The sequence below is a fragment of the Solanum lycopersicum genome, chromosome 2 (genome assembly GCF_036512215.1).
Source record: "Solanum lycopersicum chromosome 2, SLM_r2.1".
Taxonomy (NCBI): domain Eukaryota; kingdom Viridiplantae; phylum Streptophyta; class Magnoliopsida; order Solanales; family Solanaceae; genus Solanum; species Solanum lycopersicum.
The window spans coordinates 47779656-47851744 of record NC_090801.1 but is presented as its reverse complement, the minus strand read 5'-3'; the positions used below and the strand labels follow the sequence as shown (position 1 = coordinate 47851744).

General features: G+C 36.4%; 3 protein-coding genes and 1 long non-coding RNA gene across 4 annotated transcripts; 3 read left to right on the top strand and 1 right to left on the bottom strand.

The window, feature by feature from the left end:
• Positions 1 to 40232: 40232 nt before the first annotated feature.
• On the top strand, positions 40233 to 44077 carry LOC138341712 (uncharacterized). The gene is made up of 2 exons (XR_011214582.1): positions 40233 to 43162; positions 43738 to 44077. It is a non-coding gene; the product is annotated as an uncharacterized lncRNA (long non-coding RNA).
• A 6814-nt stretch (positions 44078 to 50891) lies between these two features.
• Positions 50892 to 51479, top strand: LOC101264987 (histone H2B). Its single transcript, XM_004231587.4, has one exon. It carries the CDS (start codon positions 50953 to 50955, stop codon positions 51370 to 51372), a length of 420 nt encoding a protein of 139 aa, XP_004231635.2. The 5' UTR covers positions 50892 to 50952; the 3' UTR covers positions 51373 to 51479.
• A 692-nt stretch (positions 51480 to 52171) lies between these two features.
• Positions 52172 to 58122, bottom strand: LOC101258803 (uncharacterized). Its single transcript, XM_010317430.4, has 13 exons — positions 57529 to 58122; positions 57337 to 57449; positions 57156 to 57266; positions 56997 to 57057; positions 56429 to 56518; positions 55888 to 55982; positions 55694 to 55747; positions 55165 to 55302; positions 53895 to 54000; positions 53680 to 53794; positions 53471 to 53540; positions 53002 to 53073; positions 52172 to 52535 (listed from the first exon to the last, which is right to left on the bottom strand). Exons 1-13 carry the CDS (start codon positions 58034 to 58036, stop codon positions 52428 to 52430), a joined length of 1641 nt encoding a protein of 546 aa, XP_010315732.1. The 5' UTR covers positions 58037 to 58122; the 3' UTR covers positions 52172 to 52427.
• Positions 58123 to 62681: 4559 nt separating this feature from the next.
• On the top strand, positions 62682 to 64279 carry LOC138342111 (uncharacterized). Its single transcript, XM_069294298.1, has 3 exons — positions 62682 to 62938; positions 63007 to 63840; positions 63937 to 64279. Exons 1-3 carry the CDS (start codon positions 62682 to 62684, stop codon positions 64277 to 64279), a joined length of 1434 nt encoding a protein of 477 aa, XP_069150399.1.
• The last annotated feature ends 7810 nt before the right edge of the window (positions 64280 to 72089 follow it).

The window sequence follows — 72089 nt, the reverse complement described above, 5'->3', positions numbered from 1 at the left end:
TCCGTCGTGCCCATGACGGTCCGTCGTGGGATCCGTCGTCTCAGCCAGTTTCCAGAAATAAATCTGCTGCTCAAAACGACTAAACAGGTCGTTACAATAGATACCAATTTACCCATCGTTCGTCCTCGAACGATCACAAGAAGAAAAACAAGGGCGAAAATGAGTACCTGAATCTGTGAATAGGTGTGGGTATCTTTCTTACATATCAGCCTCTTTCTCCCAAGTGGATTCTTCAACCGGGCGATTCTTCCATTGAACTCTGATAGATGCAATTTCCCTTGACCTCAACTTGCGAACTTCTCTATCTAAAATAGCAAAAGGCTCCTCCTCATAAGACAAATTCTCATCAAGCAAAACTGAATCCCAACGAATAATATAGTTTCCATCCCCATGGTATCTTTTCAACATAGACACATGGAATACCGGATGCACCCCTGACAGTCCTGGGGGTAAGACTAATTCATAAGCTACCTCCCCCACGTGCTTCAGAACTTCGAAGGGACCAATATACCTCGGACTAAGCTTACCTCGCTTACCAAACCGCATCACCCCTTTCATGGGTGAAACCTTCAGCAAGACTTGCTCACCTTCCATAAACTCCAAGTCTCTAACCTTCCGATCTGCATATTCCTTCTGCCTACTTTGAGCCGCTAAAAGCTTTTCTTGAATGTATTTCACTTTGTCTATGGATTCCCTCAGAAGGTCGGTACCCCAAGGTCTAACCTCAAATGCATCAAACCACCCAATGGGAGACCTACATCTTCTCCCATACAGTGCCTCAAATGGGGCCATATCACACATGCACGAAGCATATCTTTCAACACCTGAATTGTTCGCTCAGACTGACCGTCGGTCTGAGGGTGAAATGCAGTACTAAGGTCTAACCTAGTACCTAATTCAGCATGCAATGTTCTCCAAAACTTAGAAGTAAACTGCGTACCTCTATCCGATATGATGGAGAGTGGAACCCCATGCAATCGAACAACTTCTGAGATGTAAAGTTTGACTAACTTCTCTGCATTGTAAGTCACCTTGACCGAAATGAAGTGAGCAGACTTAGTTAACCTATCAACAATTACCCAAATGGAGTCATACTTACCCATTGTCTTGGGAAGACCAACCACGAAGTCCATTGCAATTCTTTCCCACTTCCATTCAGGAATGGACATTCTCTGAAGTGTGCCTCCAGGCCTCTGGTGTTCATACTTTACTTGCTGAAAATTTGGACATTTGGCAACAAACTCCACAATGTCACGCTTCATTCTACTCCACCAAAAGTGTTGCTTTAGGTCACGGTACATCTTGGTTGCACCAGGATGTATAGAGTACCTTGAACTATGAGCCTATGTCAGAATAATGTTGATCAAATCATCAACGCGGGGTACACATACCCTTCCCTTGATTCTCAAAACACCTACCTCATTGATTGTTGCTTTTTTAGCCTCTCCTCGCAACACTTTATCTCGGATCCGGATCAATTTCTCATCATTAAAGTGCTTTCCCTTAATCTTGTCAAGAAAGGAAGATCTTGCCTCCATACAAGCCAACAATCCTTCTTTCTCATTTACCTCTAACCTCATAAAGTCGTTAGCCAGAGTCTGAACCTCTCTAGCCAATGGACGTCTAGAAACCTCCAAGTGGGCTAGACTTCCCATGCTCCCTGCCTTTCTACTTAAGGCATCTGCCACAACATTAGCCTTTCCCGGATGATACAAGATAGTGATATCATAATCCTTCAGTAGTTCCATCCACCTTCTCTGTCTTAAATTCAAATCTTTCTGAGTAAAGACATATTGTACGCTACGATGATCCGTGTAGACTTCGCACTTAACCCCATATAAATAATGTCTCCATTGCTTTAATGCAAACACTACCGCAGCCAACTCCAAATCATAGGTCGGATAGTTACGTTCATGCACCTTTAATTGCCTCGAAGCATAAACAATTACATTCGTCTCTTGCATTAGCACTGCACCGAAACCCTAATAGGATGCATCACAATAGACAATGAAATTCTTACCTTCCACGGGCAAGGTGAGAATTGGTGCAGTAGTCAACAAAGTCTTGAGCTTCTGAAAGCTTTCTTCACACTCGTCCGACCATACGAATGGAACATTCTGTTTAGTCAATCTTGTCAATTGGGAAGCAATAGAAGAGAACCCCTAGACAAATCGGCGGTAGTAGCTAGCTAAACCAACAAAGCTCCTTACTTCTGACACATTAGTAGGTTTTATCCAATACCTCACTGTTTCAATCTTAGATGGATCCACCATCACTCCATCCTTAGAAACCACGTGTCCCAAGAAGGACACTGAATCTAGCCAAAACTCACACTTGGAGAATTTGGCATAAAGCTTTTTCTCCCTCAACATTTCCAATACAATTCTCAAGTGCTCCTCATGTTCCTTCTTGCTCTTTGAGTATACCAATATATCATTGAAGAATACGATGACAAAGAGATCCATATATGGCTTAAAAATCCCATTCATCAAGCTCATGAAAGCAGCAGAGGAATTCGTAAGCCCAAAAGACATTACTAAACTCATAATGCCCATACCTGGTCCGTAAAGCAGTCTTGGGCACATCCGTTGCCCGTATTTTCAATTGATGGTAACCAGATCTCAAGTTGATTTTTGAAAAACTACAAGCACCTTGTAACTGATCGAACAAATCATCGATGCGAGGAAGAGGATACTTGTTCTTAACTGTTACCTTATTCAGTTGTCTGTAGTTTATGCACATCCGAAAGCTTCCATCATGCTTCTTCACAAACAATACAGGAGCACCCCAAGGAGATGCACTTGGTCTAATGAAGCCCTTTCCTAACAATTCTTAAATTTGAGCCTTTAACTCTCTCAACTCCGCGGGAGCCATTCTATAAGGGTGTATAGAAATGGGGCGAGTACCCGGTTCAAGATCAATGCAGAAGTCAATATCTCTATCCGGTGGCATACCAGGAAGGTCTGCAGGAAACACATCTAGAAACTCATGAACTATCGAAACTGACTCGATTGAAGGTACTTGGGTAGTGTCATCCCTGAGATGTGCCAAGAAAGCTAAAGACCCCTTACTAACCATTCTCTTAGCACGAAGAAAGGAGATGATACGAATCGGAGTGGAAGTGTAGTCACCCTCCTACACTAACGGATCTGTCCCAGGCTTGGCTAACGTCATAATTTTAGCATTACAATCCAAGATCGCAAATTCGAAGAAATCCAAGTCATACCCAAAATTACATCAAAATCAATCATTTCTAAGATAACCAAGTCTACATAAGTATTGCTCCCCACAAAAGTCACCAGACCAGACCTATATACTTTTTCAACTATCACAGACTCACCCACCGGAGTAGAAACACGAATAGGCATGTCAAGCAATTCACAATGTAAATTAAGACCATTAGCAAATGAGGAAGATACATAAGAAAATGTGGATCCAGGATCAAACAATACAGAAGCCATGCAATCACAAACCAAAATATTACCTGTGATGACAGCATCAGATGTCTCCGCTTCAGATCTCCCAGGGAAAGCATAACAATGGGACCTATCACTTGTCTGCCCGTTGCCCCTACCATGTTGTGCTGTAGTGGCTCCAGTTTGCCCGTTACCCCGGCCGTTTTGGTAACCACCATTACCTCGGCCACCGCGTTCTCCAGAATAACGGCCTCTACCATGACCACCTCTACCTCTAGCTATTGGGGGTCTATAACTCTGTTTTGGACAATTCCTCATAATATGTCCAGTCTCCCCATATCCATAACACTCCCTGGAGTCAAGCATAGGTCTCTCAGAGAAGTGTTGACTGGTCTGAGGTGGACCCCCAACTACAGTCTGTAGTGAAGACTGAATTGGTCGGACTGAGTAACCTCCTAAACCCTGTCCTCTAGAGTAAGAACTATTAAACTCACCTCCCTTTCGAAACCTTTTTGATGTCGATGCCATGGTGAAGTCATCTGGCTTCACTCCTTCTACCTCTATCACGAAGTCTACCACTTCTTGAAAGGATTTTGCCGTAGCCGCTACCTGTAAGGCTGAAATCCGCATTTCTGACCTCAACCCCTTCACAAAATGGCGAATCCGCTCTTGTGGATTGAAACAAAGTTGGGTGGCATACCGGGATAATGCACGAAACTTAGCCTCATATGCAGTAACCGACATCCTACCTTGCTCTAGGCTCAAAAACTCATCTCTTTTCCTATCCCTCAAAGTCCGGGGGATATACTTCTCCATAAACAAGCTAGAGAATGATGCCCAAGTCATAGGTGGTGCCTCTGTTGGTTGACACTCAACATGTGACCGCCACCACATTTTGGCCTTGAAACTGATAAGTCACAAACTCAACACCAAACCGTTCTACTATACCCATCTTGTGTAGTAGCTCATGACAGTCAACCAGAAAATCGTAGGCATCCTCAGATTCAGCACCCTTGAAGACTGGAGGTTTCAATTTCAAGAACTTACTGAAAAGTTCATGCTGATCATTTGTCATTATAGGCCCTGTAGTCAGACGAGGAAACGTGCCTATTTCCAATGAGGCATCCATGCGGGGAGCCACAGCAGCCGCATGTTGTACCTCCGGAACCTGAGGTGCTGGTGCAGAAAACACTGGAGGTGTCTGGCCTTGATCAGATAACCCGCTAAGATAAGCAAGAACCTGATTGATCATCTCTGGGGTAGGTTGGGGTGGTAATTCCTCATTCTGTACTTTCCCATTTTCCCCATCCTCCCCCTCTCTTACTACTTCCTCAGCCGGTGGAGGAGTCACCGCCCTAGTTCAGATGGGCTAGGTGCTCGTCCTCTTCCTCTAGAGGACGTCCTCCCACAACTCTTCCACGGCCTCTTGTCACTACTCCTCTTCGAGCTACAGCCCCAGTCGCTGGCTCCGACGCTTCTTGTCTTGCCGATGTTGGTGTTGGCGCAGTTGTTGTTGCTCTAGTTCTAACCATCTGCGAAATAGAGTGAAGATGGTCAGATACCAATTTGTATCACCTAGATACCAATTGGATCCAAGTAATAGCACGAAAGAAGAAAAGAAAGAATGGAGTTTTCCTAAAGTCTTATAGCCTCTCAAAGAAAACTAAAGGTGTCCCCCTACCGTTCCTTAAGACTCTACTAGACTCGTTCTTGTGTGATGAGACCAACGAACCTAAAGCTCTGATACCAAGTTTGTCACGACCCAAATCGAGCCGTGAGTGGCACCCACATTTATCCTCCTATGTGAGCGAACCAACCAATCTAAACCCCATCATTTCAAACATAATGAACTAAATACAGTGCGGAAGACTTAAAACTCATTAACAAATTAAATCAAATAACTTCTAAAAACTCAAACACTTATTACTATCCCCAAAATCTAGAAGTCATCATCACAAGAACATCTATCCTCAAATTATTAATCTAAGAGTATCGAAGAAGCTAAAATAAGTAAAAAGCTAGTCTATGCCGGAAGTTCAAGGCATCAAGACATGAAGAAGAAGATCCAGTCCAAGCTAGAAGCTTTAGCTCACCCTGAAATCTGGTGTGACGAAGACTGGCTAGAGTTGCGGTTGAGTTGAAGATGACGGTACGTTTACTGCACTCCACAAATAACAAAGAAAACAATTACAAGTAGGGGTCAGTACAACCACAAGTACTGAGTAAATATCATCGGCCAACTCAAAATAGAAAACAGTAGATATCAGATAATAACATAAAATCAACCATATTCCTCAACAGGTGAAAGCAACAAGTTCACAAATCATGTGTAACCGCATCAAACACACCTATGAGAACTCAAGTCTCCACACCATACTCATTTGGGATATAGGTTCTTTTCATTCGAATTTATTAACATAACTTCAAGATTCATTATCTTTATTCCTCTTGTGTCGGTACGTGACACTCCGCTCCCCTACTACTATGTGCCGGAATGTGACACTTCGATCCCCTAATTCTACGTGTCGGTTCGTGACACCCGATCCCCTAATTCTACATGTCGGTTCGTGACACCCGATCCCCTAATTCTACGTGTCGGTTCGTGACACCCGATCCCCTAATTCTACCTGTCGGTTCGTGAAACCCGATCCCCTAATTCTACATGTCAGTCCATGACACCCGATCCTCTAATTCTATGTGTCGGTTTGTGACACCCGCTCCACTAATTCTACGTCTCAGTTCGTGACACCCGCTCCACTAATCTCATTCTATTAATTCATCAAGCCTTCTTTTATACCAAGGCATCATCAATCTCATTACTTTAGTTCATCAAGCCTTCTCTTATACCAAGGCATCATCAATCTCATTACTTTAGTTCATCAAGCCTTCTCTTATACCAAGGCATCATCAATCTCATTACTTTAGTTCATCAAGCCTTCTCTTATACCAAGGCATCATCATTAACAAGGTAAATTTAGGATTAGAGATTCAATAGACTCATCATGCTTATTCATCACAATTATATCATCACATCATGCAAACACACAATTAAGCATATAGAAGGGTTTTACAATACTACCCAATACATATCATTCGCTATTAAGAGTTTACTAGCAAATAGCATAAAAACCATAACCTACCTCCACTGAAGAATGGTGATCAAGCAATCTACTTTCCAAGCCTTTTCGTTTTCCTCTTCGTTCTTCTCTATCTCTCGATCGATCTCCCTCTCTTGTTCTTTCTATTTTTCTTATTCCAACCCTCTTTCTTTTACCCTAATTAGCATATAATTAAGTATAAAAGATGATAATTCAACCCATTAATTAATTCGAGGTTATCTCCTTTAACCCTCAAGTAGTTAAATTATTAACATTAACCCACTAAATTTATAATTATAGCAGGAATAGTCCAAAACGCCCCTTAGAACATTTAACAGAAATCCGACCCAGCCTGGGATTACGCAGTCTGTGACGGGCCGTCGTGACTGCGACGGTCCATCCTGCTGCTTCCATCACAGAGTTCAAAGACTCGTTTTATTAAAGAGTTTGTGACGGCCCGTCATGCTTGTAACGGTCCGTCCTGTCATTTCGTCGCGAAGTTCAGAGAGTCGATTTCAGTACCCAAATTTCAGAATTCTAAGTGTTTTGGAACGAGACCCCCTCGACGGTCCGTCGTGGGATCCGTCGTCTCAGCCAGTTTTTCTAGAAATAAATCTGCTGCTCAAAACGACTAAACAGGTCGTTACAGAAAGGTAGTGAAACCCCAAGTAAACATAAAAGATTGGTCGATGAATCTGATGACTTTCATGTTCCTTCATTCGATATATTGTCACAAACTCAAACGCAGAAATCAAAGGGAAAAGAGAAGTATAGTTCAGTTAACAAGAAGATGGAAAAAAAATCAAAGAGGCATTGAAATTGATCGATCAACAAGAAAGTTTTCAGAAAAAAGCATCAGAGATACAAGCTACATGAAATTTGTATGATTTATGTATGAGTTGAGTTTTTAGTATTTTATATTATAATTAAATATGAATATTGAATGATTTAGTGTTGTATGTTTTGTATATGATATAATTTGAATATATCAGTATATGATTTGATACATAATAAATGTATTAATTTTGTATGATTTTGTGTATGAAATAATTGGTCAGTATCAATACAGAAGTGTATGCATTATGTATTACCTTTGTATCATATATGTATGAAATGATATTCTTGTCCACTAAAATATATGTGTATGAATGATGTATTAATGTTGTGTATCCTATAATTTTGACTAATATAATAAGTATTGCAACTATATATTTTATTTTTTGATTTTGATGTATGAATTGACGTATTCATACTAAATGAGTAAGTTTGTAGTTTTAAAGTCACATATTAGTTTTTTTTTAAAAATCGAATATGTATGAATATTGTATGAATTGTGTATGAACTGAGGCATATAGTTTGTATGAGTTCTGTATGAATTGAATTAAATGTCCATCGAATATGTATTAATATTGTATGAATTTTGTATATAATTTGTATGATTTGTATTGAATTAATTGAATGTCAAATATAAAATTGTATATATGATTTTTTCTATGGAATTTTATAGTATATAAAAAGTAATAATTTAGTTTTACAAATTTTATAGGAGAAGAAGGTTCAAACACATTTATCTTTCTGTATCAACATGATTGTGTTCGCTGATTTGTTGACCTTCCTCGGTCAAGATAAGTTTCAACAATTTTTTCAAGAAATTCTATTTGAATTTTTTTATGATTTACATAACATAAAAATTCGATGTCAATTGTTGCGTCATACCTTCCTTCTTGAATCTGAAACTAGCAGGGATGACATGTTCATTATCAATGTAAATAGTAAAGAGTTACATTTTGACTTAAAATAGTTGATTGTTGAAATCGATCTAAAATCTGGACCAATTTTTTATTTTTGTTTCTGATCCATCTGTTCTAAATAGATTAATTGTAGAAAATTTTGGAGACTTTGACAAAGTCCCCAGTCAAATTTTTACCACAAGTTTAAATTGGAAATCTTTTGGGAAGAAGATGACCATTTATAATCAGTTCATATAATTCATACACACTTCATACACATTTAATATATCATTCACTGTCCTAAAAACTACTCCAATTAAACAAACACAATATAATTTCAATAAAAAATTAATACAAAAACATATATTCTAATTTCAATAGATACTAGAATATTCTTTTTTTAAAAAAAAGGACTTTCATAAACATTTGATACAAGTTTCGTATACTTTTCATACACTAATAATACAAACTCCAGACTTCAAATATGCTATACGTAACATAACTATTTCATTCAAGAAAAAAATATACAAACTGTTTTCAGATAATACAATTATCAAATAAAAATCGAACACTATTCTACATGTAAAAAACATCAAATTAATTAAAATAAACAATTCATAATTAAAAGAAACAAATCATAATTAAAAACCAACATAATGAATTCCATTATCTATCATGTTTAATTAATATTGACATAATGTTCTCGATCAGATCAAATCAAATTGTTTCAAACGCCAAAATTTATCAAGTTACTAAAAAAACGAACTGACATATGCAGATATGAAAATAATCGAGAAATTTTGGGGAAAAATGACTTCTACGTTGATGCCAATCTGAAAATAATCGTAAAAATTTGAAAAAAAAAATTGAATTGTAATGATGATGAAAATAGATTTCAAAATGCCAATCTGAAAATAATCTGAAAATCTGAAAATAATCGTTAAAATCTGGTAGAGTTTTTTAAGGAATTAAATAAAATAATAATAATATCATTTAAACTAACTAGAGATATTTAAGGCAATGATGCTAATCTGAAAATTTTTGATATCCCTAAAAACGTGTTAATTAAATATTAATTTTTAATTAGAATCCCTTAAAACGTCCTAGTGTATAGTTTCAAAAAGTGCTAACTACATTTAATGTAATTAATAAAATATTCCATTTTCCATTATTAGTTTATCCGTTTGTTAATTATGTATATTAATTATCCATTGTTAATTTATTCCTTTTTTTATAAATTGTTAATAACAATTCTTTTTAATAAATTATAATTAACATTATATTTATTAATAAAATGCTATAGATTGAAATATTAAATGTTATACACTGAAATTCAAACTCTAATGCTATAACTTGAGAATATTACTATTTAAAATGTTGTATACCTAATTTACACTATAATTAATTTATAATGACCCAAAGGTGATTAATTATATTCCACCTCATGGAGATACTCTTTGGGGTTGTTTGGTAGAGTATATGAAAAAAATAATGCATGTATTAACCTTGTGTATTATTAATATCTTATTTGGTATTCTTTTTCAATCTATGTATAACTATGCATGATTTCATCAATTATACTGTGGTGGAAAAGATATAAAAAGGTATTGAGGGGCAGTTGAGTCTTTAATTGAGTTAATGCATGCATTAAAACCATTGCATAATTATACCTAGAAATCTATCGTATTAGTAATACATACCTTAATACACTATGATATCTTTGTAAATATTTTTTTAATGCAATGCATTCTATTTTTAAGGCATAATACACATATTGGACCCTAAACTTGGCTTCAAATTTTAACTTGACCTCCAACTTTCATAATGCTCAAACAAACACTTTAACTATCCAACTTTTAAATAAATAAACACGTGAGTCCACATGGCACAATACACGCAGGATACCACGTAGGACAAACAATAATATGTAGGATGACATGTAGGACATGTGTGTCTATTTGTTCAACTTCATACAAGTTTAAGTGTGTACTTGGCACACTCATAGTTGAAGGACATAAATATGATTCGAAACCAAATTAAAGGGTATATTTATGTATTATGCCAATTTTTAATGCATCAAACCAAACAATGTATAAAAATAATATAGGCATAATACATAAATGTGCCCTTTAACTTGATTTCATTTTATATTTATTCCCTTAACCTTTGGGTATGCACAAGTAGACACTTAAACTTGTATGAAATTGAATAGGTAAGACTCATAAGTCCTACGTGACACAATGCACGTAGAACACCACGTAGAACAAATAATCTAAATTTGTTGTTTTCAACAAATTTTAAAGTGGCAAGAAATGAATTGTCACATAGTTCAGAAAGAAACTTAATTGCCGACCTAGGGTTTCCGGTAGCTCCTACATAGGAAGCAACTGCACAACTAGCATGGCTCTACGACCACTAGACGACGTCCTTTCGAGGCTGTCTAGCCCGCCCACCACCCCAAGCTACCACATACGTCACTCTTTTCAATTTCAATACTATAAATTGTTGTATTCTAGGTTTTTTGATGATCCTCACAAATGTGTGACATGTGTAAAAGCATGATCACACCATGAGAGAATGTCATGTGCTTAAAGTTGATCATAAGGAAGTACAAGACAAAGAGGGGAGCAGGTCCGCTCCAGCAATAGTAGAAGAGAAATTCTTTTCCAGACGACAAAGAGGGAGATAACTGCATTAAAAGACTCCTTGAGTGTTTCAGATGACTCTGAGCACTGTGTTGAAGACTTTATGGCAAAATCTGATGATGAGGAAGATGAACAAGAGGCAACTCTTTTTTATCTTAAACAAAACTTGCATGCTTACTGTGTTAAAAAATTGAGAAGTCTAGCTGCTCTTTTGATTGACTCTATCATTGATTCAACAACTGAAGAGGAGCTGATGAACAACAACCTAGATATTCTTTATGAAGAAAATGTAGCCTTGGTTGACCGAATGTCTTTTGCGGAAGAAAAATTGATAGTTCTAGAAGCTGAAAATATAGAAGTTAATGTAAAAATTAAAGGTGTTGAGTGACAAATGTGGTAGAGTAAAGGGAAAGGCCAGTAACTTGAAAATCGACCTAGAAACCAGTTTGAATACTGCTGAAACAAAACTTGCTACGATTTTGGAGAGAAACAATTAGTTATAGAGGGACCTGGTCCACGTCAAAGTAGAACTGAACAAAACTCTCAAATGGTCTACATATTCAAAATTGCTTGCCAATCTTACCAGTCAAGGTCAAAATAATAGGAAAGGGTTAGGAAAATTCCTTCTTACAATCTCTATAATAAAAATGTTATTGTGTATGATAATTTGTTGTGCTTTCATTGTGGTCGTGATGGCCATTTGAAGAAGGATTGATCAACTTGTAAAAGGAAATCTTTTGAACTGAGTATCAAGAAAAGGAAGGGACTTGGTCAATAGAGCAACATGTAGAAGAAGGGACCTGGTCAACAGAAGAATTGGCAGAAGAAGGGACATGATCGTGCTTCTATTCATAAGTTTTGAAAAATATCAATCTTCCCCATTGGACAAAGAATTCTCTTATCACTCTTTTATCTGCTTATTGGAACTCCAACTAAAGTGATACAGTATTTTTGTGAGAAGAAGTAGCAGTAGTCGGTGTTGGTTCATGAATAGCATATTCTCAAAGTACGTGACTGGAAATTGAAAACTTCTTCTCTCTTGATGCACTTCAAGGTAAAGATGTCTTATTTGGTGATGACAATAAAATATATTTTTTTTTGTGAAGGCATATTTGGGAAATATATGAAACACACTATTGAGGATGTGTACTATGTAAATGGTGGAAGTATAATTTTTTAAGTGTTTCATAGATTTATGGTGAATGAAATAAAGTTCAGTGCTTGTCGAAAAATGAGTTGTCACAATCTTGGTCTCTCGGATGACCTTGATAGAAAAGAGATGCAAGAACATGTGTATTGTTGATTTGATTACGATTCGTTGTGACACTCTCACTTGCCTTAGTGCTCAAAGTGAGAATGTTGAGGTATGACAAGAGAGAAATGATCTTATGAACGTTTCTTTACTACACAAACTTATGTCAAGGGACCTATTCCCAGGTTTGAACAAAATGAAATTTGCAGATGACAAAGGTTGTGGTGTTGGTGTTAAAGAGAAGTAAATCAATCCATCCTTCAGATGGAATAAGCAGGCTCTTGATCTTCCAAAAATCTTTTGACTGAAGTGGTGAATACTACATGTTCTATGACCAAAATGATGATATTGAGAAGTTTGATCTTAATATTGATAAAACAATAGTCGTGGTATACTCTTCCTCCAACAAGGCTTATCAGGGGTATAAAAAAATGGTCATGTGTTTGTTGATAAGTCTAGAAGAGTTTAGAAGTTGCAAAAGAAAGAAGTTTCTGAGATGGAAGGTATGCTTTAGAGAGATGGTCTAAATAGTGAGCTTGCTGAAGAACATTCTCTTCATGAATCCATCAATCTCAAGGAAGATTATGCATATGGTGAACCTAATGAAGGACCAGGTCTTCTAAACAGTGCTAAACAAAGATCATGCAGTTCAAAATGATAATGTGAATTCTGAAGATGAGAATGAAGTAGATGATCAAGCTCAGTTTGAAAAAAGCAAAGTATGATAGTAGGTTCCCCAACAAGCTGATAGGTTGTTCGAATTCCTCTTCAACAATGGATTCAAGAGAGGTAAAATTGTCAAAAAAACCTTTTTTTGAATACACTAGGATAGGAATTGCTTATTATTTAGGTACATATTGATGGTGTCATCTTTGAGGCAATCTTTGAGGTGGTGTGTGAAGACATTATTGCACTCATTAATAGTGTGTTTTGAAATGAGCATTATGGAAGAATTAAATCTCTTCTTGGAGCTGTAGATCAAGCGAACCTCAAAAGGTACACTCAAGGTGTTAAGAGAAGTATATTTGTGAGCTACTCAAATGGCTTAGCATACTTGCAATCATATAATGTTACGGAGGGGCAATGTCATCATGATGTTTTTCAAAGTGGAAGATCAAATGTTTGACATCTTCACTAAATCCCTAAGCTAGGATAAGTGTATACTCTTATAGAGACCTAGCTACAGGGAAGAAGATAGCATAACGTTCATAGCATCTGATGTCTGATCAAAGACGGGGACTTAGTACCATTCCAGAGAAGATGAGGCTAAAAAGTTTAGTGTTATGGTTGTCCAAAATAATTGATACTCTCATAGGCAATAACTTGAAAATGGATGTTGATGAACCAGCTTTAGAGAGTCTATTCTTGTGTAAATGAATCACATATGAAAGATGGTTTTGAAAAAAGAAAGGGCCTAGTCCTATTTTATCCTTCAATAGACTTTTTGATTTGGAGTATATGGTGCTGATTGATTGCGTTGGGTATCAAGATGATGGAAAGAGTACCTGAACAGTGGGTTATCCTATAGGTTGATCTTTCACTCATGGAGAATTAAAAGACAAGATTCAATTTCTCTTTCATCAACTGAGGCAGTAAATGTAGCAAGTGCAGCTTGATGGACTCAACTCTTGTGGACCAAGAAGCAGCATGAAGGTCATATAAATGTGACTTAAATAATCAAGTTGATGATGGAAATACTAAAACCTTCTTGAATGGATCCTGCCTGAAGCAATCAACTCTTTCATTACTATGAAAAGGGAACAAGTATCCTTGCTTTTCAGTTATGTATGTATTAGCAAGTTCAGTTTCATACCTTTTGTAGGTATACATACATGGAAAAGGGCTCAAGAAAAGGAGAGGTTAGGACAAATCTAGGCAATCACATTCAAACTACAAAGAGGGACCTGATCCTTTCTCGGAGGTTAGCACTCTATTGCAGTTTGAATTATGCATGAGAACTATTGCAATTGCCACATGTCTGTCATTCATGAATATGAATTTTGTCTCATTTTTGGAGTACAAAAATGATACTTCCTTTCTCTTTCTTTATATTCCATATTTCTTTCTACTTTCCCAAAAAAATCAATTTACCTTCCAAACATCATGGTGTTTTGAAATTCTCGTTTCTTTTATCTGAACACACACTTCAAATTGTTAACCCATTTATTCTTATAGGAGAATTTTTGTAACACCTCGTATCCAAAAAAGACCAAAAATCAGCTTAACAGAAAAAAATCTGCAGGTGCAACCAACGGTGGCATCAACGGACCATAGCCTGACCCACGGTCCATCCTGCACAACCGTCGATGGGATCATAAACTCCTAAAAATTTTAGCCCAGAAAAATTGGTTAAGTCTTTCACAACGGACGGACTTACGGTCCGTAAGTCATATTCCGGTCCTTATTCCGTGGCCATTGATCAATACTCCCTTCACCCACTCTCTAACAAGAGCTACGGATGACAAGCACGGTCCGTAGGTATACCTACTGTCCGTAGGTGGAAAATTTGCAGAAAGTTAAGGCAAAGTGCTGTTAGGTCAACTTCAAATGGTCATAACTCTTAACACAAAATGAATTAGGTTTCCTATGACCTACCCACAGATATATAATTTAATTAGATTTCCATAGACACCTACCTTGCTAAAATCAGACCCCGAGAAAAAAATTATGCCCATTTTAGTAAAGGCCTGTCGAACAGGCCAGTTGACGGACCCAATAACGGGGCGTCGGTCAGACGATGGACCGTTAGTCTTGGTCGTCGGTCTTTTGGACCTTTCCCACTTCATTTAAACCCTACGTTATATTTTTTTGACCCTAAATCATCGTATTTTAGTCAGTTTAACCCTAGAAACATAATTAAGACATACCTAAGTCAAATCATTAGATCAAAAGTTATAAAATTAAAAGCAGGAAAGGACAAAAAACTCAAGAACCCTAGTTCAAGAACACAACAAGCTCCAGCAGTTCCAGCCCCAAAATCTAAGTGTTTTTCCGTGGATTTCATCACCAGGCATGTGGGATTTCACTAGTGGGTTCCTTTCACCCATTGAGTCCCTAGTTTTCAGTCATATTTTTTATTCCCATATCATGATTAGATCTAAGGTTTCTTGAACTTTAACAGAACTTTATGAATTTATTAGTTGTATGTTCCAAATAATATTATCATGTTATTACTCAAATTATTGCATGAATTTCAGAACCCTAGCTTTGTAATTTTTTAGTTCTTGAATTATACATGCTAGGTCAGATATTTCAGATACTCAGATATACATGCCTCAGTTATAAATGCATAATTATCAGATTAATTATTGCATTTTTAGTTTGCATGTTCAGTTTTGAGCTATGTAGTATTTCCAAAAATTTAGACATGATCAGTAAATTTATAGAATCCATGGGAGTAACATAATACCGAGTTGGACTAGGGTTCAGCGTACCCAAATAGTCCCAGAACTACTAGCTATGTAGGTTGTAAGTCCCCTCTGTGGGAACTCAGTTTAGCGAACATGCCAGCATGCCTTTATACCTTTGACAGCGTATATTGGGTCCTCTTGATGAAGCGTATACATCGGACTCCACATTTAGCTCATGTGCTTTTATTATCGGTTATTAGTAGCTCTCACAGTTCAGTCAGACTCTCTGCATTGAATATTTGTCAGTATATTCAGTATTCAGTTTCAGCATGTTATAAATTGGTCATTGCATCCAGTTAGCTCAGAATTCAATTTATCATGTCAGATTATTATACTTGCTTTTATGCTTGTTCAGTTATGTTTTATTACATCTTTACTCTATCCTACATTCTCATTACTTTTCAAGTATTTATGCATACATGCACTACATCTTCTCATGATGTAGGTTCAGGTTCTCAGTATCCACATCACGCATAGATCGATTTTCGATCTCCAGTTCAATAGATTCATTGGTGAATCCTCATTCTCCGAGGACAGCAGTCATGAGTGTCATTTCAGTCTTTCGTCATTTAGTTTCAGTTTTTGCTAGATTTAGCTAGGGCTTGTCCCAATATTTCTAGACTAGTTTAGAGGCTTATTTTAGACATAGTTAGATTCGGCGTAGTAATGAGTTAATAATTCCTTTGTATTAAACTCTTTTTTTTTCAAATGTCTCAGTTATAGAATATGGGTATTCTCCATCTTTTCAGATTTAATTATAATTTAGCTTCCACATCAGTTTATTATCTTTAGTATGCTCATGATCATATGCCAGCAGGTTAGCTTGGGATCATTTGTGGTCTTAGGTTCCGTGTCCGCATCTCGGGAGTAGCTCGGGGCGTGATAATTTTCTGATGAAAAAGTTGTAAATGTGTAAAGGGACCTGGTTCTCCAAAAAAATGAAGTGCAAAAGATGATGTTCAAAAAGGTATAAGTTGGTATTCTGAGAACTCAAAGTAATATGATAACGAAGGTGCAGTTTTTCAAAAATAAATAAATGAATAAAATTGGCAGCCTAAAGGTTCAACAAAAGGCAGGGCGACAAAGAATGTGAGATTTAGTAGAGGCTTCTGAAAATATTATGCAAAGGGATATGATCTACTAATTCTATTTTTTCAATCCCTTGCCTCTAAGCCATTCCTTCTCTTCCTAACTCTCTTTGTCAGTCCTTTTCCTCTTTTTGGGCAATGTTTGGTTTTCATTCGCAGTTATATTTGCAAATGCTTTGATGGTTGATATTTTATTTATGGATGAAAAATATCTTGTTTCTACTGACTTGTCTCATTACTTTATATTTTTTACTCATGCTCAGTGTTGCACAAGTAGCCATGAATTCGCTTGAACTGCATTTCTGTCAATTTGGTTTAGTATTTTAAGCCTTTTTATAATGTCAAAGGGGGAAATTTGTTTGAGAAAGGTATGAGATCAAACGTGTTATAGCTGCTGGAAGTAGACATGGTCATATCAATAGAGGGAATCACTGGTAGCTACTTGAAGAGATATAGTCATTCCGATAGGGGGAATAATGCTATCTACCTGAGAGGAACTAGTCCCGTCGATAGGGGGAAGAAGATGTTTGTCATAATCAAAAAGGGAGAAAATGTTATTTTGATGTTTAATGATTTGACAAACTTCGGAGATTATGAAACTCTAGTTACTCGAAGAGTTCTTGTTGATAGGGGGAACTGGTGAATATGTATGTCTATCATAAAAAATGGGGAAAATTTTATTGTGATGTTTTGATGATTTGACAAACTTTGGGGATAATGAAACTCTAGTTAACCCGAGAGTTCTTATTGATAGAAAGAACTGGTAAATAAGTTCGTTATCATCAATAAGGGGGAAAATGTTAGTTTGAAGCGAATATTAAGTTTTGATGATTTAGCAAATTTAGAGATTTAACAAGGAACTAGATCCTTGTTATTGGTACTATTGACAATGGAATAAATGATAAACTTAGTGGGAGGTATATTTGTGTGTTATAATCAAAAAGGGGGAAAATGTTATATTCTAGGTGTTCTGATGATCCCCACAAATGCGGGGACCTCGTCCCTAGCAGAGTGCTTTCGTCCAGATACAAATAGAGCATTACTGTAAAGCTGTCATGTCATATTGTGGTGAAAAGTGAAGTGTTCTACACTAATAGGAAGAGTGGATGAGATTGTATTTTCAGCATCTCACAAACGTAGGGACCTGGTCCGAGGTAGAGTTATCTCCATCAGATGTGTAATGGGTTACAATTTTTCTTTTCTCTTCTTGAACTCTCAATTAGAACCCTAGGCGTATATTAGGATTATAAATCTGAACCTAATAGGATTAAACCCCTAAAATATTACTATAAATGAATTTGATCTGATTGGGTAAGGAAAATACCATAATACCCTCACTATTTTCGGCTAACTTTCCTTAACTTGACAACCTGAGTTCAAAAGGTCATGTCTCACTCATCCGAACTCGGAATTAGAAAACTTGACGGAGTTGGAAAGATAATTCAAAGATCATTCCAGAGGTATCTTGTATCACACATAACTTATCCTTTGATAGCAGTTATGGTCGTTGGAAGTTGGCCTAAAACTTAAGAAAACGTAGGAATGACTTGAATGCTTCTCTTTTTGGTTTCTCTTGAAATAAGGTACTACATCTAGTAACCTTAAAACTCAAGATTTTAAATTCCTTGCAAAAATATCACTCACTATGATGAATGGTTAAAGTTTTAGTTCAAAAAAATCTGGGGTGTTACAAGTAGGTAGCTAGTTAATCAAAATTGTGTTGTAGAATTCTCACCCAATGATTGTGTTGTTCATAATCTGCAAACCTGGGTGACCATGGCCAAGGGGAATAAAGTTGGCAGAATGTTTATTCTAGAGTCCGTTCATCATCATTTGCATCATTATTTTCTTTCAATTTCTGCCACAGATGTTACTCACTCGAATAAGTTGATAACTCTTTGGCATAATAGGACGGGTCATCCTCATTCCTCTCGACTTCAGCACATTTTGAATCATATATTTCAGCAACATATGCCATTCATTCAAGTCTATGACATGTTCTAATTGTGCCGGTTTGAAAAGTCACAAGCTCCGTTTTCCATCCTGTTCATCTTCTTATAACAATCTATATGACTTGGTGCATAGTGATGTTTAGGGATCTTCTACTACTTTGTCAAGGATGGGACATAAGTAATTTGTCATATTTAGTGATCATGTATCTTGATACATATGAGTTTTTTTTTCGTAGTAAATCTGAGTTTTCTACTCTTATTATGAATTTTTTAAGTATGTGTGTACAGAGTTCCATAAAATTGTAAGAATATTTTGTTCTGATTCTTGTGGAGAGTACACTAAAGACTTAGTTTGTTGAGTTTTTGAAAAAAAAGGAATTATTTATTAATGTACTTGTCCTCATACTCCAGAACAAAATGGAGTTGTAAAAAGGAAAAATTCACATGTTTTGGAAACTACACAGGCTTTGTTGGGAACATCTAATATGCCTAAGAATTTCTGGCCTGAAGCTGTACATACTTATGCAAATTTGATTAATATAAAAACTTTCCCAATCATTGCTAGTGAGACACCACACTTCAAACTATTTCATAAGAAGCTTGATTATTCTAACTTGCGAGGTTTTGGTTATGTTTGCTTTGTCCATCTTCTAGCATATAAATGACAAAAAATTTCAGCAAAGGTAACATAATGTATTTTTGTGGGGTACAGATCTACAGTGATGCACGAAATGGGTATCTATGTTATGATGTATCACATTTACAGCTTGATGACATGTTATTTTTAGAGTCAATTTTCTTACAAATACATTTCTAAACATGTTTTAGAATCTGTTTTCTTTTTGTATAATTTTGATGATGATGTGGTAGCTATTGATCCTCTGGAGAAGCCCATTAACTATGATCATGATGATATTCAGTTGTCCTATTCTTTGGTTATTGACTCTACATACACATCTTTATCTTCGAAGAGGAATCGTCTCATCCAGTTACCTCTCTACGCCGATATAATTGGACAAATCATCATGCTCCTGAACAACTCGGCTACTCTCTAGGGAAATTTTGTAAGTCTTATGCCAAGCATGCCAAACTAAAATCTGTTGATGTACCAACATCTTACTCTCAGAATTTTACACAAATTTGTAGGAAAGAGGCAATGTCAAAATAGCTTCACGCATAGAATGCAAATTCTACTTGGAAATTTGGTGATAAACCAATAGATGGATTTCTCATTTGAAGTAAGTGGTTGTATTCCATTAAAATTACAGCAGACCTCACTCAATGTAGGTCCTCTTAAGAAGTCAATATTCATAGTTCATGTGTCATGTCCATAGTCCATACATCTTGGTCATATTTCATATAATACATATCAGAAGTAAACCACTCCTCCATAGCCCATTCACAAGTTCACTTGTGCAATGTACATATGAAGTCCCATACCCCACATATACTAAGCATACCCTTCAAGAAGTCACAAGTGTAATTCCAAGCATATTAATAATTCATAGTACATTAAGTCATCTTTACTTCGTACTTAATAACCTACATAAGGGACTGTAATGACCCTTATTGTCATTTTTAGTGTTTTATCTTTTGTACATCGTTTAGAGCGTTCCTATAGCGATTCCAAGTCATTTATGACTTGCTGGGACTGACATATCGGTCACCTGGTCATTCGTTTGGTTATTGTGTGAGTTTTAGTATTTTTGGAGCTTATGAACCTTGAACGATCATTTTCGATCAAAAGTTCAAGAAGATGACATCAGAATCCAATTCTGATGATTCCATCAGTTCCGGAAGGGCCATTTTAGTCTAGTAGCATTGTCGACATGACTCCCAAAATTTTCAGTGTGAGTTGGTGGAATTAGGCGTTTTAACTTTAAGTTTAAAGGCTAAGTTTGACTTTAGTCAACATTCTGAGTAAACGCGCTCGGATGAGAATTCTGTCAGCGTGGTTAGCTCCGGAATGTCGAGTTTGGTCTAGTTTGACCCTTCTTTCGGGTTTTGAGATTTTTGATATTTTTTCGAGCCCTTTTGTGGTTTTTGACTTAAAATGGCCAATGGAAGTGGGACCCACATTTTATCGAGATGACCTCTGATGAAAATTTCGACTGCGCCTTTGAGTCCGGAATGTCGACTTTGGTAGGGTAGCATATCTATTTTATTTTTATCAGGTTTCGAACGGATTCCGAGCACCCGTCGGAGACTTTAAAGAAAGTAGGCAAAGCTGAATCTGGTGCAGCCCCTATAAAAACCCAACTTTCAGCTTTGTATCTTACTTTGGAATCTTGATATCTTGAGCTATACAACTCCAAATTGGGCGATTCAAAAGGCTAAGTTGTGAGATGTTTCGAGGGAAACGCATTGGTGAGCTTGGAGTCTGATTTGGGAACCCGATTTGAGGTAAATTTTGGGTTTTAACTGCTGTCATAGCTCATTTTCGAGCACAAGTTTTGGGAAATTTTAGAAGGTGATTTCTTGGCCATTTTAGGTCCGAATCAAGTGATTCAAGAGCCTATATTGTGGGGTTTTTCGTGAGGATCGTCGTGGTATGGTTGTTTTTGGCTGTTGGAGCTTCATTTTTGGTAAAATCTTGTAAGTAGCTGCTGCCATAGTTGCTGATTTTTAGCTTAAAATTTGGGTTCTTTTGTTGCATGTTCATGTTGGGACTGTTTTGAGTCCTGAATTGTGCTCCATTCTGGTATACAAGTTTCGAGAGTTATTTAGGACTTTTATTTGGGGTTAATTCGGGATTTCTCAACGCGGATCCCACTTTTTTCATTTTGACCGTGAAATTGACCCATCTCCGTTTCTTACGATTTTAGTGTTTAAATGACTGTAATAACTTTGTGTGACTCTATTTCTGATAGTGTATCAATGTTTCGTGGCCTTTTAGAAAGTAAAAGATCCGGGGAGTGAATTTTGGAGCGCGCGTGATCTGCGTTCAGGTAGGCTATGGTTTCTCTTCTTAGATTGAACTCGAACATGTGAATGCATGTTGATTAGTTGGGATTTGGGTTGGGTAGTTATTGGATCATCCATAGGTGTTAAGAATCATATTTTCGCCCTTTTTCTGAGAATTATCGGGTAACTGTGAGCATGTTTATTGTTATTAATTAACCTTCTTTGCTATATGAATTATTTGTATGTTTGAATACTGGTTGTCAGAAGTATGTTGGGCCTTAGTTTAGGTTTGACTAGGGTTTTCCTTAGAAATGCATGATTCAAAGTCGGTAGGACTTAGTTTAGCCCCGACGTCGCTCGACCGGCTTAAATCCTTGTAGACTGATGTAGCAGACTTGAGTCTGATAGTTGGGTATTTAGAAAGACGATGAGCTTGCTCTAGCGATAGTTACTCTTATTTCTTCGATGTTACGGCTTCTTGAGTTACGTCAGTGACAATGATTTTCGCTCCGTGATTCAAAGTTGAGTTCGATTCAGCTTTAAGGACTTACATTGATTAGCTAAGTCTGGATGGTGTTCCACGGGTTTATATGATTATGGATAGATAGAGACTCTTTTAGCAGCTATATCGACATCTTTGTCGGGTATCCGAATTTAAGTTCCGGCCTCGAACATCCACATACTTATGTAGAGCATCCGGTTAGAGGTCCGGCCTCAAGTATGTAGAGCATCCGGTTAGAGGTCCGGCCTCAGTTACTTATATTTTGCAATTGGCTACTTGTGTAATTCTGGTGAGTGTCCGGTTCAAGGCCCGACCTCCGTACCGTCAGATTTTACTTTTTGGTTCGGTATTCTTTGGCCTCGAGTTTTATTCTCCTTAAGTTATAGTTATTTTGTATACTCGTCGGGCTTATGGGGGTCCGTTCGGGTTTTTATTTAAACTTGTGCACGAGTGTACCTTCTGGGCTTATGGTGGGTCCAGTTAGGTGTAGTTAGCTTATTTATATTAATTTAGTTAGATTTTTATACACTCGTGTGCATTATTGTGTTACTTAGCCTTCTATTTTTGACCTCTAGTTTTGTGATTTCGTCTTTTCATAGTGCTTTACTTTTCTAGTTCAGTCGGCCTATGATGCCTACTGGGTACCTGTTTTTTTGGTACTCATGCTACGCTCTGCATCTATTTTCGTGATGCAGGTCCGAGCACCGGTAGTCAGCGTTGATCGAGTTTGGGGAATTTCTGGTCTGGAGACAGGGGTGAGCACACAGCGTTTTGTACTATTTCAGTCTCCATCTATTTATATAAAGACTTGTCTTTTACTTTTCGAGACAGTCTAGTTTTGGTGGTCCACTGTTGGGACTTGTACTCGTTTTGTTGGTAGCTCTGTATTAGTGACTTCCACGTTCTGGGAGGGATCCTTTATTGTATTTATGTTTTGGTTTGCTTATGTTGTTATAGTAATTTTTCTTAGTCTTGTTTAGTTTCTTCTACCCTCACACCCAGTATGTGTGGTTCTGGGTTGTGGTTTGGCTTACCTACTGATGGGTTATAGTAGGTGCCTTCATGGCTCGAGAAATTGGGTCGTGACAGGGACTCTCACAAGAACCTCTCTTAGAGCCACTTGTGCAGTGTATAGGTGAAGTCTTATACCCCCACCTAAACTAAGTGATACCCCTTATGAAGACCTACTTAGAGTTCATATTCATAATCATGGTTAATATTCATATCACACATACGTAATTCATGAATGTTCATGACATAAGAAGACCTAACCATAAACCCTCTTAAGGTCCACTTGTGCAATGTATAGGTGAAGCCTTATACCCTCACTCATACTAAGTAGTACCTCTTAAGAAGTCACAATTATAGTCCATTTTCTTATCTTAGCTCATATTCGTATCATTTAGGGATAATGGCCTCAACCGACATAGACTATATGAACTACATGGAATCCACTATTTTACTCTTACACCGAAAAGAGAGTGTCCTACTTTCCCAAGGTAGTTTGTTCATAATAACTTCTATGTGAACCAACTATCTAATACCTATGGGGGCACATAGTTATAGGATATGAAAATTTCAAATAGAAACCTCATACTGCTAGTGTGCCTGTCACGACCCGATTTCTCGAGTCATGATGGCACCTACTATAACCTACCAGTATGTAAGCCAACACGTAACCTCAGGTAATGGGTTTGAGGGTAGATAGAGCTGAGGTTTTAAAGATTTTCAAAATGTGGATATTTTTCTACAATGTATAACAAAATTTTCTGCACTTTTTTCCGAAAACTTAAAAACCTCGACGGGGTGCTAAGAACTTATTTGGAACCCGATAAAAATAAAAAAGATATGCTACCCTACTAAATTCGACACTTCGGACTCAACGTCATAATCAAAATTTCAATTAGAGGTCATCTTGACAAAAAGTGGGTCCCATTTCCATAGGTCATTTTAAGTCAAACCCACAAAAGGCTCAGAATAATATGGGAAACCTCAGAACACAAAAGAAGGGTCAAACTACACCAAACTTGACATTTAGAAGCTAAGTACATTGAGGGAATTCTCATTTGAGCACGTTTACTTAGAATGTTGACTAAAGTCAAACTTAGGCGTAATTTAAAGTTAAAACGACTAATCTCACCAACTCACACTAATACTCGGGACTCATGCTGACCTTGCTACTAGCTAAACTAACCCATCCAGAGCTGATAGAATTGTTAAAATTTGATTCTGATGTAATATTCTTAAACTTTTGATCGAAAATGATCGTTCAAGATTCATAAGCTCCAAAAATACTAATACTTGCACAATAACCAAACGAACGACCAGGTGACTGAACTATTAGTCTTAGCAAGTCATAAACGACTTGGGGTCACTACAGGAACGCTTTAAATGATGCACAAAAGACAAAACACAAAAATGACCAAGAGGGTCATTACAATATCCACTACTAAAAAAGGACTTTCATCCGCGAAAGTAGGGATAAGGATGTACGTGAGAGCTCAAATAAGCTAGGGAATTGCTCTCGCATCTCTTGCTCTGTCTCCCAGGTAGCCTCCTTGGCTGGACGATACCTCCAATGGACCTTAACAATAGGAATGACTCTTTATCAAAATTGTCTTACATCATTGGATAAAATGTCAATTGGTTCCTCTATAAAGGTCAAATGATCATCCAACTCAATTGAGTCATATTGGAGCACACGAGACTCATCAGGAATATACCGACATAACATTGAAACATGGAACATCAGATGGATGGCTGAAAATGTTGGAGATAGGGCCAACTCATAAGAAACCTCCCAAGCTGTCTGAAGTATCTGAAAAGGACCAATGTACCTGGGGCTAAGCTTGCCCCTCCTTCCAAACCTCATCATACCCTTCATGGGGACAGATGGAGAAATACCCGATCACTAACAGAGAATCTCAGAGGTCGACGCCTCTGATCCACATAACTTTGGTGCCTACTCATAGCTATTTTTGAGTCTATCCTGAATCACTCTTACCTGATCCAAAGCCTCCTGAATAAAATTCGTACCCCGCGGCCTAGATCTGTAGACTCAAACTAGCCCACCGAAGAGTTACCAGACCTACCATACAAGGCCTCGAACGGGCCATCTGAATGCTAGAATAGCAGTTGTTATATGCAAACTCTGCCAAAGGCAAGAACTGGTCCCAATGGCCACCATACTCCAAAACACAAGCTCGTAGCATGTCGTCAAGGACCTAAATAGTACGCTCTGACTGACCATTAGTCTGCGAGTGGAAAGTTGTACTTAGGTCAACCCGAGTTCCCAAATCATCCTGAAAGGTCATTCAAAAGGTAGACGTGAACTGACAACTCAAATATGATATAATAGAAATTGGCACCCCATGAAGCTGAACCATATCCCAAATATAGATACGAGCCAACCTCTAGGCACTAAATAAAGACTGAACGGGAATGAAATATGCTGACTTGGTCAATCGATCAACTACGACCCAAATGGTATCAAATCCTCTAGAAGTATATGGAAGGCCAGCCACAAAATCCATAGTAATAGTCCCATTTCCACTCCGAAATGAGCAATCTTTGAAACTGACCACCAGACCTCAAATGCTCGGCATTTACCTGCTGGGAGCACAAGCAATGGCAAACAAAGTGAGCAATATCTGATATCATGCCACTCCACCAGTAATGCTGCCTCAAATCACTATACATCTTCGTTGTGCCCGGATATATATAATATCTAGACCCATGGGCTTTGGGAAGTACCAATGTATCAAATCCCCAACTCTCAGAACACAGATGCGACCGGTTAATCTCAATACTCCAGCAGTATCTAAGGTTGACTGACCACCATCACCCATTAACACCCGCTCTCTAAGGTCCAATGGTCCATCAAGGCCTCATCCTCAAACTGACAACCACGAATCCTATCATATAAAGAAAATTGAACTCCCATATAAGCGAAGACACGTCTAGAATTTGAGATATCTAACTGAACCATGCTATTGGATAAGAACTAAATGTCCAAATCCAAGGATCTTTTCTCAACAAACAAGAAAGCTAGACTACCCATACTCACCGTCTTTCGGCTCAAGGTGTCCGCTACCACATTCGCTTTGCCCGGATGATAGAGAATAGAGAGGTCGTAGTCCTTTAGGAGCTCAATCCAATGATGTATACTCGAATTAAGGTCACTCTGGCTAATGATGTATTGAAGACTCTTGTGATTGGTATAGATATCTTATCGAACTCCATACAAGTAGTGCCTCCAAATAATAAGCGTGGAACATATCGCCGCCAACTCTAAGTCATGAGTGGGGTAGTTACACTCATGGACCTTAAGCTGCCTCGATGCATAAGCAATAACCCGACCCTCCTACATCAATAAACAACCCAAACCAACTCCGGATGCATCACAATAAATCGTGAAGCCTTAGCCCTCAACCGAAATAGTCAATATTAGAGCGGTAGTAAGCAACTCCTTAAGCATCCAAAAATGCATTTGACACTCCTCTCACCACACAATGGGAACATCCTGGCGAGTCAACCGAGTCAAAGAAGCTGAAATAGTAGAAAAGCCCTCAAGAAAGTGTTTGTTAGTAACTCCCTAACTCGACGAATCTACAAACCTAAGTAACAGTAGCGGGTCTGTCCCTATCATGAATAGCCTCAATCTTCGCCGGATTAACCCTAATACTCTACTTGGACACCACGTTCCCCAAGAATGCTACAGACTCAAGCATAAATTTGCTGATCTCTCAAAGTCTGGACCACTATCCTCAAATGCTGCTCATGCTCACTCCGGCTCTGTGAGTATACGAGTATCTCATAAATGAAAATGATAACAAATTAATCAAGGTATGGCCTAAACACATTTGTCATCAAGTCCACGAAGGTGGCTGGGGCATTAGTCAACCCAAAAGACATTATAAGGAACTCATAATGGCGTAACGAGTCCTAAATGCGGTCTTAGAGATGTTCGTTGCCCTAATCCTTAGCTGATGGTACCCGAACCTCAAATAAATCTTAGAAAATACGACGTCACACTGATGCTGATAAAACAAGTCATCAATACGAGGCATTTGGTAACAATTCTTCATTTTCACCTTGTTCAGCTGCATGTAGTCAATGACATCCTCATAGTCCCATTTTTTTTCACAAACTGAACAAGAGCACCCCAAGGCAGAACACAAGGACGGATGAACCCTGTACCTAATAGGTCCTCTAAATGAACACTAAGCTCTGGAGGAGCCATTCGATAAGGCAAAATAAAAATAGGACGGGTGTCGGGCTCCAAATCTATGCCAAAATCAATGTCACGCTCTGGGTGTAGACCAGGTAGATCTGTAGGGAACAAATTTGCATATTCTATAACCGTAGGAACTGAGTCAATTGAAAGAGGGACCCCTACTCACATCTCTCACGTAGGCCAAATAAGCTAAACACCCAGAAGCAACCAACCGCCTAACCCGCATAAAAAGATGATCCCCATAAATGTGTGACTATAAGCACTTTACCACAACACCAGGGGAACGCCGGACATGGATAAGGTAACGATCTTGGCTTAGTAATGCAAGACCACGTGGTAAGGCGATAACTAGTGCATGCCTAGAATCAAGACAAAACCAACCATATCTAGCATACTAAGATCAGATCTAGTATCATAACCCTGGATAGTCACTAGCAAGATCATAATACCTGATCCACTACTAAGGACTCACCCACCGGGGTTGAAACATGAACTGGCTCTGCAAAAGACTCAAACTTTATCCCAATCGGGGAGAAAAATAAATAGATACATACGAGAATGTGGACTCGCAATCAAATAATACTGAAGCAGGCTGATGGCATAATAAAAGCGTGTCTATGAGGACATCACCAGATGCCTCAACCACCCCCTTGCCTGGGCTACGTAGAAATAACTCTGAGCACCTCTGCCCAATGTGCTAATCTACAACCTGACCTGCCTCCCCATTATCCACCATTGGTACCCTCGGCTGTCCCGACAGTCGTGGTCCTGACCACCACATCTACCTGGAGAAGACCCTACTGAAACTGGTCTAGGTGAAGGTGGAGCAGGAACAATCGCACCCCGACCTCGCCGGGGGCACTCTCTGGACCAATGGTCAAGAGAACCACAATCATACCACCCCGAAGTTGAACGCCTGTAGAAACCCGACCTCAACATGAGTGGAGGGAATCCAATCCTCTCAAAATCTGGCATGTAATAGATCCACTCTACAGATACTGGCCTCCCCTAGAAGTAGGTAATGCCGCCTTAAAACCGAATGGAGTGACCCTGCTCGAACCTCCAATAGGGCCTGTCATAGAAGTCCCTCCCCTTATGCTTGGACCAATTATAGCTGCCTTGGTAGCGTGCCCTCTTATTGCTGCCCCCTTGGGCCTCACGATGAGTATGCTCCATGGATTGAGCAATTTTTACCACATCAAGAAATGAACGAAAGGCTAAAACCATATGCTTTGTGACGACCCTTAACTGTATCACAAGCCACATACAAAACACCAAATTCTATCCCCCTTTGTGGGCAAAATCATAGTAGAATGGCGAGATAGCTCATGGAACCTCGCCTCGTACTCTGAGACAGTCATAGAGCTTTGCTCCAATCTAGACAACTGATCACGAATCTTATCTCTTATGCTCCGTTGCACGAACCGAGCAAGAAAGCCTCTGAGAACTGGCTCTAAGGTATAAGAGGCAATCCAATAGGCCTGGACTCTTGATACATGATGGCCCGCTGAACTAATGAGCGTAAAGTGGGCTCGTCTCGACTCTAAGAGGACTAATGACTGTAAATGCTCCTAGTAAGTGAGTTGGAACTCTTGGATGTCCTCTCTAGTCGCCCCTGAGAATATAAACAGTGCCAACCTCTGGAATACCCCAAGAATTTTATGCTCGAGCAGTGGCATCTTTTTGACCTCTAAGTTTGGTGGGGCAGCCACACGAACTGGTGGCAACTGAATCTTTGGTGCCGCCGCAGCAGGTTGACCCTGCGGCGCTGGAGCAGGTGCTGGTAGTGGTGGTGGTGATGGTGCTGTTGGGAATGGTTTATGTCGCATCTCCCCTATAACTACTATTATTTAATTCAAAAAGGCATACAAATCAGGTGTTGCAACTAGTTTGGGTGGTGGATGGGCCGGCCCCCACCCCACTGGCTGTGTAGGTACATGCGCTATATGTGGATCCTCCTTCCTATCCCGGGCTGGTGCTGTGGCCCTACCTCGACCTCGAGTTTGGCGTCTACCCTAAGTTGGGGCTCGGTCTGCAGGATCAGGTGCATCATCCCCGGACACATTGCCGCGTGCGAGCCATTACAATGAGATTTTGAGAAACTTATAAGACTCACGCTTCACAAAAGTGAAACAAAATAGAAAATATTCCTAAACAATTCGTTTATCCTCCAAAGATAAGTTATGGACGTCTCCGTACCGATCCGCAGGACTCTACTAGACATTAGCTCTGTACAAGTGAGATCGTTGAACATGGGGCTCTGATTCTAACTGTCACGACCCAATTTCTTGATTCGTTATGGCACCTACTATAACCCACTAGTAGGTAAGCCGACCCGTAACCCAGAACCGCACGTAATAAGTATGAGGGTAGAAATTTAACAAGAGAAGACAAAATTTACTATAACAATATAAACAAGCGGAAGTAAACCAAACCATATATACAAATAAGAAACCCTCCTAGAACTTGGAAGTCACTATTATAGAGCTACCAAGAATATGAAAATATGTCCTAAAAGTAGACTGTCTCGAAAGGTAAAAGACAAGTCCATGTATATACAGATGGGGAGTGAAATAGTACAAAATGCCATGTGCTCACCCCCATGTCCGAACAACCCCTTATAAGTCCAACGGGTACACAAAATAACTATAACCAAGAAGAATAGAACCCAAGTCCAAAGAACATCAAACTAGATGTTCAAAACCAATTAGTAGAATTTGATGGTACGGAGGCCGGAACTTGAACCGAACGTTCACCAGAAGTACCTAAGTAGCCAATCACAAGTATAAAAACATGAGTTTAGAACTCTAACCAGATGCTCTACATAAGTTTGTGTATGATCGAGTTTAATGTAAGAGAAGGAAACCGTATCCTACTTGTAGCCAGATCACACGCGCTCCAAAAATTACTTCTCTGGATTTTTCTCTTTTTAAATGTCCTCAAAACATTGACATACTATCAAAAATAGAGTTACAATTTTATCAAGGTCGTTTAGACATTAGAATAACAAGAAATGGATACGGAGTAATTTCTCAGTAAAAATGGAAAAGTGGAACCCGCGCTAAAAATTCCAGAATTAACCCCAAATATAGGTCCTAAAAACCTATCCGAACTTGTGCTCCAAAATGGAACACAATTTGGGGCTTAATACGCAGCAAAACCCCAACATGCAAGAAACCCACACATTAATCAGCTTAAAAGAAACCTACATCAGCCTAAAGTAGGAATTTACAAGAACCAAAAGGTGCCTAGCCCTCTTTGAACACTCCACAATGTAGCCATAATATTTCCCAACACGTGCGACTTCAAATCACCCATAACTGAGCTAAAATGAGAGAGATATGACCAAAACAAGAAGGCCAAAAATAATTGATCAAAAAAGGGGCCTAACAGTCAGTTACTTACGGAATTTACTTTTAAATACATGAACCCGACAACTTCCGAACACTCTACACTAAAGCCATAAAAAATACAAAGCTCCCACACTTTGAACGACCTGATTCGGTTGAGAGATGAGAGAGTTAAAAGGTTTTAAAGATATTCAAAATGTCCAAATTTTTCTACATTTTTTCTCGAAAACATAAAAATTTCTGACGGGGTGCTCCGAACTCGTTCAAAGCTCGATAAAAATAAATTATATATGCTACCCTATGAAATCGACATTCCAAACTGAATGGCACAGTCAAAATTTCCATCTGAGGTCATCTTGATATAAGTGGGTCCCACTTCCATAGGTCATTTTAAGTCAAAAACCATAAAAGGCTCGGAATAATATCTGAAACCTCTAAGCAAAAAAGAAGGTTCAAACTACACCAAAATCAACATTCTAAAGCTAACAGCAAAGACGGACTGAAGGAATTCTCATTCGAGCAGGTTAACTCAAAATGTTGACTGAAGTCGAAATTAGGCTTAAACTTAAAAGTTCAAACGCCTAATCTCACCAACTCACACTGAAAACCTCGGGATTCGTGTCAACCATGCTACTAGACCAAAATGATCCTTCCAAAGCTGATGCAATCGTCACAATTTGATTTTGATGTCATCTTCTTGAACTTTTGATCGGAAATGATTGTTTAAGGTTCATAAGCTTGAACAACACCAATACTTGCACAATAACCAAACTAACGACCAGGTAACCAAACTATCCATCCAAGCAAGTAAAAAATGACTTGGGGTCATTATAGGAAGGCTCTAAACGATGCACAAAAGAAAAAAACGTAGAAATGACCAAGAGATTCATCACAATGAGGGTTTTGATCTCATGAGACACCGTACTGTGAACCTCTCTACTAGTATGAAGGAACCCATATCATATTCATATCCACTCGGTGCTAAGAATAATTGTCTTTAAAGGCCATCTTAAGTCTTTTCTTGAGTTCTATTTATGGAAGAATGCACTAGGCTTTCAAACCAACATATATCATATTAGCTCATAGATTCACTAGGTGAGAATGCCATTTCATCCTTTAGAATCACATTTATCATAATATGGGAAAACCTTTCATATCATAGACATAGTGAGTTCATGAGAATAGCCTTTCATGGAACATATAATACTACAATATCATCAACCTATAATGTGTACTCATAGAATGTCGTACATAGACATATCATATCGTACATAGTTATATTTTCATGGTCATGTACATTTTATGCATAATAGTGTGTTAAGTTTCATATGAGAACTAGACTTCCAATTAACACCATAGACACAATATATTCATATTCGTGAATGGAGTGTGTGTGTGCACACATAATTGTCCTCACAATGGCACAACAATAAAAACCTTATCATCATAGACACATTCCTTCTCAAGTGGGTCAGAACATGTACATAAATTCCCAACTCATGCATATTCACATATATTGCATTTAAGGATATTAGACCATGTAAATCACATATATAACATTCATACAATAAAATGAATACATTTATCATTCAAGTATGTCATTCATGGCATGTATAAAATCATATATAAATATAGGGTCCTTCCACAATAGTACCTCATAAAAATCAACATATAAACCATATTATGTTCATAACATATCATTCATATCCATAATGTATCATACCTAGTCATATCTTGGGTTGTAGGGAAGAGGGACCTTATCTCAAACACAATAATTCATATTGACAAGTAAGCACCTCCACCATAAGTGGATCAACCCATTCATACTAAATAGCCAAAAACCTCCACCATAAGTGGATCACATATCAATCTATCGCAATCCAATATCATTAAAAATCAATCTCAACATATAGATCCAATATACTACAACAGATAAGATAATTGACATGTTTCCATAATTGATTCTATCATCCACATAAATAATTAAACAAGAACTAATTAATAAATCCCATTATAGGGCATGATACTCATTTCATCAATACATTAATGATTAAACAAAATAATATATAACAAATATCATTAATTCATAAACTAACTTCGTATAAACACATACTGTTCATTATACTTCCATAATTAACCCATTTCCAACATATTTCCAAATAAAACAGTTTAGGAAAATTGTGGGTTCTTGAAGGAATTCAATGAATAGCAAACTTATAATCATCAATGAAACCTTTAATTCATCAATATAATTTCTTTGCAACGTTTTATCAATGAACACATGATTAGATTAGAAAATAGGATCTCCGAAAGACTTTGAAATCCTTTTTGATTGGAATCCTTGAAGAAAGATTGATCAAAGATTAAGGATCATCACACCTATATTTATAAAACTTGAAGAAATTGATGAGAAACCCTTTTGAAATCCTCAAAAATCTCCCATGATTTCCTCTTCTTTCTTGAGTTTAAAGAGAGAAATATTTGAGGGAAGAACTTTAGGGTTTTGATTTGGGGTAATTGAAAATAATGAGTTAATGAGGTGTTTCAGGGTTTTAAACAATATATATTAATGATATAAACAATTTAAAACCAACCCCAATTAAAAATACATTAAAACAAATTTACTAAAATGCCTTAAACAAAGTAGCCCCATCAGGGACCACACACAACTTAACGGGTCGTGAGGGGCACCACGACTCATGGTGGTGCCTATGGTCCCCTAGGCAGTGTGCCTATCCACACGCACAAGCACTTAAGATTCTAAGGGAAGACCACGTCAGCTCCCACAATTCGTGGTCAGGACCATGAGTCATGGTGAAGCTCGTGGTTATGGAGGTAGCATCTAGGCAAAGTTACCTTGCCTCCCATAGACATATGTGAGATCCATACCCACTTTGACAGATCGTCTAGGGCACCACGACTCGTGGTGGTGCCCGTGGTCTTTGAAGAAGTAACCTTATAAACATATATAACACCACACCCTCAAAGATAAAGACACCCTAAGAGCCTTCCCACGGCCCGTGGTCATAACCACGAGTTGTGAAGTGGCTTGTGAAGGGGTGCCTTGGCTTGGCAGCTCCTTGCGCACATTGTCTCCTCAATCACGAGTGGAACAACGATTTTTGGTGTCCACCACAGGTCGCAAAGACCATGGTGGTGAGTGTGAGCAGCATATAGATGGTGTTTCAAGCACCATAAGCTCCCATAAGGCCAAGGAAAGACCACTACACCTCTCACGCTTCGTGGTCAAGACCACGAGTCATGGTGAATGTTATGATTCCTAGGCAGTGGCTAGGCCATAATATTATGACCCACACTTGCCTAAGGGACCCCTATGATCCCTTTCACGGATCGTGTTTAAGAACAGTGGTCGTGAATCCTTAGGCAATGTCTAGCCAAATTAGGGAAATCTTGGCCCTTAGTTTAGTCTTGCCCCTTTTTGGCTTGGCTCTTGGCCTTGCGCCTTCAACCAAACTTAAACGTTCTTCTAAACTTAGGGTTCTAGTACATACTTTATCATTTAGTAACTAAATCCCTTAGCTTAAGACATTAACCCACACGATTAGGCTCTAGTTTAACCTATAATTTTGTGAGTCGTTAAAATATCTAGCCAATGAATCAAATCTCAACCTGTACTCTTGAACACTCATTCTGCCCGGTTGGAGGTTCACAAACTGGTCCACCTGTCCCTCCCTAATATCTCAAGGCAAATAGTAATTTATAAAAGCTATCCTAAGTGGGTATAGATACATTTCCCCCTAGATCTCTCCCATCTCTCGTACCATAGTACTGCAATATTGCGCAATAAAAATATTGCTAACTCAACTGACTCGGTCGTAGAGGCATGCATGACTCTAAAGGTCCTATGAAGATGATAAACAAAGTGTTGAGGGTCCTCTATGTAATATGTACTTGTAAGCTGTGGAGGATTCAAGGCAATAAATTCATGAATTCTCTAACTTCTAGGCCCTCAGAAGGTTTGGCAACATCTGGTGCAACCGGTTGACGTTGTGCAGCTACTAAATGTGCTAACATACATACTGCACTCTTGAAATCCCGATCCCATGGAATAGGAGAAACTTGAGGTGGTAGTGCTGGTGGAGTCGAAATTCCTTTAGCCCTTGGAGGCTTCTGAAGCGGTGGAGACACTATTGGGGGCTGAGAATATGTCTCCCCCAGTGTCTCACAATGGGTTATCTCCAGTGTGGAACCTTGTCGATACCCTCACTTGCAGTTGTATCTAGCCCTGAGTAGATGTGGTATGTCTTGTGTCAATCATCTCTATCTGCATACAATTATCTATTATAAGCCAGAAGCTCAACCCTTAAGATACCGCTCTATAGCATGATGTGAGCAAAAGAAGGATAATCATTCTAACATGCCTGATAGATTCTTGCTTATCGAATGTGGTGCACAACACATTTATAAATAAGACTCTATTTGACACGATGTGTAGACTCCCTAAGATACGATATTGCTCTGATACCAATTTTCTCACACCCCTAACTGAAGGAGCGCAACTGGATCCTAATGCCAAAAATCAGGCCCGAGCTGAACCTAATGAACCATTTGCTACTACCGCATAGAATCCCAATACAATCAAGAAAACAAACAAGTATATCTTGACTTAAAATTAAGTCCTCGACCAACAAGACCCATGTTAACAGATTTATAAAATTAACAGGCACACGTAAGAGTTCATATAAGTAAATAACAACTAGCACAAAAGTCCTGACTGGGTCGTCGAGGACCCTAAGATATCTATACCTTTATATATCAAGACAATAAGCCAAAAACTCACAAGCTTTAGCAAACCAACAAACTAGGACATCATGGTCATAACGTAGCTATACACCCCACATACTAGTTTCAAACCTCTAAGAGTGGAAAAGATTGGAGGGATAGGCCCCAGCCTACCCATAAAGATATACAACAAAAATTAGCAAAGCTCCTAACTCTGGCAGCTCCAGAGGAAAGGGGCTAGACAATCATTGTTGACACCCTCCTCCCCAATATAAATTAATCATATCAAGCTTCTTAAATTCCAAATGTTTTAAAATAATTAGTTTTTATAAAATTCCAAATATTTTTTAAGGTTAATTTTAATTAATTTTAATTTTTTAAAAATAATTTTTAGTAGTATATGTCTTTTTTTATATAATTTTATATATAATTAGTATGTTTTATGAGCATTTAAAAATCGTCTAAAAAAATAGTTTTCTTGAAATTCTGTCAATTGGTTTCTGATAGTTAATATTTTTGAATTAATTAGTTTATATATAAAGCTTAATTATTTTATTTAGTTAAAATTAAGAAGCTTGTTAGTCAGTTGATCTTAATTCATCTTATTGAAGTTTTAATTGAATTTACTAATTAAATTTGACCGGGCTAATTTCTTGATTCTAAATGTTTAATTCATCCTATTCTCAACCTAACCCGTCTTCACTTCAAATTTTCAGCCAACTTAGGCTCAAACCTTGACCCACTACAAAACAATTCAAAAATTGAGCCCCTTACAATTTCAATTTGAGAAACACGTTCTCTTTTCAATATTTCAAGAAATACCAACACACCAAGCCGACCCGACCCATACTCATTACAATTGGATAATAACAGAGTCATCCACCTCGTTACAATTGGATAATTATTGAGCTAGCTAGCTAGTTGTGGAGATCATCAGAGTTTACCATGCAGAAAACAAGCAATGACATTTCCGAATTCTCAACAAATCATGAGTTGTAACGGACATACTATGTTCGAAAGCGACATATATTGAACATACTTATGTGATATCTTTCACATCAAAAGTAACTGAAAAGCATCGTAAGAGATTCTACCACTTTTACAGTTACATTTTCTATTAACAAGTTGTTTCAGTCTTTGTTGAGAGCATCCGAGAGGATGAATTCTCAAATCAAACCACATGTGCGGACGACATCAACAAGGATGCAGCACAATGTGAAAATTTTTCTTAGCAGCAAACTGGGATATAGTCTGAAGAAGAGTATCAAACTCTTAGGACGCAAATTGAGGAACGAATTTCACCACAATCAAACCACACCCCTATCCAAAGGCATGTGGGTTTTTCTTAGTTTTTTTGGTTTCAGTTTTGTATCTGAAAAATTCTTGATGTTCACCGGAAGCAACTTTCCAATCCGAGTGACAATTCTCTATGAGCTTTGGAAATTACGTCCGTGCAAGTTCTTACTTATGGGTGTGAAGCATGTCACATTCATGGCTGAGAGGTTGAAAACCTATTTTTCATACTCAATTTATTTGTCACTCTTCCATAACCAAAGGTTATCTTACATAAGAGATTTCCTTTTCAACCGATCTATTCGAACTACAAACACGATGATTCCTAAGGTCTAAGGATGTGTAGGCGAGCTCAGTGTTGAAAACTCGATTGTATTCCAAGATTCACTCTATAAATCTTATTCTCGAGCATCTCGGTCCCTTCATAATCCAGTGTCGGGAAGACTTTCAAATTCTTTCAAAATTCGTACACCAAATCAAGCGTATTGAACTAAAAGTGGCTTGAATTCTCATATAACCTAAGATATGTAGAGCCCACTATCAGTGTTTGGAGATAATTCTTGATGTTCGTACCAATTCCTTTTTCCTAAAGATGAATAATTTGGTTGGTCAAAATTGATTTGGTCAATTTCATTTTCCTCGAATTTCTTGTATCAATCTAAGTAAAATGAGGGATAACTGTTGACACCCAATTTTGACCCTCCCCAATATAAATTAATCATATCAAGCTTCTAAAATTTCAAATGTTTTGAAATAATAGTTTATATAAAATTCAAAAAAAAATTAGGTTACTTTTAATTAATTTTAATATTTGTAAATTATTTTAAGTATTATATATGTTTTTATATAGTTTTGTCTATAATTAGTATATTATATGAATATTTAAAAATTATCTCAAAAAGAATTAGTTTTGCTTAAGATGATGTCAATAAATTTCTAATAATTAATATTTTTGAATTAATTAGTTTATATACAAAGTTTAGTTATTTTATTTCATTAAAATTAAGAAGCTTGTTAAACAATTGATCTTAATTCATCGTATTGAGGTTTTAATCGAATTTGTTAATTAAATTTGATTGGTCTAATTTCTTAATTATAAATGTCTAATTCATCCTATTATCAACCTAACCCGTCTTCACTTCAAATTTTCAGTCAACTTAGGCCCAAACCTTCACACATTAACAAAACAATTCAGAAATTGAGCCCATTACTATTCCAATTTGAGAAACCCGTTCCCTTTTTAATATTTATGGAAATACCAACACACTAAGCCGAGCTGACCCATACTGTTATTCTCCTTCTCCAGCGATCCAGGCGCGAAGAAACCAGCGAATCCAATGCAAAATCGAAGCCCAGAAATGCAACCCGAGTCCAGCATCTCGTGCATCGCTCTCCTCTCTCATATCGTACTGAGAACGTTGGAGAATTCTTAGTTGTCAAGATCCTGTGTGCTCACTCATCCTTGATCGAGAATTGAGCGGCTCTCCTCTTGTTTCCGTTGAGGGAATTGCACAATTTCTTACAAAAAACTAAACGACAGTCTTATCTCTTGGAGGATTTGAATTTTGAATTTTGAACTCACCCTTTCTCCCTTTCGATTTCCCCCCATAAATCAATGCTTATACCCCTATATAAATCAATTGTTATCCTTTTTTTTGGGGAGAGTGATTGAGAGTTGAGAGAAAATATCTAAAGAAATATTAGTCTATCTTTAGAGAGAATCATAGGGAGAACAAACTTTTGTAAGAAATATGAAAACAAGAATACATACATAAAAAAGAAAAATCAGTAGTGATACTCAAACAAGAATCGATAAGATTTTTTTTGTGCTCGCCTCTTGCAAAGCTCATCAGAATGTCGTTGTGGTAATGAAATCATTACTCCTCTGCTCGTTCCCGTCTTAGTTTGCTGCCCCGAAAGAGGTAGACCCTTTCTTTTTTTCATTTAAATTCAGTTTCTTCTATGTCGTTCTGCTTATGATATGCTATCTTGAGTTCTCGTTTATGTGTTAATTTTGTTTGGATTTTCGTATGTTAAGACTTAGTTAACAAGTTTTAGCTACTAATATCGTTTCTTTGTATATGAGTAAAAATCTAGGTGTAAATAATGTTTGGGGTTGGTTTGGCATTATTCACAAGCATGTTCGGTTTCTATTGGAAATATGTCAAAAAAATTGTGCTAAAATCATATGGTGTGTTTTGTTGCCTAAGCTTGTTTTCTTCTCTACTTGAAGTTGTGCAATATGCTTTAAAAAAAGGGACAAAGGAAAAATCCATCTCATTGTTTTCATGCGTAATTTTAGTAAAAACAGTGATACTTTTACTATTTTTTGGCTACTGCTTTGACTCTAGTTTAAATGTTTAATTTCATTCTAAACATATATGTGTTGTTACCTTTGCTTAGTATTATGTTGTATCTTAATCCTAATGACATAAACTTTTCATTTAGTCATTGTTCGTCTTCACTATTTAGGTACCACTATCGTTGATTATTTTACTTTATCATAAGGAGATTGGTTTAATTTTAAGTGGCTATGCTTTCAATATTGCATGTTTTCCTTGGTCATTTTTAGCATAACACGGGTGTAGTAAATTAATCACATGCCATTTTGATCTTATATTAGTTGGTTCAAATTTTATTTTATTTTGCCTTTACTGTATCATTTTTAAGGTGTATGAATATCTACAAATAATGACTCATCTCTACCTATTCTTGTTTTTCTAGTGGAAATGTTTGACCATTCTTGTCGCTATGAAAGCGGTATCCAATTTAGGTGTTGCATTTATGAAAATACATAGTATATTGCTGAAAGCATGCCTACATATCCCCTTTTCATGTTGCTTGTCATTAGTTTATTTTATTTGTGTTTGGAGTCACTATTTATTGTGTTACTTGTATAGGCTTTAGATGTTTGCTTCCTTAACTCTTGTTATTGTTAAGTGTCAGTTTATATATAGTAGTTCATTCAACTTTGTTTCGAGTCATCTTTTATTTTGATTTAGTAGTGATTTAGGTTTTCATCTTGGATCTTAAAATACTTTAGTTACTTTGTTCTCTCTGTTGACACCCAATTTTGACCTTCCACAATATAATTTAGTCATCGAGCTTCTTAAATTTTAAACGATTTAAAATAAAAAAATTCAAAAAAATAATAATTTATTATCAGTTTTTACAATATATATAATCTATATAATTAGAATATTTTATGAATATTCAAAAATCATCTCAAAAAGATTATATATCTTATTAAGTAGGTTATGATTTTGATAATGAGTTTCATGAAATTCAAAGTACTTACAAGTTATTTTTAAAAGAATTTTGTCATTTTATATAATTTTAAAAAATAAATATGCATATTTCTATTATTATGTTATTTTATAAATATTTGAAAATCATCATAAAAGATTTTACGTTTTATTTAGATACTTTATTCATTTACTTTTAATTTATAGTTATAATAACAAGTCAATTAGTTTATAATTAAATTTATCATTGTATTTTGTTACTCGTTAATTAATTAATATTGATTAGTCTTGTTTATGTTTTTTGTCAATTTTTTTAAATTAAACTAAATTTGGCTATTTCATAAATTCCAAGCTCTAACTAGATCTACCTCCAATCTTGAACCGAACCTTGGTCCGCACATCAGTTTCAATCCAACAATTCTTTCTCAATTTCCTCCTAAGCCCACAAAAAATCCAACCCATAATTCTCCACAATCAGATGCCTATACAGCAAGCCAAAATACCCGACCCAGAACCCCTACTCTTTTCTTAACGTGAAAAAATACCGACCCGATCATGATTGACCAAACCCAAAAAATCGGGGAAGAAATCCAGTACGCCAACGTCTTCTTCCCCATAAATCAAGCAACAAATCATGATTGACCAAACCCAAAAATCGTGCCAACAGTACCATCGCCGTTTTCTCTCCCCCCTCAGAGCTTCCATCTCTTTTACTGTTGGTCTTGAAAAGGAGCAAAGAAAATTCTCACTCTTTCTTTCAAAATTCAAAGGGGTTTTACCCCTAAACCAACACCAAATTTCTCCATATAAACCTCCATCTTCTTTAGTGTTGGAGGGCAAAAAATGGTGGTAAGAAAAAATAGAGTTGGAAAAGGGGGGTCGAGTTTTTAAGGGGAAAATTGATAGGAGACATATAGAAAGAGGGATTAAGAGATAAGAAAAAGAATAGGATTGAGAGCAATAGAATTCTGTAGCTAGAGTTTCCGTGTTAGTTGTTCAATTTTGCCTGAATCCCTCGTGTGGTGGTGAAAGTTTCATGGTTAAGCTCGCTGCACCGAAAAAGGTAAATTTCCTTTTGATCTTAATTCATTTGTTAGTTAATGTTGTTTTAGGAACAGGGTAAAGTTTTCAAAAGTACGTTATGAATTCTTTGTCGATTTTATCCCTTCCTAATGTCTCTGTTTGTCATACCTGTTATAGCACAAGTTTGTGTGTGATTAGTTTGTTTGTGTATGAAGTGTATTTTCTAATGCTCTCTATTGTCGGAAATTGTAGCCTTGAGATTCATGTTCAAGCAACCTATTGTTGCTAATAGTAGCAGTGATCAAACTCTATGAATGTCCTACTGTTCAACATGTTGTGTTTCGGATCAAGTTTTTGTTTTTTTTTGTGTATGATGTCAGCCGAAATGATTTTCCAGTAGCTCATTTATGCATAAGGAAAAATTTAGTCTACAAAATACATCTCCGATCCATGTGATGTTTCTTCCCTTTCTCCTTGCAAATTGTATTCAAATCATCCTCATGTTTGTCACATATAGGAGTATTAATTTCTCTGCTTCCCTTTTTCCTTTATTGTTGGTGATTTCTCTTACAAGAATGATAAATGAGTATCATTATCCCTTTAAATTTTTGTTTAAGTAATATTCTATGTTGTGTTATTAGTTTCTTCATTTAAATGGATTGATTTGTAGTTAATAAACGGGGGGATGTTGAGTTAAAGATTTGGCAAAGGTTCAAGTTTGTTCATTTCATTTTTAGAATTATTATCGTTTAGAGATATACGTTTGGCTTATTTGAGTGTTGTGCAACCTGTGCTAAGAAATTAATTAACTTGATCTTAAATGTGATATAATGTTGCAGTTACCAAGTATGGTTTCACTGACTTGTTGATTATCTTATATTTTTGGCATATGAACTCGTTGTTTGATTATGGTTTTATGTACCTTTAATTTGCATATTCATTTGCTAAAAATGAGGTTTTGTAGTATAAGCATTTTAATCACTATCACTTGCCTTTAGTTCTTCTTTTTCCATTTGCATTTGCGAAACTCATGGTCACTACCAGCCCCTTTGCTTTGTTGATGAGTTGTGTACCTTTATATTTATTAGTTGTTGTTCGGTTAATCCTCTTTTGTCGGTGGTTGAAAAATATTATTATTGGATACGATTGCTTATCATCTTTTTTTTGGTTGCATGTCAACCCCTTACGAGTCCATGATGGACTCATCTCTTGCATTTCCTTGAGTTTCGTTCCGTCTTTAAGTCGTCCTCAGTGTTCGAAGAAATCGGAAGCTGAAACGGGTGTTCGAAAAGTTCGAAAATGGGCAGTATACATTCTATATACAGAAGTATACACTGGTATACATGGTGAATATTGTTGTACATGTCCAAAAATAGGAATAAAGGTGTTTGGAAGCTGAACTGTACTGTATACCTTTACTATACAGCCCCAAGATACATAAACGGGGCTGATATACTAGTTGTATACACCGATATACAACTTGTGTATACAAAAACGGGAATGATTGAGAGTCCAAAAATCAGCAGCTTAGGCCCAATGGGAAGTAATAGGCCCAAAAGGCCCACACTCTTCTCTTCCTCTCTTTATTATTTAATGGAAAAATAACTTAAATACACAACTATAAGTTTTGTATTCTCTAATTTTCTCTTCTTTTTTTAAATATTACATAATTCTTTTTTAATTTTAGTAGAAGTGTATAGATACATAACATTCTCTCTCCTATAATACACAATTCCCCAAAATAATGCCTATTTTTTCTCCACTAAAACACTCAATCTTCTAAATCAGTTTTTGGATTTTGAATTATTAATTTTAATTAAAACACCCCATTTTGAAATTTTGTTTAAAAATTCAAAAAATTTGAAATTTCAAAAAACTGGACAATTGCTCTCCCGTTCTTATTGTTTTTCTTACTCCATCACGTCTTCAGTTCTTCTTACTCCATCATCGTCTTTCTTCTTCTTAACCCAGCATCTGTTATTGGTTTCTTCTTTTTCTTATTACTTCATCATCAGTTCTTCTTTTCTTCCTTTTTTTTATTTTGGTTAATTGTTCTATTACATCATAGTATTGGATCCGTTAATTAATAGAAGGATATATGATTTCGACGACGAAAATTGGAAAGAATAGAAAAAAGTCTTTGCATGATCCTATGAATCTTCAGAAGGATTCAAACAAAGATTCTGGCGAAACATCAAAATCAAAGGTTGTCAAAATACAACAAAAAAAGAAAAAAGAAGCAGCAAACATTGTTGTCAGGCCTACATTGTTTCGGGTTTGTATTTTTTATACTTATTTTAAAATTGTTGTTGAAATTAGTAAAAAATTTAAGGAATCCAATATGTATCAAAAAATTATGAAAATTATTATCATGTATCAGACAATAGGTTTAATACATAAGTACTAAGTGGATTATAATGTTTAGTCTATGCTTTAATACATGAATTAGATGTGTATCATATGATTTCCTATGTATCAAAGGTTTTTGAATTTTTTTATCAGTGTGTATAGTGTTTTAGACGATGCATTGATACATGAATTTGTTGTGTATCATAATATTTTCTATGTATAATGAGGTTTTGAAAATTGTTATAATGTATCATTCAATAAGTTTAATAACTGTGCCATCAACTGTGCTTGATGATACATATAGAATCAGTGGGTATAGTGTTTAGTCGATGCACTGATACATGTATTAGATATGTATCACATGTTTTTCATGTAATATGAATTTCTGAAAACTGATATCATGTATCAATAAGGTATTAGTTGTTTATTTAGTAATAGTTGTTTTATTTAATATTTATATTTCAATATCGTTATAATTTGTTTGTTTTTTTCAAATTGCAGCCACTGAAGTACAAAATAAAAAAGATACCAACACATTCCATAAGGTTTGCTATCAATTTTAACAACAATTTCCTAAAGGACTTTGAAAAATACATAGGGGAGAATGTTATACAAATGTTTAAGGATACAATTTTTGGACCCTTTTTAGACATTTCTAAATGTAATTTTCAAGGCCAAATCACTAAGTGCTTATTGCTTTTAGAGTTGGAACAAAGCAACCCTAATATGTTGCATATTAGACATTCAAACGGGTGTGTCCTAAAATTTGGTATATTTTTTAAAAATATTCATAGAGTATAGTGATATTAAATTTAATAATAATAACTAATATTAATATTTAGCATTCTTTATTAATGTATATATTTATTAACGCTAAAAATTAGGTATTGTTTATTATGTGAATTCATTTCTTATCAATATTGCAAAACAAAGTAAGTCTGAGTGTAAGACTGGGCAACGGAACGGGACGTACCGGTACCGTTCCGGTTCGTTCCGGTTCGTCCCGTTTCGGTTGCCTGCGGGACGGGCCGGGATATTCTAAACCGGTACACGGAACGGGACGGAACCGTAGTTTCGTACCGGTGTACCGGTACCGGTTCATCCCGGTTCATTCCGGTTTCGGTCCGGTCCGGTTCTGGTCCGATTTATTTAATATATATTAATTTTTTTATATTTTATATTTTATATAATTTATATTTATATTTTTTATAAATTATATTTTAAAATTTAATTTTTTTTCAAAAATCCCGCCCCTGCCCGCCCCTACCCGCCCCTGCAGACTGCAGTCTGCATAAAGCAGCACTGCTGCTGCAGTGCAGGCCCCCCCCCACCCCCCCCCCCCCCGCCCCCTACCCTTTTCCAAACGGAAAAATTAAAACGACTAGTTTTTTTGTTGTATAAATTAGAGTTGTGTGTAAAAAAATTTTATTTACAAGTTTACAACTTACAAATATAATCTGAGTATTTGAGAGAATATATATTTCCAAATTACATTCATATTTATAAGTATAACTTATATCATTTGGTCATTTGGTGTATTTCGGAGGAGGAATCTTCTTCAAATTTCAAGTTTCGACATCAATATTTTAATTTTCATTATAATCGATTGTTCTTATACAAACGTTTGGTAACTTCGTTCCACTCTTTAATCTTATATTTATTTTTTGTATTTATTATTTAACTTGTAAGTTGTTCTTGTTAAGTTTCGTATTTTATAATTTATAATTTTATATCATGGAGTCTTCTAAAAAAAGTGGAAGTAAAAAAAGTCTAGTAGAATCAGTAAAAAAATTAGTTAAAAAAACTAACAAAGGTGCTAGTTCGTCTAAATCTAAAATTCCTCTTGTTAGAATAAATACAGATGAATTTACGCATGTGAATGAAACTAGTTTTTCCCGTCCCGGTCCTATAAATATTAATTTAGATAGTCCGACTCTCCATGAACTCTATGAAAGATATTATGATATTAATCAAGAAAATGAAGAAGTGGAAACGGATGAACAATTAAATTTAGATGAAGAAGTAGATTTAGATGATATACCGACTAGCCCCGCCGCCGACCTCAATACAGTCAATAGTATAGGTATTGAAGCTCCACCTCCGGTTGGAACTACTCGTCCCCTTATTATTCCAACTAGAGGTAAGACCAAGGTACAACGTTCTTTAAAATCACATGTGTGGAAATTTTGTTATTTGAATGAAGAAAAAACTTTTAGTATATGTAATCTTTGTAAACAACTTCAACGGGGGGATTAAAAAAACATTTGATTAACAAGCATAGTAAAGAGTGGTTTGCATATATGTCTTCTCTTGAAGTTGGTGGAAATTGTAATGTTGAAGAATCAGTTAGAGGATCAAATATGGTTCAAAGTGAGTTAAATACTTCGAACCCAAGTGGTCCTCTTACACATCGAACCTATAACAAGGATCGTGATCGTGAAAACTTTGCTAAAATGGTTGTTGTTTGTGGTTTACCTTTTAGTTTTGGAGAACATCCGGGTTTTATTGCTTATATTGGTGAAACATATAATCCTAGTTTTCAAGGTTTATCAAGAAGCATGGTAAAAAGAGATATTTTCGAATTTCAAGAAAAACATTGTCAATATTTACGTGCCTATTTTGAACTAATGGATTGTAGAGTTGCTATTACTACTGATATGGGTCGTAGTCCTAATGGTTTTGATTATTTAACTGTTACTGCGCATTGGATCGATTATAATTGGAATTTACAAAAAAGAATTATTGGTTATAAAATTTGTCAAAAGAAAAAAACTGGAATTTATATTGCTACTACTGTGTTGAAAATTTTAGATTTTTTTGGTCTTTGTGATAAAGTCGTTAGTGTTACTTTAGATAATGCCTCTGCTAATTTAAATGCTATTAATTTGCTAGAACCTAGACTTTGTCCTATTAGTAAATATGCTTTTCATGTTAGATGTGCCGCGCATATATTAAATTTGGTTGTTAGTGACGGTGTGAAATTATTTGAAAATAGTTGTGATAAAATTGATAATGCTTGTTTTTATATTTTTCATATGAATAGTAGTAGTAGAATTAATCAATTTAAAGAACTTTGTAATGCATTTAAACTTCCGTTTAGAAAAGTTCCGAAGCATGTAAAAACTAGATGGAATTCCTTTTATGATATGCTTGAAGTTGCTTATGCATATAGACAACCTATTAGTACGCTATTTAATAATCATAATGCTTATCCTGAATTTAAAATTAATGATAGTGATTGGGATGAAGTAAATGAACTTAGAATATTTTTGAAATCATTTTATGATGCTACTAAAATTTTTTCTGGAATATATTATCCTGCTATTTCTGAAATTTTAATACACATATGTGAGATTTCATCTATTTTTTCTGAATATAAAACAAATACTTTATTCACCTCTGCTATTGAAGTTATGATTACAAAATTTAAAAAATATTTTTTTCCTATTCCTCAAATTTATTTAACTGCACTTCTTTTCAACCCCGAATATAAAGAATATGGTACAAAAGCTTTAGTTGAATGCATTTATCAGAATTTAGATATTCAACCTGAAGAAGAACCTGATTTGGTAACATGTCAAAATAGTATAAAATACTTTGCAAAAGAAATGTATGATAAATATTCATTCTTAGATAATGTTGAAAATCCTCAAACGTCTACAAATCAAGTAGGTGCTCATGGACGAGTGAAACATAAACTTGGTCTTGACTCTTCTAATAAATGTGAATTTGTTAAATATCTTGAACAAGGTACAGATGATATTACAAACGATAATGGTATACCGGAACTATTGAACTGGTGGAGAAATCGTGGAGCTCAATATCCAAAACTTAGTAGGATGGTGAAGGATGTGCTTGCAATTCAAGGATCATCAGTAGCTTCGGAGGCAGCTTTCAGCGCGGCAAGATTTCAAATTGGAGACCACAGATATTCGTTAGCAGAAGACAGCCTGAAGATATCAGTGTTATTTAGAGACTGGATAAATGCTGAGCGTAGAAATCAAGGACTTCCAAAGTTAGATAGTCAATTTGAACTTTTCATAGATTCAACTATTGGATGTGGTAGTGATGATGGCATCGAAATTCAAGATCGTCAACGAGCTTTACCAAGACCAGAAGTTGATCACAATCAATCCCTAGCTGAGTTAGAAAGAGGATTTACGGGACTATACAACTATTAGTATTACATTCGAGACATAGTTGAAACAGAACCCTTCCTAGAAGGTGGCTGCGTAAGCTATGTACTCTACTAATAGTTGTAAATTGAAATTGTAATTTGTTACAAATTTAAATAAATTAAATTGATATTTTTTAATTTTTGTAATTTAATTTACTTTTTTAAAATTACAAATTTTATTTATTTAATATTTACAAGATATAAGTTATAAATATAACTTATAAAATAAATATTAATAAATATAAGTAATAACTTATAAAGTATAAACTTCAAAAGATTTAAATTTTGAAAACTTTATTAGATTACTTGCAAACTTAACAATAATAAAAAAAATAATAAAATATCTTTAAAATAAACTTAAGTTAAAAATTATAGTATAAATTTAAAAACTATTAATTTATACTTAAAAAATAAAAAAAAATTATATTTTCGTAATTTAAAAAATATCGTCCCGTTACTCCCGTCCCGTTCCATCCCGGTCCGTTCCGGTTCATTCCGGTTCCGTCCCGGTATATAGTGGAACGGGACGGAACCGATGAACCATCCCGGTAATTCCGATCCGGTTCATCCCGGTACCGGTCAAAATTCCGGTCAACGGATTCCGGTCCGGTCCGGTACCGGTTCATTCCGGTCCGGTGACCCGGTTCTGGTCCGTTGACCAGTCTTATCTGAGCGATTGTTGGCCTTGTTTGTCTAGTTGGCAACACATATATATACTTTTTCCGTTCAGAATTGTTTGTCATGTTGTGTTTATTGAAAGTTAATTTGACTAATTTTTAAAGATAATTAGAACACATTAATTCGATATTTTAAACAAAAAAAATTAGATATTTTAAAACTATATGAAAAATACTATAAATTATAATTTTTTTTGCATATTAATATGATGAAAAATACATCTTATAATGTTAGTCAAACTTTTATATTTTGACTCTTAAAATAGAAATCATGACAAACGATACCGGACGGAGGGAGTATTATATAGCGGCATTAAGTTACTTAAAAGTCAATGAACCAATTGCAAGTAGGAATTTAGGGATGATAATCCGGCGTGGAAGGTCGAGCTTAATTCATACATTTTTTAAAAAATTTAAACTGTTTTGTTTCGTTTCACTCTCTATAATATTTTTTTTTTCTTTTTCAACCTGCTTTGCATAAACTTGCCTGCATAATTTTTTAAATATATTTTTTAGTTAAGTTTGATATTGAAAATAAAATTTTAAAAATAATTTTATTTTTTCATTGAGTTATAGTATTCACTCTGTATAATTTTTTTTCATTTTCAACCTGCTGCTTCGCATGAACCTGCATGCATAATTTTTTTAAATTTCTTTTAGTTAAGTTTGATATTGAAAATAAAATTTTAAAAATAATTTCATTTTTTCATTGAGTTATATTATTCACTCTGTATAATATTTTTTTTAAGTTTGATTTTGAAAATAATTTCATTTTTTCATTGAGTTATATTAATCTCACCCCCCTGTATTAGTTTTAAAAAATCATCCCTTTGTAGGATATTTAGCGGAGAAAATTAGCATGTTTATAGTGGAATTCAAACCCACAACTTTAGCATGAAAAACTTTTCATGACTATTGTCTTATCATTAAGTTGTCGATCAAATTTGTTAGGGCTTCACGAATATATATATATATATAATCTTTCTAATATAAATAAATAATCTACAGAAAATAGCTGAATTTGTTCGAATTCACAAACCCCACTAGCTTTGTGCGACTGCGCCCCTACAGAAATTTTCCTACTAATACAATTAGTGAGTGTATATGTACATCGAGCTGATTAATTTAAATTTGGGTATATACTAAAATTCTAACTCAATTTACAAAATTAATGAGTAATTACGATTTAGACTTTTGTTGATAAGAATACTCAAAGTTTCTATGTATCCTTTGCTTGATATATATTTTCCCTACTTGACAATGATATGACTTAATATACATATATGTTGGTTTAATTTTTTAATACAAATAAATAATCTATAGAAAAAACAACTGAATTTATCCGAACTCACAAACCCTACTAGCTTTGCACAAGTGCCGCCCCTACAATAATTTTCGTACTAGAACAATTAGTGCAAGTGAATATTTACGTTGAGGTGATTAGTTTAATTTGGGTATATGCCAAACTGTTACTATATTTTGTGTTGTAGTTATATAATTAATGAGTAATCACAATTTAGACTTTTGTTGATAAGAATACTCAAAGTTTCGACGTATCCTTTGCTTGATATATATTTGCTCTACTTGACAATGATGACTTAATATACATATATGTTGGTTTAATTTTTTAATACAAATAAATAATCTATAAAAAAACAATTGAATTTATCCGAACTCACAAACCCCACTAGCTTTGCATAACTGCCGCCCCTACAAAAATTTTCATACTAGAACAATTAGCACAAGTGAATATTTACGTCGAGGTGATTAGTTTAATTTGGTATATACCAAAACTCCAACTATATTTTGTGTTGTAGTTATATAATTAATGCGTAATTGCGATTTAGACTTTTGTTGATAAGAATACTCAAAGTTTCTACGTATCCTTTCCTTGATATGTATTTGCTCTACTTCGCAATGATATGACTTAATTTCAATTTAGCATTTTAGCTCTTATGTTCATAGAAAAATCTTATATTGAGAAAATTCCATAAATAACAAATATAATAAACATAATAAGACTCTATACCTATAATTTTGATAATTGAGCTTCATAGTTGTAGTTTTGTTTGCTATAGAAATTTTTGTATATTTCTACATGTTTGTATATTTCGCTTGCAAATATACAAATGAGATAATCATATAGAAATTTAACATTTATACATTAATTTAGAATCTTTTTAGAACTTCGTTTGTATATTTCGTTTGCCAATACATAAACAAAGTCATGTATTTATGAATTTTCATAAATTGTATACAAATAACTAGATTAACCGTATACGAAATTCTAGATTTATATAATCAGAAATTGAAATATACGAATTTATATAAAAATCAGGCGAATAACAAGAATTGAGGAAACCTTAGCGGCAAACTACAATTTTCTTACATTATAGCTATAACACGGTTAAATATTTGCTATTCTGCTTAATTTTTCTTAAATATAAATAATTCAAAATAAAATCATAAATATGAGAAAATATAAATGAGGAGAAAAATGGAACTTTTTTTTAAAAACAATCCTCTTCATTTTTAACTATTTACTATGAAAAAAAGTCTAATGATTCACCTACTTTGAAATGAAAGGAGTATTTCTAACATGGAAACAAAATCCAATAATTCATCACTTTTAATATGAAAATAAATAGAGTAATTAAAAAAAAAGTGCAACTTTAATCTCCACCGTTGATTGATTATAACATCTAACGGTTCAAACTTCAATTTCACGATCCGCGTCATTTAGAAGTAACCAATGAACAGCTAGCCCTGACTTATATATAATAAATCTATTCATCTCTTTCAATTCACAAAATTTAAACTCAAAAGCCCTCCATTTCTTACTAATTTCTGAAATTCCCTTAGATGGCACCAAAGGCAGAGAAGAAACCCGCAGAGAAGAAGGCCCATGCTGCCGTCGCTGAGAAATCAAAGGCCGGCAAGAAGCTGCCTAAGGACGGCGGCGCCGCTGCTGCCAGAGACAAGAAGAAGAAGAGGTCGAAGAAGTCAATCGAGACTTACAAGATCTACATCTTCAAGGTGTTGAAACAGGTTCATCCAGATATAGGGATATCAAGCAAGGCTATGGGTATCATGAACAGCTTCATCAACGATATCTTCGAGAAGCTTGCTCAGGAATCTTCTAAGCTTGCTAGGTACAACAAAAAGCCCACCATCACTTCTCGGGAGATTCAGACTGCTGTACGATTGGTCCTTCCCGGTGAATTGGCTAAGCATGCCGTTTCTGAGGGTACTAAGGCGGTTACCAAATTCACTAGCTCTTAGATATGTGTTCAGTTTTGTATTGATTTTTCTGTTGGGTTTATGATTTCAGTTAGCGTTTTGGAGATGTAAAGAACAGAAAAATTGAATATAAAATAGATTCGATACAACTCTTGATAATTGATACTATATGCTATGCAAAGGTACAAAAAAAGAAGAAGACAAAGCTACTAAAAAGTTATAAATAGAGTTTTGAAAAAAATATATATTATAATTATTAAGTATTGCAGACATAGAGTAATAGTATGAATAAGGCTTATGTTACAGCAACCTACCTCACGAAACAATAAATTTAAAACTATCCAGAAGTTTAACAAAATATTTATCATTTGCTTGGTATGTTTTAAAGGCTATATATCCATGTAGCCAAATGCCCAAGTTCAATCAGGTAATTAGGACTATAGATAAGTTGGGCATTAGTTAGAAGTTTAGACTATGAAATTATTAGCTATTAAAAATGGTGGATGTGAACAGTTATATTAATAACAAAAGCAACAAAATGATCATTCAGCTTTAGGGGTATTTTTCGTATATCGAGTCCTATGTATAAGAGTAATCATTTGAAATAATGAAGTACCAATTTATGTAAATGATCACTACAATTAATGTGTTGTGCTTTTCCTTCTGATTTATTGGAGATATGTTATTGACTCATTTATTGCACAAGTTGTTGTACTCATTTGTCAAATTCGCATTAGAAGGTAGAAATAGTCCAAATGTATGAATGATACAAGTTCATTAATCAATTCCAACTTTTTGTAGAAGTTGTTATATTTTATCCTTGCAGATCGATGTCTTTGAGTTAGACAAAACAAGTATAATTCCAAGTTTCAATTAAAAGACAGTAGCGCAAAACATAACAGGACAGTACTACAAACTGAATAGGATTTGACGGAAGAACTACAAAAGTGAACACAAGTTTCACTTTATATCAAAGAAATATATCATCTGAAGGAAATGACACTGTCAGATCAGATTGAAAAAAAAAATATACACGGCCAGTAGAGTTTATCTCATTTCATGTTCCCACACCTGCTTAATAGACGAGTATTTTACCCTCAGTTCTGCATAATTGAGTCACGCATGGCAGAGCTAGGAGGCAGGGGATTTCCATTTACAAGGACTTGTTCCAGAAGATTAACTCGCACAGACTTGAATTCATAGTGCTGCAGTAGAAATAACAATGTATTAGCGAGGAGTGACAAAATTTGGCTGGCAGATTATTATAAATCATACGAGCAAGGCAAATGATTGACGATATCATTTTTCATCCAATTACTCAACATCCCAAAAGTAGCCACCTTAATTCATTTGGAAACTTTAATTCAGATATAGCAAGAAATGACTTCATATTTCTGTTTAAGGAAGACCGCTGCTTCCAATCAGTCATAACCAAGAAAAGGGAAGATTAACTCCCTATTGACACCAAATTACCACTGCTAGAGGCTCAAGTGCACCCAGCCTTGACGTGTTATAAGGTGGGCTCTTTACACAAAATAAAGGGGTATAAACTAATAGAACACATCTAAATATGTGGTGCTTACAGGAAAAGAAAAAACGTGATACAGAAGGAAAAATGATATTTGTAATAGCATTGCATCTGAAGTACCATAGATATTATAACGAGTTTACCTTTCCTTCCCATTCAAAATCAACAAATTTGCAAATGGGATCCAATAGTGTGACCTGATCTCCTTGTTTAATCTGTCAAAAAGAAAAGTTTGTTAAGTAATGATGTGAAAATCTAGTTCCTATGTCATTTTTTACTACTATTCCTTTTTGTCCTTGCGGTATCAACTTTTCATAGAGCATGCGTTTCCTAAAAGAAGCTCCGTTAATGTTATTTTCATCTTCTTATTTAACAAAGATCCTTAACAGCAGTAGTTGGAGAGGAAAGATCCTTCGCTTATTTATTAGGCATGTAGTGCTGCAGCAGTTTAGCAGCAGACTGACGTGTCAATATCTAAAATTTATTTGTTTGATTTTCTTATCTCGGTTTCTCTTAGATACTATACTTCACTAGACCACCTTTTTCTAGGAAGTACGAGCTTAATGGATAAATGTACTAAGAAACAATTAAACATCACAAAGTAGTGCTTACTGCTTCCTTCTGTATGCCGAACACTGCAAGTACAAAACTGTTCTCATCAGAGTCACAGAGCATATAGTATCTGTAGAATAAGAGTACACATTGAAAAATAAGTATTTAAGCATAAAGTAGGGCTGCACAGACAAGTGTAACTTTCACATTTCAAGGAAATGCTAATACTGATAAACTCGTGTAGGTTCCTCCAAGATGAAGTAACTTACACTGGAGCTTTATACTCATATTTAACTAAGCATCGTACTGCTGCTACAACTTCAATCTGTTCGTTAAAGCCTTCAGTTAGGAGATCCACGGTTGCTCTCTTGTATGAAGGATTCACTGCCAGAAAGCACTCTATTACCTCAACTAATAGATAAATAGCTCAATCATATTCCTCATTGTTTACAGTTAAATATCTAAAAAGAATGGAAAGCCTTACAATCAATATTAGCAAGTGATTGGATCAGGGAAGACAAGCTTGTTTCCGTACTCTTTCGCTTACTCTTTCTCTTATTCTTCCCCTTACTCTTGTCTTTATGCTTACCCTGAAAAGCAGGATCACATAATTCAAATGCACTTCACAATCTCATTCATAATGTGTTAAAAGCTTCAAAAGAAGAAAGTATTTAACGGTGAAAATCTCAAGGTATTTTTTAAAGACTATATCATAACTTTCCCGTTGCTTGAAAAAATTCAAGAATGTACCTCATGCACCATTCAGTCAATACAGGGCTATGCTCCTGATCAGTTAACACATTGCACAAATAAATTGGACTATTTGAAGGACACAAGATACGGTCAGTACCTCATCTCCTTTTCTTTATTGTGCATGAGTACCTTTTGCAACTATTTGTGGTGGCAAGGTCTTTACACTCTACCCTCCCTAGATCCCACTTAGTGGGATTCCACTGAGAATGTTGTTATTCTTGCTGTAGTAAGTGAAAAGGATTCATAAAAAATTTCGCCAAGTAGGAGAAACTTTACAAAGCTTTCTGGGGTAGCCATAGTACAGTATTACTTAGACACCCAACTTGAATATTTCTATCCAAACAACTCTTAATTCCACATAATCTAAGCTAATCGCAGTTTCCTAGCCTCTACTTGTATGGCAATATTCCGAGAATCACTCAATCAACTGCACCTTAAGCCTACACATTAGGACAATTTCAGAAATCAAAAGCATGACTATCTTTTAGTGTTTTTCTGTCATACCATAAAACCAAATTTCATGTTATATCTGTCCTCTCTAGCTATCTTTAGTACTTGTTAACAAAAGGTTGTCAAAGCAGAACTTTGTAGATTATGAATGGTTATCTCCGAAGCCATCTTAAAGGACTACTTCATCATACATTATATTATAGCAGGAAACAGAAAGCTTTCCTTGTTAACTCTGATGATGAAATTAGTGATTAATTAGAGTTCCATACTAGAGACAGGTATGTGTGAATGCATCAAAGCACTCCACTGTGCAAAGTGAGGAGTTGTACAGGTCAGATGTGCAATTGCAGGGAATGTGACTCCTTCAGTACCTCTTGTAAGTAGTTATCACTGGGCCTGCACTTTGTATATTTGCTGGAAACAATGCACCTTTGATCATATTCACTTCCCTTATGATTCTAATGTCATCAACCAAGCCGTTCTTAATGCAATGGATTATAATATGACTAGTGGATGCTTTATATAAAATAAACACAATCAAATAATCTTACCTGGAGTAATTCTATTAATTTGTCAAGAAGCTGGACCGTTACTTTCACTTGATGTGAAGCATCACTAGCAGGATTCTTTACTGCAGCATCTGAAAATCCAATTAGGGACTCCTTGTAGTTCTCCAGATATCTAGTCACCTGGGAAAACAAATATCAAATTTGCCCTACATGGCATTGAATTTTAGAAATGGGGAAAGTGAAGTCTATATATGTCATATTTTATGAGAGAATGCTTCTATTTCTAATCATGAATATTTCCTTTAGTCCACCAACTTTCATTCCACTGGATCTTTATATATCAACATAGATCCTAATGATTCTCAAACACTGAGAGAACCAAGCTTATTTAGAGGCCTTTTCTGCAACCTTTAGATCATTTAGTTTTTCCAACTATTGTTCTTTAAGAACACCATCATAAAAGTACGTGGTGATAATTAGCAACAGTTGAGAACCTTGTGTTTTGAAAAATCCTATATATAATACAACAGTTCACAAGTGAAAATCAGTTGTTGTTTTTACAACAACTTACCGTGCTATAGTCGTATTGAAGATATGGGCTTGACTTCATTGCATCAATTTTCATCTGAAATAGGGTAAAAAATAAGAAGAAACTTCCCAGTATTTAAAAAAACCAGGCTTACAGGGAGCTAATACTGCACACATATATTTCATATTAAAATAAAAGGGAAATAAATATACAGAAACAAGATTGTAAGAACTTACAGCTTTCTCGTATTCCCCAAATGCCACTTGAAGATTATTGTGATCCCATCCTCCATTCAGAAGAAAGGAAGTGAAATATGCACATCCTAAGATATCTACCAACCAAATGAAGCTCAGTGGAGGACTTGGGTTTTCATCAAAATGTTTATTATAGCTAAAACTGTGTGCTGATACTAGTAAAGATCTAGCTATAACATACACTGTTAGTAAAGCAGGACATTTGGATGTTTTCATAAGTATAACATATACTTTATAAAATTCCACGTGCTGCACATATGCTACTTCATGGTTCCATGTACCGAAGTATGTAATTTCCGCACCTTAATCTGTCTTCAATTTAATTATATGCTACTTCTTAACTATAGCTATAAAATATGTGAAGGGTGAACACAATCATTGACAAACACCAAGTAAACATTTAGTAAATTGGCAAAGCTGAGAGTGCTAAAGCGCGGTATGTTTATGACACAATATCATAGAATCTCAGATGTAAGTGATTAAAGCAGTTCCTATTTTAGCTAATTTCTGTTCGGAGTCTTACATAAACAACCTCCATCCTTGTCATCCAGAGCGAGTGTCCTTTGGGCATATTTGATGCATTTGTCAACGTGCTTGGCTGGATTTCCAGGAACTATGAAGTAGATAGATAATCAGATGAACAGATCAGCAGCAGTCACTTAGTAAAAAGTACATGTATAGATGTTTTGAATTTTCTCCATGAGTTACTATGAGAGACTGGAAAAATGTATTATACATTTGCTTTGATTTGTTAAATGAAGATTTTGAATTGGAAATGCTAGAACATATTCAATTAAAAATCAGAATCCCTGACTGCCAAAATTCCTTTGCACATTGTTGCTTTCTATGTCAAATTTCAACTTAATGTGTGCAAATTATCTCTCTGTGCCATGCATGTCTTTACTCCCAAATATGACTTCGAATTTTATAATCAGCTAAGTCTGAGTCTAAAACACAAAACAAATGATGGAAACTAAAGTTTTTGAATTATTGCAATTTAAGCAAATAACATTTGATATATAAATAAAACGCTTGAGATTCTCCTTGGAACAAAGTACATTAACGAGAAAAAACAAAAGAATTACATTCACCTCGTGCATTTATCAGTTCAAGGTGTGCAATTTGACGTAAAATTCTGGAACTTTCTCCACCCTAAATCAAATAAAAGAGGAAGAATCCACTAAATTAAGGGAGCGTTTGAAGTTCAGAGAAGAAAAAACTTAAGTACTGAAGAAGCAGCAAAATATAACCATTTTAAGGACAAACTTATAACAGTTTTTAGCTCTTTTGTAATCCCCTTTCTTGGCAACGCAGAGGGCGAGGCAATCCCAAGCTTCCAGCAGAAACGGATTCAATTGAGTCTGGTAGATAAAGTTAACAGTAAGAAAGGAACCAAAAACAAATTCAAATATGTAATCTTCTTTCACTTACCGCGTTCACTAGATAACGCTCTGCTTTCTCCTTGTAAACATCAGGAACTGCATTATACAACCTTCCTTTTAGATACTCGAACATCGAACTTTCATGACTTAATTCCCTCTTCTCTGCACGAATTCATACCACTTAAACTCACTCCAAAAATTAAATTGAATACGTTTTTTTCTTCTTCTGGATGATCCATACCTTGAGGAACTGACTCAAGGACATCGATGCACAAATCAATTTGACGCTCGATGTCAGAGATTCTCTGTTGTGTAGTTGACGGGAAATGCTGGTCGCAGAAACGGTAGAGCCATTCCGCCAGTTTAGTCACAGTTGAAATCCAATGATCGTAGTTGGATTCTTTCAGATGAGTACAAACTTGTTCAATGTTGGATTTTCGATCAGCAGAGACTTGTCCTTTCTCCCTAGAAACCTCTTCAGTTGGAGTGCTCATCTTCAATGACGGATTCGACTCATTTAGATGAGTAGAAACTTCTTCAATGGCAGATTTTAGATCTTTTTGATGAGTAGAAACTTCTATAATGGCAGATTTTAGATCTTTTAGATGAGTAGAAACTTCTTCATTGGTGGATTTTAGATCTTTTTGATCAGTAGAAACTTCTTCAATGATGGATTTCAGATCTTTTAGACGAGTAGAAACTTCTTCAATGGCGGATTCTAGATCTTCTAGACGAGTTGGAGTTGTCATCTTCAATGGTGGATTTTGGAAAGCTCAACTGCAAAGTTTGTTAATGGCGGTTTACAACTTTTGGGCGGGAAGTTCTGTTTATAAGTATTCTGATGGATCACACTTTCTTCATGTTGCTATTTTAAGAAATTACTTTGCCACCCCCAATACTTTTTGTATTCACTTTTTCACCATCAATGTTTTAAGTTTAGATCTCATATTTATTTACTAGTTCTGAGAACCACCTGAATATTACTCATTTAAGTTAGGCATAATTATAAACATGACTCTTCATTTGACGTAAGCTTAGAACAATGATATTTAACTTTGGATGTGTACAAATAAACACTTAAACTTTATAAAATGTACAAAAATAGATACATCCGCTCTACATGACACCCTATATGAAAATTTTGTTGTAACGATACGAAAAATAAAATTATATAAATAAGAATAAATAAGTATTTAAGGGCGTAATTGTCCTTTCATGTTTTAAATGAATAAATAAATAAATAAATAAATCAAAAACAGTTTATTTATTTTAAATGTTATTTGACTAATTCTTGAATTAGTCTCCTAATCCCAATAGTCCTCTCTCTCTCACGCTTCTTAACTCCCTCTCTCACGTTCTCCATCTTCCTCACATTATTTCTGCCAAAATATCAATAGTTTGCATGCTTGAAGAACTCACAAAAATTTTTAAGCAAAAGAAAAAGTAATCAAAACGTCAAGGCTAAGAGAGGTTCGTCGAGAGAGGTATACGTTGACGTGAATTGGGAGTGGTTTGGAGGAGTTTTCCGGGCAGCAACATTAAAGTTTGAACATTGATTAAGGTATGTGTTTTCTTCTCTCTTGGCTCCTTTCCCAAGAGGTCCCTTACGATTCAAACTATTCATCTCGAAACTAAGGTTGTTCCCCGTTGCATGTCCCTGTCACTAGCTCCCTATGATCTTAGGTTGGGTATTCTTGTTGATAGAATTTAGGGATACTTGTTTGTGGTGATAATCTCGTTTCGAGTATGTGTTCATGATGATGTGATTATATTTTATGTCTTTCGGAAAATATGAATGTATATATGTATGTGTTTGTGCAAGATTTTGATCATGACTTTGAGTCTTTCTTTAGCATGTTAATAGATTAGAGATTTACTCGTGTTTTATGTGCAATTAGAGGCTCTTAAAAATCGTAATATTCACATGGTCGAAAGGCTATAAATTCTAGTCACAACAAATGATCAAATCATCCCCCTAAACTTGTCTTAAGAACATGAACGAATGTATAAGAAACAAATGCTAAATTAACCCGTAAAAATGATGTGCAAAATTATGGAGTAATGTCCCAGAACCTGGAAATAAGTTCTAGACGCATTCTGGAAAATTTGAGAAAAAAACAAATTAAAAAAAAAAGGTGAGGTCTTCAGGGATCGAACCCAAAATCTATCCAAAACATGCCTTAATAAAATAAACAAAGAGTAGTGCTGAAGGCGGGGCTCGAACTGGGGAAAGGGGCTGGTGAAATTCGCAAAGAAAAAAATTATGGGGCTGGAGGGAATCGAACCCTCGCCCCTGTCTTGTGCGAGGAAAAGGAAAAGAAAGGGGGGGGGGGGGGCTGGGGGGATCGAACTCGCGACCCCCAGCTACGCAAAAAAAAAAGATTAAAAGGGAATGCTGGGGGCGGGGATCGAACCCGTGACCCCCAGCTATGCGCGAAAAAGAAAAAAAAAGGAGAGAAAAGGAACGCGAGGCGTGGGAATCGATCCCACGACCTCAAGGCTGAAAGAGGGGCGAAATTAATTAAGAAAAGAAGTAAGGCTGTGGGGATTCATCCCACAACCTCACTGTTGCTCGCCCCATTTAATTAAATCAATGATAGAGGGGCTGTGGGGGTTCGAACCCACCACCTCACAACCTCCTCTTCAGCGAAAATGAGAGGAAAATAAGGGGGTTGTGGGGGTTCGAACCCACAACCTCCCCAATGAGGCGAATTTAATGAATAAATAAATAAATAAATAAAAAGGATTTGAATTAGAATTCTAATTAAAATAGAAAATTAATTCTTTCATGTAAATATGGAGATTTAATTTAGAATTCTAATTAAAATAGAAAATTTATTATTTTATGAAAATGTTGAGATTTAATTTAGAGTTATAATGTTAAATCTCCGTATTGATACATAAGTCATACGAGAGTAAAATATTCAAGAATAATGTAATCTACTTTGATCAAAAATCAAGATCTTGGTATATATATACATGATACATAAGTCTTGTAATACATAATCTTAGGAAAATAAGAATCACTTAACGAACTATAAATGAAGCCCCATGGCTTGTATGTATAGACACATAAGTTTAACATACCTTCAAAAATAAGTGAACCTAAGATGTACGTAATGAAATGAAGAAATGAACTTTCTCATAATAAGAGGTGAGTAACTCTGAAAAATGAAGGTGCTAATAATGAAGAATATGGTGACAATCATGATGTGAGACTAATGTATATGAAGAGAGCAATCTCAAATGAGCCTAAGTAAATATTACCAATACGTACTCACCAATGAGAATGTAAGATAATGAAGAGACCAGTCTCTATGAATACTCTAATGAAAAATATTGAGTTTAAAACACTTAATACTAATGATGAGATGAGAAATCATCTATTGAGCTATGATGTCCTCATACTAGAAGCCAGCTTCCATGATGTATGAGTTGAATGTAATGAAACTTTATACTGAGCACCGATAGGCTAGCTATGAGCGGTGATGCCTTCTTTCGGGAAGGGCGGAGGTTCACGTAACTCTCATGAGATGAGACTGTCCGGCTTGCCGGGTATGGGTCTCCATACATCTCCTAGTCTTTGAACCTATATTGCCACTATAGGGATCTGGCGGGGTTAAATTCCCATATACACTAGCATGTTATTGAATCGCTTTGGCCGGTAATTCCACCTCTTTTCAGTGTGGGGAAGACACTGGATTTCATGATGCTCACATGATCTATGTCGGTTAGAGTTAAAGTTCCCAATGAATGAATGAGGCCAGCCTCAAATGAATCATATAAAGAAATGAATGATACCGAAGGTGTTAGGATAAGATAATCAAGAGGTGAGCTAGATTCAGGTAATGACATTAGGTTATTCTTGATCATTGCACAGCAAACCCGATGAAAGTCTTAAACTACATCCCAGGTATAACTGGTGTTCGCACTGGCCTATGAATGAATTGAAATGAAATATGCATGAATGAATGAAGCAGACTCTGTGTTTGCTGAAGAAGGCTCCCTAGTTGAGGTCCCATATGTTGAGCCCTCATTTTGGGAAGTCTTAAGGTTAAATCTATGATAATAAGGTCTCATGGTATATGAATGAATAATATGAAAGAAACTATGTGTTATATGTTATGTGTTATATGAAGATATTATGTGTTGTGTGCCATACAATAACTATAGTGATGGATGTCACTCTCATGGCATAACTTTCCTAATCTCATTTTAGCAAGTCCACTGACTTGACTTCCAAACATCATGTTGTTAGGAAAGAGCTCTTCTTCCTCATGCATGTCCCTGGTGTGTGCTTGCATATGCCCATACTTAGTACAAGTGTGTACTAATTCCATATAAATATCTACTTTTAGGTGCAGGCATAGGTGGACGGTAGAGCTACAGGTTCTTTGTTGCAGCTATCTGGACGTCAGCATTCATCCGGAGTTTGGTAGGTCCTCATGCCTTCGAGGATGCTACTGTTTTACATTCTAGCGTAGTTTTAGAGTTGATCTAGTGGAGCATACTCCACTAGCGTTTCTTTCCTGTATTGGTTCAGACTTTGTATTGGTGCTATTTGGGCTGATATACAATTAATATTTAATGAATTATTTCTTTCATTTGCTTATCTCTTAAATGTTAGATGGTTGGTGATGAACAATTACGAAATATAAAGAATGTTTAACAAGTATGATTAAGGAAATCAAAAATTTCAAATTTTCCGCTAAAATTAATCTATGTAAAGTAAGAATGACGTAAGTAGGCTTGTTTGCGACCTCTGAGAGGTCAACGACGCCGGTCTCGTCTGGGGTCTAGATTCCGGTCGTGACAAAGTTGGTATCAGAGCGCTAGGTTAAATTCCTAGAATAATGAGTTCACATCAACCACATTGAGTAGTTTCTAAGTCATGGTAGTGAAGTGCACCACTATCCTGGATTAGAGACTGCATGATGCGTAGGAAAAATTTCCCTTTTTCTTATCTTATCGTGCTTTTCCTAATGTTTGAATTCTTGGTGTTATGAACGTGTCTAACATCAATCTTGTTGTTTTTCAGAGAATGAAATCTTGGTGGACTAAGGGTCGGAGAAAGGGAGCAGCTGCAGCTAGGGGTAATCAGAATCCACCCCAGGCTCCAGCTGAAGGAGTGGCTATGCCAGTTAACCCAGCTGGGTTGACTGATGCGGAGGTGAGGGCATCTCTAGCCCAGATGGCACATGCCATCACGATGCAAGCCCAAGCTATGACTGCCCAAGTCAACTGGCAGGATGTTCTGAGGGAAAACCCCCCGGTTCGCAGCATGGCTGACAGACTACGAGACTTCATGAGGATGAATCCTCCAATTTTCACAGGGCTAAGACTTCGGAAGATCCTCAGGAATTTATAGACGAGTTGCATAAGATCCTGGTGGCCATGGGGGCTACTAATATTGAGAAGGCTGAGCTGGCTTCCTACCAGCTCAAAGATGTTGCACAGACTTGGTGCAAAATGTGGCGAGATAGCCATGTCCTAGGAGGGGTGCCAGTCACCTGGGAGCTGTTCAAGACAACATTTTTGGAAAGGTTCTTCCCTAGAGAGATGAAAGAGGCCAAGGTTGAGGAGTTCATCAACCTTAAGCAAGGATCTATGACTGTCAGGGAGTATTCCCTGAAGTTTGTGAAGCTATCAAGGTATGTACTTCCCTTAGTATTTGATAACAAGAATGATGAGAGTACTTAACTTTGTTGAAATTATCCAGGTATGCTACTCCCTTAATTTCTACCAGCAGGGAGGAGATGAGCAGATTCCTCACAGGAATCAATGGAGACCTGGAGGAGGAGTGTCGTGTTGCGATGCTCCGTGATAATATGGACCTTTCTAGATTAATGGTGCATGTCCAGCAGGTAGAGGACAGCCGAAAGAGGAGAGGTGTACGTGATGTTAGGAGGCCTAGGCCTCAAGATCAGGCAGGTCCCAGCCATGGAGGCCATAGAAACAATTTTGGCGTCCGCGAGCAGCCCAAATTCAAGAAGGGGCAACAGAGTGCTGGTAATTCTGACCCTCAGAGAAGTACAACACCTAGAGGAGGCAGACCCGAACCCAAGAGGGGCAATGAAGGTGAGATGCAGCGCCCAAAGAAGACTTGTACTAAGTGTGGCCGAACTCACCTTGGAGAATGCAGACAGGGCACTAATGCCTGCTTTGGTTGTGGTAAGAGTGGACACATGGTCAGAGATTGTCCCCAAAACAGAGGTCAGGCTGGGGGTAATGCTCAGCCTAGGCCCACCCCACAGGGTGCAACAGCAGCCGAGCCTCCCAAGAGGAATAAATTTTATGCCTTGAAAGGTAGGGAGGAGCAGGAGAAATCCGCTGATGTGGTCACAGGTATGCTGCACATATTCTCAACTTCTGTTTATGCTTTACTTGATCCAGGGTCTACGCTTTCCTTTGTGACTCCTCTACTTGCCCTTACTTTTGAAGTACTACCTGAAGTCCTGCATGATCCTATAGTGGTTAGTACTCCTTTAGGAGAAAATGTGAAAGTTGATAGGGTATACCAAAATTGCCCAATAGTTGTGAGTGGCAGGGCTATGTGTGCAAACTTGATTGAGTTACCCATGCATGATTTTGATATTATTCTTGGCATGGACTGGCTTCACAACCATTATGCTTGCTTGGACTGTTGTAGTAGAGTGGTGAGGTTTCGTTTCCCTAATGAAGAAGAGTTAGTCTGGGAGGGGTACAATCCGACTCGCCCTAACCCCTTGATTTCAAATCTTAAGGCCAATAAAATGATGGCCAAAGGGTTACTATGTCATCTTGTGAGTGTTAATGACTTAGATCATGACGTTCCTTCCATAGACTCAGTGCCTGTGGTAAATGAATTCCTAGATGTGTTTCCTGAAGATTTGCCTGGAGTCCCTCCCCTTCGAGAGATTGACTTTGGTATCGACTTAGAACCCGATACTAAACCAATCTCAATTCCTCCTTATAGAATGGCTCCAGCAAAACTTAAGGAGTTGAAGCTGTAGTTAAAAGATCTCACTGATAAGAGTTTCATTCAACCGAGCATATCCCCTTGGGGCGCTCCAGTGTTGTTTGTAAAGAAGAAGGATGGGACCCTTAGAATGTGTATCGATTATCGGCAGCTCAACAAAGTCACTATAAAGAATAAGTATCCACTTCCCAGAATTGATGATTTGTTCGATCAGCTCCAAGGGTCTAGTTTCTTCTCTAAGATTGATCTTTGTTCAGGGTATCACCAGCTTAGGGTTAGGAATGGGGATGTCCCAAAAACAGCTTTTCGTACCCGATATGGTCATTATGAGTTCTTGGTTATGTCATTCGGTCTCACGAATGCACCTGCTGCATTTATGGACCTCATGAACAGAGTCTTTCGTGAATACCTTGACTCTTTCGTCATAGTATTCATTGATGACATTCTCATCTACTCTAAGACCAAGGAAGAGCATGCACAACATTTGAGACTAACCTTGCAGGTACTTAGACAACATCAGTTGTATGCCAAATTCAGCAAGTGTGAATTCTGGCTGAGATCAGTGACCTTCCTGGGCCATGTTGCGTCCGATGAAGGTGTAGAAGTGGACCCCAGAAAGACTGAAGCCGTTAAGAAGGGGCCAAAGCCTCTTACACCCACCGATATCCGTAGCTTTCTGGGATTGGCTGGATACTACCGCAGGTTCGTGGAGGGATTTTCTTCCATTGCTGCCCCACTTACAACCTTGACAAAGAAGAAATACAAGTTTGAATGGACTGATACTTGTGAGAAGAGTTTCCAGGAGCTCAAGGACAGACTCACTTCAGCCCCGGTGCTTACTCTGCCTAAGAGTGGCGAGAATTACACTGTCTATTGTGATGCATCTAGGGTTGGTTTGGGATGTGTTCTTATGCAGGCTGGTAAGGTGATAGCTTATGCTTCCAGACAGCTCAAGGTTCATGAAAAGAATTATCCCACTCATGACTTGGAGTTGGCAGCTGTGGTATTTGTGTTGAAGCTGTGGAGGCATTATCTGTATGGAGTACATGTGGATGTGTTCACGGATCATAAGAGTCTCCAGTACGTGTTCACGCAGAGGGAGCTGAATCTACGACAATGCAGATGGTTGGAGTTGCTGAAGGATTATGACATGAATGTGCACTACCATCCAGGTAAGGCTAATGTTGTGGCTGATGCTTTGAGCAGGATGAGCATGGGGAGTACAACCCACGTTGAGGATGAGAAGAAGGAGCTAGTGAAAGAGGTACATAGACTGGCCAGACTGGGTGTGCGGTTGGTTGACTCTAGTGTTCCAGTTCACCCTAGTTCTGAATCATCCCTGATAGTGGAAGTCAAAAAGGGTCAGTATCTTGATCCTGTGTTGATGGAGATGAAGGACTCAGTGTTGTTAAAAATGAATGAGTCCTTTACTTTGGGAGATGATGGCATACTTAGATATCAGAACCGGTTGTGCGTACCAGATGTAGATGATTTATGGACCAGGATTGTTACAGAGGCCCATGGTTCCAGATATTCCATACATCCAGGTTCCACAAAAATGTATCATGATCTTAAGCAGATTTATTGGTGGGATGGCATGAAGAAGGATATTGCAGACTATGTGGCTAAGTGTCCTAATTGTCAGCAGGTTAAGGCAGAGCATCTTAAGCCTGGTGGTCTGACTCAGATTATTGAGGTTCCGACTTGGAAATGGGAGGCCATTAATATGGACTTCGTAGTTGGTCTTCCGAGGACTAGGAGGCAGCATGACTCTATATGGGTTATTGTGGACAGATTGACTAAGTCTGCCCACCTTATCCCTGTGAAGTCTACTTACAGGGCCGACGATTACGCGAGACTCTACATTGATGAGATTGTGAGATGGCATGGGATTCCTTTGTCTATTATTTCAGATAGAGGATCTTAGTTTACTTCGCATTTTTGGAGATCTTTCCAGAAAAGCTTGGGCACGCAGGTGAAACTTAGCACTGCCTTTCATCCTCAGACAGATGGGCAGGCAGAGTGCACTATTCAGACATTGGAGGACATGTTGAGAGCGTGTGTGATTGACTTTAGAGGTAATTGGGATAACCATCTACCTTTGATAGAGTTCTCGTATAATAATAGCTATCACTCCAGCATTGGGATGGCACCATTTGAGGCATTGTATGGTAGGAGGTGTAGATCTCCAGTTGGGTGGTTCGAGGTTGGAGATTCATCTATTTTGGGTCCAGAGATCATTCATGAGGCCTTGGAGAAAGTTAGAATGATTAGGGAAAGGTTGGCTACTGCTTACAGCCGACAAAAGTCATACGCAGACAACCGAAAGCGACCCTTAGAATTTAACGTTGGTGACCAAGTTTACTTGAAGATATCGCCTATGAAAGGGGTGATGCAATTTGGTAGAAAAGGGAAGCTTAGTCCGAGGTATGTGGGGCCATATGAGATCCTACAGCGCGTGGGTGAGGTGGCCTATGAGTTAGCATTGCCTGTGGAGCTAGCTTCTGTTCATCCAGTCTTTCATGTCTCTATGTTGAAGAAGTGCCTAGGTGATCCAGCATCAATCCTACCTGTAGAAGGTTTGGGGGTTGGTGAAGAATTTTCCTATGAGGAAATACCTGTTGAGATCTTAGACAGACAGGTCAAGCGGCTGAGGAACAAGGAGATTGCCACAGTGAAGGTATTGTGGAGAAACCATCTTGTTGAGGGTGCTACGTGGGAGGCTGAGGCCGACATGAGATCCTGATATCCACATCTTTTCAACTCTTGAGGTTAGGCTTCCTACTCGTAAGACTATAGTTCCTTATCTCTTCGTATTTGTTGCTATTGGCTGATTGTACATAGCAATTAAGTTATGATCTGATTGGCATTATGATGTGTAACAGTAGTGTCATTCGGGGACGAATGTTCCTAAGGGGGGGATAATGTAACGATTCAAAAAATAAAATTATATAAATAAGAATAAATAAGTATTTAAGGGCGTAATTGTCCTTTCACGTTTTAAATGAATAAATAAATAAATCAATCAAAAACAGATTTGTATTTATTTATTTTAAATGTTATTAGACTAATTCTTGAATTAGTCTCCTAATCCCAATAGTCCTCTCTCTCTCACGCTTCTTAACTCCCTCTCTCACGTTCTCCATCTTCCTCACATTATTTCTGCCAAAATATCAACAGTTTTCATGCTTGAAGAACTCACAAAAATTTTTAAGCAAAAGAAAAAGTAATCAAAACATCAAGGCTAACAGAGGTTCGTCGAGAGAGGTATACGTTGAAGTGAATTGGGAGTGGTTTGGAGGAGTTTTCTGGGCAGCAACATTAAAGTTTGAACATTGATTAAGGTATGGGTTTTCTTATCTCTTGGCTCCTTTCCCAAGAGGTCCCTTACGATTCAAACTATTCATCTCGAAACTAAGGCTGTTCCCCGTTGCATGTCCCTGTCACTAGCTCCCTATGATCTTAGGTTGGGTATTCTTGTTGATAGAATTTAGGGATACTTAGTTGTGGTGATAATCTCGTTTCGAGTATGTGTTCATAATGATGTGATTATATTTTATGTCTTTCGGAAAATATGAATGTATATATGTATGTGTTTGTGCAAGATTTTGATCATGACTTTGAGTCTTTCTTTAGCATGTTAATAGATTAGAGATTTACTCGTGTTTTATGTGCAATTAGAGGCTCTTAAAGTCGTAATATTCACATGGTCGAAAGGCTATAAATTCTAGTCACAACAAATGATCAAATCATCCCCCTAAACTTGTCTTAAGAACATGAACGAATGTATAAGAAACAAATGCTAAATTAACCCGTAAAAATGATGTGCAAAATTATGGAGTAATGTCCCAGAACCTGGAAATAAGTTCTAGACCCATTCTGGAAAATTTGAGAAAAAAACGAATTAAAAAAAAATAGGTGAGGTCTTCAGGGATCGAACCCGAGACCTCACCAAAACATGCCTTAATAAAATAAACAAAGAGTAGTGCTGAAGGCGGGGCTCGAACTGGGGAAAGGGGCTGGTGAAATTCGCAAAGAAAAAAATTATGGGGCTGGAGGGAATCGAACCCTCGCGCAAGAAGGAAAAGAAAGGGGGGGGGGGGGGCTGGAGGGATCGAACTCGCGACCCCCAGCTACGCAAAAAAAAAAAGATTAAAAGGGAATGCTGGGGGCGGGGATCGATCCCGCGACCCCCAGCTATGCGCGAAAAAGAAAAAAAAAGGAGAGAAAAGGAACGCGAGGTGTGGGAATCGATCCCACGACCTAAAGGCTGAAAGAGTGGCAAAACTAATTAAGAAAAGAAGTAAGGCTGTGGGGATTCGATCCCACAACCTCACTATTGCTCGCCCCATTTAATTAAATCAATGATAAAGGGGCTGTGGGGGTTCGAACCCACAACCTCACAGCCTCTTCTTCAGCGAAATTGAGAGGAAAATAAGGGGGTTGTGGGGGTTCGAACCCACAACCTCCCCAATGAGGCGAATTTAATGAATAAATAAATAAATAAAAGAATTTGAATTAGAATTCTAATTAAAATAGAAAATTAATTCTTTCATGTAAATATGGAGATTTAATTTAGAATTCTAATTAAAATAGAAAATTTATTATTTTATGAAAATGTTGAGATTTAATTTAGAGTTATAATGTTAAATCTCGGTATTGATACATAAGTCATACGTGAGTAAAATATTCAAGAATAATGTAATTTACTTTGATCAAAAATCAAGATCTTGGTATATATATACATGATACATAAGTCTTGTAATACATAATCTTAGGAAAATATGAATCACTTAACGAACTATAAATGAAGCCCCATGGCTTGTATGTATAGACACATAAGTTTAACATACCTTCAAAAATAAGTGAACCTAAGATGTACGTAATGAAATGAAGAAATGAACTTTCTCATAATAAGAGGTGAGTAACTACGAAAAATTAAGGTGCTAATAATGAAGAATGTGGTGACAATCATGATGTGAGGCTAATGTATATGAAGAGAGCAATCTCAAATGATCCTAAGTAAATGTTACCAATACGTACTCACCAATGAGAGTGTAAGATAATGAAGAGACCAGTCTCTATGAATACTCTAATGAAAAATATTGAGTTTAAAACACTTAATGCTAATGATGAGATGAGAAATCATCTATTGAGCTATGATGTCCTCATACTAGAAGCCAGCTTCCATGATGTATGAGTTGAATGTAATGGAACTTTATACTGAGCACCGATAGGCTAGCTATGAGCGGTGATGCCTTCTTTCGGGAAGGGCGGTGGTTCACGTAAACCTCATGAGATGAGAGTGTCCGGTTTGCCGGGTATGGGTCTCCATACATTTTAGTCTTTGAACCTATATTGCCACTATAGGGATCTGGCGGGGTTAAATTCCCATATACGCTAGCATGTTATTGAATCGCTTTGGCCGGTGATTCCACCTCTTTTCGGTGTGGGGAAGACACTGGATTTCATGATGCTCACATGATCTATGTAGGTTAGAGTTAAAGTTCCCAATGAATGAATGAGGCCAGCCTCAAATGAATCATATAAAGAAATGAATGATACCGAAGGTGTTAGGATAGGATAATCAAGAGGTGAGCTAGATTCAGGTAATGACATTAGGTTATTCTTGATCATTGCACAGCAAACCCGATGAAAGTCTTAAACTACATCCCAGGTATAACTGGTGTTCGCACTGTCCTATGAATGAATTGAAATGAAATATGCATGAATGAATGAAGCAGACTCTGTGTTTGCTGAAGAAGGCTCCCTAGTTGAGGTCCCATATGTTGAGCCCTCATTTTGGGAAGTCTTAAGGTTAAGTCTATGATAATAAGGTCTCATGGTATATGAATGAATAATATGAAAATAACTATGTGTTATATGTTATGTGTTATATGAAGATATTATGTGTTGTGTGCAATACAATAACTATAGTGATGGACGTCACTCTCATGGCATAACTTTCCTAATCTCATTTTAGCAAGTCCACTGACTTGACTTCCAAACATCATGTTGTTAGGAAAGAGCTCTTCTTCCTCATGCATGTCCCTGGTGTGTGCTTGCATATGCCCATACTTAGTACAAGTGTGTACTAATTCCATACAAATATCTACTTTTAGGTGCAGGCACAGGTGGACGGTAGAGCTACAGGTTCTTTGTTGCAGCTATCTGGACGTCAGCATTCATCCGGAGTTTGGTAGGTCCTCATGCCTTCGAGGATGCTACTGTTTTACATTCTAGCGTAGTTTTAGAGTTGAGCTAGTGGAGCATATTCCACTAGCGTTTCTTTCCTGTTTTGGTTCAGACTTTGTATTGGTGCTATTTTGGCCGATATACAACTAATATTTAATGAATTATTTCTTTCATTTGCTTATCTCTTAAATGTTAGATGGTTGGTGATGAACGATTACGAAATATAAAGAATTTTTAACAAGTATGATTAAGGAAATAAAAAATTTCAAAATTTTCGCTAAAATTAATCTATGTAAAGTAAGAATGACGTAAGTAGGCTTGTTTGCGACCTCTGAGAGGTCAACGACGCCGGTCTCGTCTGGGGTATGGATTCCGGTTGTGACATTTGTTTCCTACATGACATCCTACATGTTGAAATGAATATATATTTGGTTCTTAAAATTTTGGTTAAAAAATTAAAATTTCATGTTAACAAATTTTGATGAAAAAATTAATTCAATAGGTTGAGTGACTTTCTATGCAAATAAGTCATAGTTGAATGACTTTTAAGTTGAAAGTGAAAATTGAATGACTTTCTGTGAAAATAATTGATAGTTGAGTGACCATCAAAGTTATTTACTCATTGGTCTTGTCATACTCCTACTGAAATCTGCATCATATATACAACTTTTCGAATGACGAAGTTCACTTTTTTCCCATTATACACGAAACTTCAGATGATGTCCAAAAGAAAATTATAATATAATTCAAGTGTCAATTACAATAATAGCAAAGAAAATAGTTATAATGACTGTATACACAAATCTAAAAAAAGTTGTCTAGATGATGGTATTGATAAAACACTCAATGCAGATAACGTCCTATTACAATTTACAATATGAAAGCAAAAAAAAAAAGAATATCTCTTCCCTAAATCAAGAATGAGCAAAATTCAAAGGAAGGATAAAATTCTCTTGAAGATGACATCTGGCAAGATGGTGACTCTCAAGAATGTGCTACATGTTTCATAATTAAGAAAAAACTTGGTTTTCTACTTTACTTCTTATTAAAAATGGATTCAAATGTGTAAATGTTTCTGACAAGGTTATAACTAGTAAAAATGAAGTGTATATTGAAAAGAGCTACCCTTGCAAGGGCTTGCTTAAGCTTAATGTAATGACTTTTGCTAATAATAAAAGTTCTTGTTCTTCTTACTTGCTTGAGTCGAGTGATTTATGACATAAACGTTTGAGACAGGTTAATTATAAGACCTTACAAAAATTGATTAGTTTGAAAGTGTAACAATCCAAAAAAAATAAAATGAATAGGATAAATACTTAAGGTGATTTATTTATTTATTAAAATCTATTCATTAAGGGTAAAATGATCCTTTCATGTATTAATTAAAATAAATCGGATTTTTAGTTATTAATTATAAAATTAATTTGACTAAGTCTTGCCAACTATCCTAATTTTAAGGGGAACTATCTCAAACAAACTCTCTCACACACTTAAACCTCTCTCTCTCTCATCCATTTTGATTTCTTTGCTGCAAAAACAGAAAAAAAACATTAGAAAACAATCAAAAGTTCTCTACACTCAAAGAACTTACAAAAAAAATATACAAGCAAGCAAGCTAACTTAAGAAACGAAAACTTTGCATCATCTTC

Bases quoted from the DNA above. Each gene is read 5' to 3' on its own strand.
- LOC101264987 (XM_004231587.4), top strand. From the start codon at position 50,953: ATGGCACCAAAGGCAGAGAAGAAACCCGCAGAGAAGAAGGCCCATGCT.
- LOC101258803 (XM_010317430.4), bottom strand. From the start codon at position 58,036: ATGACAACTCCAACTCGTCTAGAAGATCTAGAATCCGCCATTGAAGAA. The intron at 54,001-55,164 runs GTAAGATTATTT...CCTGCTTTTCAG, and splicing joins AATTAATAGAATTACTCCAG to GGTAAGCATAAAGACAAGAG. The intron at 52,536-53,001 runs GTAAACTCGTTA...TTTCTACTGCAG, and splicing joins ATTTTGAATGGGAAGGAAAG to CACTATGAATTCAAGTCTGT.
- LOC138342111 (XM_069294298.1), top strand. From the start codon at position 62,682: ATGGGGGCTACTAATATTGAGAAGGCTGAGCTGGCTTCCTACCAGCTC. The intron at 62,939-63,006 runs GTATGTACTTCC...GAAATTATCCAG, and splicing joins AAGTTTGTGAAGCTATCAAG to GTATGCTACTCCCTTAATTT. The intron at 63,841-63,936 runs GTGTGCAAACTT...GGACTGTTGTAG, and splicing joins GTTGTGAGTGGCAGGGCTAT to TAGAGTGGTGAGGTTTCGTT.